This window comes from Cornus florida, unplaced genomic scaffold (assembly GCF_030987335.1).
Source record: "Cornus florida cultivar Cherokee Brave unplaced genomic scaffold, ASM3098733v1 CherokeeBrave_3.0.0_Hap2_Chr11, whole genome shotgun sequence".
Classification (NCBI taxonomy): domain Eukaryota; kingdom Viridiplantae; phylum Streptophyta; class Magnoliopsida; order Cornales; family Cornaceae; genus Cornus; species Cornus florida.
In genome coordinates this window covers 91816029-91888117 of record NW_026775581.1, presented here as the reverse complement: position 1 = coordinate 91888117, position 72089 = coordinate 91816029, and the positions used below count along the sequence as shown (strand labels likewise).

General features: G+C 33.9%; 5 protein-coding genes across 8 annotated transcripts in view; 2 read left to right on the top strand and 3 right to left on the bottom strand.

The window, feature by feature from the left end:
* Positions 1 to 23663: 23663 nt before the first annotated feature.
* LOC132281539 (uncharacterized) lies at positions 23664 to 24248 on the bottom strand. Its single transcript, XM_059783236.1, has 2 exons — positions 23926 to 24248; positions 23664 to 23796 (listed from the first exon to the last, which is right to left on the bottom strand). Exons 1-2 carry the CDS (start codon positions 24246 to 24248, stop codon positions 23664 to 23666), a joined length of 456 nt encoding a protein of 151 aa, XP_059639219.1.
* Positions 24249 to 44386: 20138 nt separating this feature from the next.
* On the top strand, positions 44387 to 47841 carry LOC132287139 (F-box protein PP2-A13-like). The gene is made up of 3 exons (XM_059789649.1): positions 44387 to 45063; positions 45486 to 45604; positions 47200 to 47841. The coding sequence occupies exons 1-3, from the start codon at positions 44743 to 44745 to the stop codon at positions 47597 to 47599; spliced, it is 840 nt and encodes a 279-aa protein (XP_059645632.1). The 5' UTR covers positions 44387 to 44742; the 3' UTR covers positions 47600 to 47841.
* Positions 47842 to 48414: 573 nt separating this feature from the next.
* On the bottom strand, positions 48415 to 55727 carry LOC132287140 (uncharacterized). Of its 3 annotated transcripts, XM_059789650.1 has the most exons (11): positions 55530 to 55724; positions 53897 to 53996; positions 53153 to 53262; positions 52940 to 53070; positions 52766 to 52832; positions 51729 to 51781; positions 49909 to 49963; positions 49725 to 49799; positions 49467 to 49584; positions 48830 to 48876; positions 48415 to 48732 (listed from the first exon to the last, which is right to left on the bottom strand). In XM_059789650.1, exons 3-11 carry the CDS (start codon positions 53234 to 53236, stop codon positions 48622 to 48624), a joined length of 741 nt encoding a protein of 246 aa, XP_059645633.1. In that variant the 5' UTR covers positions 53237 to 53262; positions 53897 to 53996; positions 55530 to 55724; the 3' UTR covers positions 48415 to 48621. The 3 variants fall into 3 exon arrangements, with proteins under 3 accessions (XP_059645633.1, XP_059645635.1, XP_059645634.1); XM_059789652.1 differs by lacking the exon at positions 49467 to 49584 and having other exon boundaries at positions 55530 to 55727; XM_059789651.1 differs by lacking the exon at positions 53897 to 53996.
* Positions 55728 to 59114: 3387 nt separating this feature from the next.
* On the bottom strand, positions 59115 to 60417 carry LOC132286154 (uncharacterized). Of its 2 annotated transcripts, none has more exons than XM_059788422.1 (4): positions 59939 to 60417; positions 59686 to 59834; positions 59566 to 59611; positions 59115 to 59379 (listed from the first exon to the last, which is right to left on the bottom strand). In XM_059788422.1, the coding sequence occupies exons 1-3, from the start codon at positions 60083 to 60085 to the stop codon at positions 59569 to 59571; spliced, it is 339 nt and encodes a 112-aa protein (XP_059644405.1). In that variant the 5' UTR covers positions 60086 to 60417; the 3' UTR covers positions 59115 to 59379; positions 59566 to 59568. The 2 variants fall into 2 exon arrangements, with proteins under 2 accessions (XP_059644405.1, XP_059644404.1); XM_059788421.1 differs by having other exon boundaries at positions 59524 to 59611; positions 59939 to 60412.
* Positions 60418 to 63456: 3039 nt separating this feature from the next.
* The window catches only part of LOC132287171 (lysophospholipid acyltransferase 1-like), an 11320-nt gene continuing 2687 nt past the window's right edge, over positions 63457 to 72089 (top strand). The window contains exons 1-4 of the mRNA XM_059789696.1: positions 63457 to 63848; positions 67064 to 67119; positions 69154 to 69374; positions 69606 to 70014. Of these exons, the coding sequence (XP_059645679.1) occupies positions 63544 to 63848; positions 67064 to 67119; positions 69154 to 69374; positions 69606 to 70014 (991 nt within the window). The 5' untranslated portion in view covers positions 63457 to 63543. The remainder of the gene's footprint in view (positions 63849 to 67063; positions 67120 to 69153; positions 69375 to 69605; positions 70015 to 72089) is intronic.

Here is a 72089-nt window from a genome sequence, read left to right as displayed (position 1 = left end):
CATTATACATGAATGCGTTTCTCTTATCTTTTTCAACGCCCAACACTCAACTTCTTATGATATACTGACCTAATAATTCTATAGATTTTTCCTATCAATTTATTTGGTATTCAATTATCATATGACAAACAACTAACTTGTCTCCATTTTGTCTACCTTGCTCCAATCTTATTACATCACCACCTATCACTTTATATATATATATATATATATATATATATATATATATATATATATATATATTGTTGAGGCTGAAATTCGCGCAGTCCGATACGATACAGTTTTCCTGCAAGGAAGAGAAGAGAAGATCGATGAACCTTGACGGCACCGGTGTGGTACCTGCCAAGAGCTCTTCGACGATCAAATTAGTCACGGAGGTCTAAAAAGAAGGCAGGGATTAATAATAGTTTTTACGTCGTACCTTCTTTAATGGCTTGATGCCCTATTTATGGCTGTCGATTAGAATCAAAATCGTTCCGCTGATATCGATGGTTGACCTTATCTTCCGCTTGTGCGAAATCATAAGAGATTTATTACCAGATTTGTCGGGATATGATTTAATCCTTTTGACCTCCTCTAGTTATAGTAAGATTATTCTTACTTGTTGAACCACGTCAGATTTGATTTCATTATCCTTGATAATGAAATCTAATCAATCTTATCGAGGGTAGGATAGGTTTATATTTTTCCCTATCAGTTGCCCCCCATTCCCAAGCTTGCACGTCTAGCTTTGGGAATGTAATAAATAATAATAATACTTTTTCTTTTTCTTTCTTTTTTTTTTTTTTTTTTTTTTCCAACCCCGGTGAACAGTACCCGCGGGTACTATTCACATAAATAGTAACTTAGGGAATTTTTTTTTTTTTTTTAATACCCCTGTGAACAGTACCCGCGGGTACTATTCCCGCGGACACTATTCATGTGAATAGTAACTCAGGGTGTTTTTTTTTTGCACCCGAGGGAATAGTACGCTCGGGGTACTGTTCCTGAATAGTTTTTTTTTTTTTTTTTTTTTTGGCACCCGAGGGAACAGTACCCTCGGGTACTGTGCATGAACAGTACCCGCGGGTACTGTTCATGAATAGTAATAATAATAATAATTTTTTTTTTTTTTTCAACCCCTGTGAGCAGTACCCGCGGGTACTATTCCCGCGGGCACTATTCATATGAATAGTAACTCGGGATTTTTTTTTTTTCACCCGAGGGAACAGTACTCTTCCTTTTATAAGGGAATAAATTATACGAGTTTCGTCCCTTTAGTAAGGGAATTGAACTTTACGAGTTTTACTCAGCTCACCTCTTTAATAAAGGATTTTTATTTACTATCCCTTATTGTAAGGGGATATTAATTATGGGATTCATCCAACCCAGGTCCTTGTAGTACAGGACATTCATTTATTATCCTTATATTACAGGGATATAGATTACGGGATTCATTCAACCCGAGTCCTGATAATACAAGATACTTATCCCCTATAGTCCAAGGATATAGATTACGGGATTCATTCAACCCGGGTCCTGATAATACAAGATACTTATCCCCTATAGTCCAGGGATATGGATGACGGGATTTATTCAACCCGGGTCCTTATAATACAGGACACTCATTTACTATTCCCTTATAGTACGGGGATACGGATTACGGGATTCATTCAGCCCGGGTCCTTGTAATACAGAACACTCATTTACTATCTCCTTCTAGTACGGGGATACGGATTACAGGATTCATTCAACCCGAGTCCTTGTAATACAGGACACTCATTTACTATCCCTTATAGTACGGGGATACAGATTACGGGATTCATTCAGCCCGGGTCCTTGTAATACAGGACACTCATTTACTATCCCTTATAGTACGGGGATACTGCACGTATAAACTAAAAGGAATTTTATTAAAGACCATCATTATTAAAAACAAAATAGCACGTGATGGAGCTACCCTCCATTTAAAATGATTAACTAAAATGCCCCCAGTCTTTATTGTGAATGACTTGATAAGGCTAATTCCAGCCGCGAGACAATTTCTAGTCGGTATACTCATCTGAGTCATTCTCATGATATGTGCTGTCACTCTGGCTGAAGAACGATTTCTTATATTTGGTATTATTTTCATCCTACGCGAGAGGGGCTGGCCTCTTCTTGTCCTCTCCTTCCTTCCGTGCACTCATGGTGTCTTCAGCGTTGATGTGTTTTTACGCTCTGACTAGCAACTCTATCATGCTGGTGGGAGGTTCTTTTGATAAGGAGAACAAGAATCTGGAGGTTTGGAGTCCTCCTATGAAAGCGGTCAAAGCTACCTTGTCGTCTACCTCTTCTACCTGCAACATCTCTGCATTGAATCGGGTGATGTATTCCCGAATTGACTCTTCCTTTTGTTGCTCCACGGTAAACAGGTAGGTAGCTGGCCTCCTATGCCTCTGACCTGCAATGAAGTGGCTCACAAACTGCTTACTCAATTCTTCAAAAGTGTTGATGGTTCCTGGCTTCAACTTGTTGAACCAAACTCTCGCTGATCCCTTAAGTGTAGTGAGAAAAGCTCGGCACATGATTTCATCTGGCACAACGTGTAAATGCATAAAAGCTTGAAAAGTTTCCAGGTGATCGAAGGGATCTTTGGTCCCATTGAAGCTTTCAAACAAGGGCATCCTGAACTTGCTAGGTAGTGGACATTTCATAACGGCGGGGCTGAAAGGCAAATTGGTCCTTTGTACCAGATCATCTACGGCGGCAAGACCTTTCCCTTTCGTAGCCTGCATTACGTCTTCCATTTTCTCCTTGAGATCCTTGATCTGCAAGTCGAGATGGGTAACTTTCTTTGTCTTTTCCTTAAGACAGAAAGCTATGCTTTCAGGAGGTCGGGAACTCCGTAGGAGAGATAGGTGAACCACCTCTCTATGTCGGGTTCCCACCTGGCTTTGTTCCACTTCAGTCTTATTTTGGGGGGAATGATTATCCCTCTCTTCAAGATTTTCATTACCTCCATTTGGACATGAGAGATCTTGTCCTGGAAAGTTTTGTTGAGCCGGTGGAACAAGGTGTTGCAAGAGCGTTGCATTTTGCTGGATCAACTGGTTCATACCCTGACTCAGAGTTTGAACCTGTAGTTCCAACGCTGCAAGCCGTGCCTGGTCGTTTGGGACGTCCAGGTTTTCACCCGACTCTACCCTTTGACCAGATCCCTGCAACGGTGTTCCTTCGGTAACCATATCGGACTGCAAACGTATATACCCAACGAGTAATTAATTAATTCAAGGGAATCGTGATTCCCACAGACGGCGCCAACTATTGAGGCTGAAATTTGCGCAGTCCGATACGATACCGTTTTCCTGCAAGGAAGAGAGGAGAAGATCGATGAACCTTGACGGCACCGGTGTGGTGCCTGCCAAGAGCTCTCTGACGATCAAATTAGTCACGGAGGTCTAAAAAAAAGGCAGGGATTAATAATAGTTTTTACGTCGTACCTTCTTTAATGGCTTGATGCCCTATTTATGGCTGTCGATTGGAATCAAAATCGTTCCGCTGATATCGATGGTTGACCTTATCTTCCGCTTGTGCGAAATCATAGGAGATTTATTACCAAATTTGTCGGGATATGATCTAATCCTTTTGACCTCCTCTAGTTATAGTAGGATTATTCTTACTTGTTGAACCACGTCAGATTTGATTTCATTATCCTTGATAATGAAATCTAATCAATCTTATCAAAGGTAGGGTAGGTTTATATTTTTCCCTATCATATATATTGGTACTATTCATCAGAGGTAACAAAAACAACTATTTTGAATAATTTTTTAGCCTTGAATTGTAATATTTATATTTTCATTGATTGTTACTCTATTAAACGTACTTTCCATATATTATGTCTTAGTTTTACTTAATTTTTAAGTCTCTTGCCTCTAGTATGTTTCTCTTAAAGGCTTCCTCAGATCACATATCTTGTCACATTTCACTATCTTGTAATTATATATTTTTACTAAATCAATGAATACTAATATTAGATCTAAGAATGAAAATATATATAAATATATATATATATATATATATATATATATATAACATGTTAGAAGAAAAAAAAAAGTACTTTAAAAAAAATATATATACAAGTGAAGTAACCATTTTCATGGTTTTAACATTCCAAACAAAATTTTTTATTTTTATTTTTTTACCGTTCAAAAAAAAAAAATTCTAAACAAATTAATAATATTAATGTGAATTATGCGCAATTGAATAGTGGGTGAACTAGGTTGGATTGGCAATGCAAGAGCCTGCTTTTGATGTTTTGCCTTCAATGGAGAGCTTCCCTACTGATCCTTTTTGTATTCATCACTGGATCTTGTTGTGCCAAGTCCCCTTTCATCCTGCATCATGTTGTGCCAAGCTCCCTTTCATAATTCAAGGTAATATATAGCATGCTTTAATTTCTTTGTGCCAAGTAGAGGTATAAATAGAAAAAAGAAAGAAAAAGGAAAGAAAAATAAAAGAAAAAAAGAGCAAAAATTGAGAGAATTTTAAAAAGAAAAAGTTAAGAGCTTCAATTGAAGAAGGAAACTTTAACTTTTTCTTTTAAGAAAATTAAAAAGTAAAAATAAAAAATAAAAATATAATTTTAAAAACTACAAAATTTAGAGGGGTACTGTATAATTTTTGTTCATATGAAAAAATTTTAAAGTCCAAAAAGCAAAGATGGGAATATTCCTGGTTAGTACATGAATTGTTAAAAGCTAATTGTCAATTTAATGAATTGACTATTCCTAGTTAGTACATGAATTGGACAAAGTTTTGAGCCAAAGTTGAACTACTGAATACTAGTACAAGTAGGGCTGCAAATGAACCGAGTTGTTGAACAGCTCGGGTTCGGCTCGTTAAAAGTTCGATTCGGGCTCGTTCGTTTAGTAAACGAGTCAAGCTTGAACACATTTTTTAGGCTCATTTAGTAAACGAGCCGAGCTTGAGTAATGCCAAGCTCGGCTCGTGATCAGGCTCGTTTAGTAAAAGATTTATTTAATTATTTTTCAAAAATCTTCTATACAATTTTTTTAGCCCATATAATATAAATTCAGCCCAAACCATACGCCCAACTTGATTCTTCTTTTAAGCCCAAATTCTTTCAACTTAAGCCCAACTCTACTTAACCTATTTACCCTATCATCACATATATATTATGTATGTATCAGTAGCCATTGATTACATTTGAGATAAAATTCTTAACCACATGCAGCCGCAACAGATCTCGCAGTACAACTTTCAGTTGCAACAAAGCGTCTTTCTTCCTCTCTTACTGGTCGGTCCTCTAGTCCCTTTCAATTCAACACATCTTCCTTTTATTTCATCAGTGACGGTATCCACGTGTCTCTATCTCTCAAATCTCTTTCTTGGGTTTCTTTCCTAAAATCTCTTTCTTGGTTTTTTTTTTTTTTTTTTTTTTTCTCTTACGAGGTCTTAATCTCATTTTAGTGTTGATGGGATCAGTGGAAGATGCATAGAATGACGGTTAGTGAAAGAAATTAAGTGATGGATTCATAGATCCATATTTGATTCGTTAAAAATATGGAGTAGTTGTTACAGATCTGAAGATTTTCTCCAAATTTTTTTTTTTTTAAGGCGAGCTCGAGCCGAGCTGAGCCCGAGCTCGCAGAAATTCTAGCGAGCCAAGCTTGGGCCAGGTTTGACCAGGCTCACCCGATCTTGAGCCAAGCCCGAGCACACTCCTGGAACTGGCGAGCCGAGCCTGAATATGGTAAAGCTCGACTCAGCTGGGCTCAGCTCATTTGCAGCGTAACGACCAAAACCCGTGGGCCCAAACCATTTAACCGGGTCCTTACCTGAATCCATGGTCAATTAAGGGCAATCCCATCCTTTTCTATGCTCACTTAAAATAAACTGATCATTCAAGGGTCCAAAGTCTTTCTAAAGCATAGCTTAGAAGGAGTAGTCAAAAGTACTGGTCAATGGCAAGGTCAACCGGTTGATGGCCCTTCGTCAGCCGGCTGAAAGTGCAAAATCAGCTGGCTGATCCACAGAGTCAGTCGGCTGAAACGATTTCCTAAAATACATGCTCTCGGGACTTTTCCAAAGTAGCATATCGGTCGGCTGATGAATGGGGTTCAGTCGGTTAATGGTGATGATTAGCCGGCCGAAATGATGGCTCAAAATGCAACTTCTCGGGACTTCTCTAAAATGAACTATCAGCCGACTGAGATGGGGTGTTGGCCGACTGATGGCGGAGTTTCGGTCGACCGATGGTAAGGTTCAGCCGGCAGAAACAAGGTTCTCAATAGTTCTGTCATGACCCGAATTTTCTAATAAAATCCTCAATTTATACAAATCCAAATACATCAAAATACACCCAGGATCACAAAAAAAAAATGCCCTCTTTTATACAAAGTCAATTTCCTCAAATATACATAAAAATTCTCCAAATAAATAAAATAAATCCTACAACGCCAGCTCTTCAGCCTAAGCCTGTATCTAGCAATCTCCGTTCATCTTCGGTACCTGAAACTGGAGGGTGGTGAGACAAAAAGTCCTAGTAGGAAAAACCATAATAAGAATTTCATGGAGGTTTAACAAAACAGCTTCACAAAATATACATATTCATGTGAGAATATAAACAAAATACATATGCATTTAATTAAAGCATTTAATAAAAACCATTGAAGCAAAATCACCCCATGTCATTCAAGGTATAGAGAACCCTACACTAAAAAAGAAATATTTCCTCACTGGATCATCAAGGCCTCAAGCTCCCGGTCTCCTCTTTGAAATCTCGGCTCATCTCTACAACTCTCGTCTCTCATTGTCTTTCCTCAAACTCTCTGTCATCACCACTGTAATTTTTCTCTCGGCTCACTTTGTCTCTTTGTATCACTTACAAGACACTTAAAATCAAATATATAGGCATTTCATCGACCTAAAAAAAATTAGCCAACAAACCCACACCACAAAGTAAGGCCACATGATGGAAACCAAAGCAAAAAGAAAAGTTGGCCAAAAATATCAACTGGGTCCCACCATCATTTCTTACTTTTTCTTCCACCTTCTACTACCTTCCAACTTTCCATTACCTTCTCCAACTTTCCATTAATAATCTAACAATTAATATTATCAAATCACACCATAAAACAAGTCAAAGTGGGACCCACAATACATCATTACATTTCCAATTCCTTACCCACTTCGGCTGAACTTGTCTTTCCTCACACACACACACACACACACACACACACACACACATATAAACTATATAAAAAAAACTACAATTACACCTCCACTGAAACGAACTCAAGACTAAAATAATAATAATAATAATAATAATAAAATTATAAATTAAAATCTAAAAAATCCAGATTATCACAAGTTCAACTCACTAGAATGCTACAAAATGGCTTGTCAGTCGGCTCCTTGCCATTGACCAGTATTAGGATGACTAAAGGCCCATTTGGATCGCGATAACGCTATATGTTATGGTTTGGTATGATATAAAAATAACCATTTTGGTATTGATATGTTTTTAGTAGAAATCGGAACCATGTTTGGTAACGATTGTTTTGTTTTTGATAATTGTATATTAAAAACATGAAAACGTGTTTGGTAATGTCATGCGTTTTAAGGAATCCGAAAACAAAAAACGTTTGGGAAGTTAGTTTTGTTGTCAAAAATTCTGAATCAATAATAGGATACCTGTTTGGTAAAGACTGTTTATTTTTAAAAAAAATAATTATATATATGAATACAATTATAAGTTTATATGTAATAGTCCATTTTTCTTTATGATTTGAGATAATTTGTTAAAATAAAATAAAAAAAAATATTCTGCATTAAAGAGTTGGGAAAAAAATTATGAATAAATTTACATATATAAATAAGATCATGTGGGATGTTTATGAGGCATAAACATGATTAGTGCAACCAAACTACAAATCTAACTTTGTAATAATCTTTCAATGAGAGGAGATCTTTGCACTCCATTTATCTTTTTCTTTTGGCTTGCACTCCATTTAACTTTGTTTTGTTTCATATATATATATATATATATATATATATATATAAATTCATTATGAATGAGAGAGAGAGAGATCTTTGTAGTTGAAACTAACAAGAAGTAAAGCCAAAACGTTGATCTTCTTAAATTGGCCAGAGTTGAGGTTTGGTGGACATTGAAGCTTATGAATGGTTTTACTTCACTGAGATTAATATGAAATTTTCTGCTGGAGATCCTTCAAAGTGCTAATATTTTTATTGTTAACTCGTAAGACCATTTCCCCTTTGCTTGAGTATTTATTTTGTTAACCAACTTCTGAATATTTCATACAATCTCCAACCATAACCAGAATTGATAAATAGGAAGAAAGATTAAAAGCAAGCAATCAAGGAAGATCCATCTCTTACAAGACTGAACAATAAATCACCCCGAAAAAAATAAAAAGAGAGGCATGCCATCAAACAACCTGGTAGAAAAATTATTACCATCCAAACAAGTACTTGAAAATATTTTGTAGGATTTTAATCAATCATAAACAACACACCAAACCACAAGTTTTTTTTTTTTACATCATAAACTTAATAAATTGTTGTTGCACCATTCACATATATACTTGCACATATAGAGAGCTAGACATTCCTTAAAAATAGTATGTGTGTATACACACACTTCATTATACTTATATAAAATGTACACACAACTGGAGATCACTAAAATTCATTCCATAAAATGCACACACATTTCTTTATACTTGCATAGGTCTCCATTTGATTAACTTAGAGATCACTAGCTTCCTGGATTACAGCAACTAGAGAATGCTTCCTATAAATCCCACTGGTGCCACTGCCCACAACCTACTGCCATGTCCTTCAATCTAGTCCCAGTTCTTCCAAAAGCATATATAGATTACATGGTCTCATGAAACTTAGAGCAAAAAATTACTTGGCTAGAAAACCATTTTCAGTGTAATACTGGGTTGACAATAGTTTATGATTCACCAAAAAAGGATATAAGGAAGCATTAAGAAAAAAGAAAAAAATGAATTTGAATCTAAAGCAAGACATTACCTATAGTAGCAAAATATAAAGCAGAGTTAGGTTTTCCCAAGGAAAGGCTGCATTCTGGTAAGCCTTGAAACAACAAAGAGAACTATATTCAACTTTACCACGAAAATCAATAGAAAATTATCACTAATCATAGGTTCAAAAAATTATTATATATTTCACAGTTTTTCTACTGTTATATATTTCAAAAATCCATTTCAAGTTTCAAAAATCAACCACATGGCTTTTTGGAATCAAAGTTTAAATTCATTATTATTATTATTATTATTATTTGAAAATCCGGCATGATTCCCCTTAAAAATGGACATTTTCAAAATTTTAAAATACAATAAACACATATATATTTATCATTCAACAATCAAAGATCAATTTCAACATTTCAAATCATCTTCATTCAATTAATTCAACAAGGGATACCGCCCACAAAATTAATCCACAAATCCAAGTAAAATTGTCCGTTCTCCTTCTAAACTACTCCAACAACCACATAATATATCTAACCTTTTTTCAGGCTAAGTTGCAAATTTGGAGTGTAAATGACCTCATGTAAAACCAAACACATGAACAACATTAGAAAAAAACAAAATAACACATGGTAGGAATGAAGTAATTAGAAGTAGTAAACAAGATATATCTAACTTTTTTTTAGGCTAAGTTGCAAATTTGGGGTGTAAATGACCTCATACAAAACCAAACACATAAATAACATTAGAGAAAAATAAAATAACACATGGTAGGAATGAAGTACTTAAAAGTAGTAAGTAAGATATATCTAACCTTTTTTCAGACTAAGTTGCAAATTTGGAGTGTAAATGGCCTCATGCAAAACCAAACACATTTATAGCGTTTAATACGCAGTTGAAAATATAGCATTTATAATTCTCAGCAGCAAGGTCATCCAAATACAGAAAATTAAGTATATATTACATACCAAATGAAACACAGGAAATTAACTAAATACCTATTACATGTCATATATTACAAAAGATGGAAGTTTATCTAACTTCATCTTTCAATAACAACGATAATGAGCAAAAAGAAGACAATCACAATAAACATGATTGTGATAGTAAGACATCCACAACCTAGGAAAAAAATGTACTTCTGCTTACATTGTTTATTTTGAATCATTGTAATGACTCTGTTTAAATCAGATTGAACCTGTTCTTTAACTTGTGCACCTTGGTGCAACTCATCCACCCACATAAATGAATTCATATGTGACTACAAGAAATATAAATTATACAATTAGGAAAGAGTAACAGAAATAACACCTAAAAGATTAAAGCCATGCCTCCCAAGCTGGACACCTATAGAATTGTCGACCATCATTTTTTGGAGTTCGAGCCCTATACAGATGCATAGGACCTCTACCACATGCACATTGTGGTCGCTCACCTTCAAGCCTATACATAAGTGTGCCTACAAGCCTATACATAAGTGCACATTGTATACCTCTTCTCTATCACGTGGTCCTCTAGTATGTCTATGATATTCCTGCATGTGCTAACGTTGACCCCGGAAAGAGGCCAAAAACCTCGGTTGATTGGCGTACTCAGAGTCCACTAAATAAAACTTACTCATCATGTTAAGTATTAAAATTAACATATTTTTAATGTTAAATATAATTTTCTTACCTTCGGGTGGTGATGGAAAATTCAAATCTTCATTCTGAATGCACTCATTTAAAATCTTTGAATCATTAGCAGACCCTTCCCACCCTGCTAGAATGTATGTGAATTTCATATCAAAAGAACATACAGCCATGACATTTTAGGTCGTATTACACTTTCTACCACGAAAGGGTATTTGTTGGTCGACTGGCACTATAGCATGGATATGAATACCATCTATGGCCCCTACACAATTCTTAAAGTATGGGTAAAATTTTGGATTATTCTTTATCTGTTTAGGAATTTTATTCAAATCCGGGGGAACAATAATCTTAGTCCTTAACTCACAAATTAACTTTAAGACAGCATGAAAGTGATATGAAATTGTGGATGTAGAGTGTTGGAATCTTTCAGCAACGACACGATTCCTTTCATTGTGAGACACGGTAAGTAGGAAAATTGCAACTTGTTCTTCTACTATTACAAATGTTGAATCATTCAATCCTAACAATTTCAACTCACGACACAAAGCCCTAAAGGTATTGGGGTACATCCCAAAATTTTCATAACACCTATTTTCATGTCCATTTAAAATCTCGAATACATAATCTTCCCCTTGTAACATGGAATCCCTACAACATTGCCTATCAAAATGTTTATGATAGTACTCATATACGGCTGCGATCAATACAAGAATTTCCGCCTCCTTATCATCATCATACATGGTTAATATTGTCCTTATATCCATATCTACTATCCTATTTAAGAATAAACAGAAGCAGTTATTGTAATAAAAATTAAACAACTTCATGATATAAGGAAAATGGAAAAATATATAGCAAATAATACAGTTATTCATTAATAATACAAAACTGATAAAAGACATACCAAATCATATAATTATCCAACAATAATGTAAAAGTAATAAATATAGAACATAAATAGTCATCCAGCATTAATTTAAAAGCATTAGATAGAAGAATTAAATACAGTCTTCCAACAGTAATGTAAAAGCAGTAGATAAGGAAAATTAAATACAGTCATCCAACAGTAATGTAAAAGGAGTTATAAAACAGTAATCCAAAAGCACATAAAAGTAAGATAGCGAACATATCACAGTGGCTAATTCATCACCCACCCAACCTTCTTCTCATCAGGAATTTAAAGAAATATGTACCGCTACACCTTGTCCTCACCAAACATCCTTATGATCTTATCATAATGGGTATCATCAATCCCCACTAATGTGTTGACGGTCGTAAGGCACTCCTCAAGCTGGGGATTCATTTTTTTTTTCTTTTTTACTGGGAGATGTCACTTCAGACATTTCTTTAACACGAGATGGTTGACAACTAGAAGATGATTCTGCTATGGCTTTCGCAATTTTATCAACTTTCGCGTTTCCAATATCAGTCAAACATGCCATCACTTGAGACATTGTGGAGGAAAAACTTTCTTTCTTAGGTTTCTTAGCTACAGGTTTGGGAGTAAGACTGAGGTCAATAGGTCCTTCTACATTAGGTCCTTCTACATCAGTCATGTCCGTATTGCCCTCAATGTTATGAATTACAGCTTCATATGTTGCCACTTGAGACATTGATAGCACTTGGTAAGGTTTGGGTGCTTTTGTAGAAGGATGAACATGCTGACCTGTAGCATGTGTATCCCCAAAAATCCTTACCATCTACTCATAATTCTTACACCCCTGTTTTTTTGTTTTTTTGCCATACTTGAGAACCTACACGTTATTAGCTTACAATTATTGTTCATCAAACCTTTTTAATACTAAATCACTAATTACTAACTGTATGTATGGTAAATAGACACGTATTGAAATACTAACCTTGCACAATCGAACCTATCTTTCAGCTTTCAACTCAATCATCCCAGTTTTATTGTTATTCCCTACACCAGTCTTAGATGATATTTGTTTGCAATCTTTGTACAGGGCTCTGATTGTGTTGAATTTTTGTTTACATTGGTCCTTCGTGTACTTCTTTCCAATTTCCACTAACATTGCGTCCACAATATATGTCCACCCAATTAGATTAAAAGTTGTGCCTGTACGATTTACTTTTCCAACCTCTTTCTTCATTAAGAGCATGAATTTCTCTTGATGGGCATTACACCAAACAACGGCATCGGCTTATTCAATAACTACAATGTCCTCACCATTCTCACCATCAAGAGAATGAATGTCTCTTGATGGGTATTGCTCAATATTCTCATTGTTCATGTCCATCTAATTATTATTAAGTAAATTTAACAGTTTAGTAAATTGTTTATATAATTTTACTACACACAGTGTTTGTCAATCAAAGGGTAATTAATGATGCCCATCAATGATACAACTAAGAGACTTTCCACTTGCAAAAGCAATTTCTAGCATATTCAGCATAGTTAATTCTCCTGTGCATATATGTAAAGGTTCAGACAATATGTATATATGTAAAATTAAATGTTCAAACTCTTTGAATTACAGTTCAGACAATGTGTATATTTGTAAAATTAAAGGTTCAAACTCTTTAAATTAAGGTTCGACAGTGTGTGTATATATGTAAAAAAAGGTTCAAACAACCTTGAATTCATAGTGTCAGCAAAAAGAACTTTGAAAAATGTGATTACTTAATCAGTAAAAACTAGTGAATACCAAAAATTAGAATAATTAGAGTCCATTTAGACCCGTAACAAAAATATTCAACAGTCTTCTTATAACACATAAAACATTATTATTTTCACAGTATAAGCAAAGAGAACTCTGAAAAATATGATTTCAAGGTTCGAACAATGTGTATATATTGAAATTTTTTTTATAAACTGTTAATCGTACATCAATTTTTTTTTTTTTTTTTTCCTGATTTCTGATATTCACATCTCTGAAAGCAAAAATTAATTAAATTAATTAAACTCATTTTTCTAAGAATCTACAAAACATACACTTCTGTAAATGAAATACCAACAACATAATTAAAAAAATCCCACATAGATCTAAGAATCGATAATCTGTGCAAATAAATAGAGTTCTAATTAGGGTTAGGGTTTGGTAGTGGCGCTACCTACAGCGACTTCAAATATGGTTTGCACAAAATAGTTGAACTACCTCGCACAACAACTGAACTGAAGGGTTGAAGTTGAAACCCCAAAATCGCATCATACAGATGCGGGAAAACAGAGAGAAATGAGACAACAGAGAGGTACGAGAGCCACAACTGATTTTACAGTTAAAATCTCTCAAGGAACAGGTCGCACAACGACTGAACTGAAGGGTTGAAGTCGAAACCCCAATATCGCGTCAGAGAGATGCGCGAAAACAAAGAGAAATTAGACAACAGAGAGGTACAAGAGCCACAACTAATGTTAGATCTATAAAATCTCGAAGAATATATTCACACAACATTTGTATATGAAAGGTTGAAGTGAATCACCCCAAATCGCCTCTCACATACACACGGGAGAAGAGAAAGAAACGAGAGGCACAAATGCCCTAAAATGAGAAAATTTTGTTTATATACCTGATATCAATGCTACAATGTTTCATATCACTTGATGCCGGTTTGATACAAGTTGATATCGCCGCTACAATGTAAAATCAGCCAATATCACCAAATTGTTGATATAGTTTTTTGTCCAAATCTGATAATGTTTTGACACTATTCAATACTACATCAGCCCACTTCAAATATGATATTAGCCCAAATTACAAAACCAAAGCATCAAAACAATATCAGATATGGGCTTCCAAACAGGCCCTAAGATGGCAACATGATATAGGCTTCCATGTTTGATATTACTCACAACTGCTCACCCATCATGCCTCCATAAGACAAAATCAAAAACTTTACTCCAAATATCAACTAGTGAGTCCCACCATAGTATTACCTTATATTCACTTTTCTTTAAATTTATATCTCAATATGACATAACTTAACAAGCTCACTAATTCAGCCCATGTGAAGGAAATCAAAAGCAAAGAAAATTTTGGTAAAAAAAAATTCAAGTGGGTCCCGCTCATCACACCAACTTTTCCTTTCTTCTTTTCTAATCTCGGCTGCAGCTCCATTACTTCTCTCTTCAGCAGACAAAACAATATATATATATATATATATATATATGCCAAGGTATACAAAACCAAATCAATATCTTTCTTTCTCATTATTTCGGCTAGCACCATTCTTTCCACTTCCTTTTTATCTCATCATTCTTATCACAATCTGATGCTATGGATACTATATATATATATATGTACAAAAACAACAAACCAAATCAAAAATCCATTTGGTTACCTACTCCATAGATGACATACAATAGGTATATATAAAATATGAACATAAAAACCAAATCCAATCTCCTTAAATATCAATTAGGTGGGACCCACAAAAACCACAATTCTTTTCTTTCCTTCTTCCAAATTTTCGGCACCAGTTTTCCTTTTCTTCATATGCAACAAAAAAAACAAATATATAATATGTAACCAAATAATAATAATAATAATAAACTGTAAGTCTTCAGTTAAAATTAAATACTCAATTTTAACAACTAAAAATTATGAAATAAATTAAATTAAAATTTTAAAAATTCAGATTATCACATGGATGTTATCAACTAAGAAATACTTGGTAAGTGGGCAATGCAAATCAACTTAATTAATGAGGGTATATTGATAAAAGTATATAAAAACTCTATTTTTCCTTCAAACTAAAAAAAATTTATTTCTCCATCTATAGTTGATTAGTTTCTCCCACCCTTTTAGATATTTATCAAAAAATAAAAATAAAAAATAAATTTTAAACGATTTGTGATATGCCACATTATCTAATAAATTAAAATACTTAGAAATGAAATAATTTAAAACAACATGAGTTGTGATTGTAACGACCCGCTCCACCACATGGTATGATATTGTCCGCTTTGGGCCTGAGCCCGCACGGTTTTGCTCTTGGGCTTCACCCCAAAAGGCCTCATACTAATTGGAGATGACACACTTACATATAAGCACTTCACCTTTCCTCTACCCAGGCGATGTGGGACTGTGCACCCGTAGCTCGCCAGTGTGGTAGCCTGACAGTGTCTCTCCCACCCGCCCACGGCACACCCGCCCACAAGGTCATCACAATCCACCCCCCTTGGAGGCCCGACGTCCCCGTCGACACACTTCCGGCTGGGTCAGGCTCTGATACCATTTGTAACAACCCACTCCACCACATGGTATGATATTGTCCGCTTTGGGCCTGAGCCTCCACTGTTTTGCTCTTGGGCTTCACCCCAAAAGGCCTCATACCAATTGGAGATGACACACTTACATATAAGCATTTCACCTTTCCTCTACTCAGGCGATGTGGGACTGTGCACCCGTAGCTCGCCCGTGTGGTAGCCCGACAGTGTTTCTCGCATCCGCCCACGGCACACCCACCCACAAGGTCATCACAATTCACCCCCCTTGGAGGCCCGACGTCCCCGTCGGCACACTTTCAACTGGGTCAGGCTCTGATACCAAACTGTCATGCCCCAAAAACTGAAATACAAGAACTCTTATCTCGTATTAAAATCTGGCATGACTTTCTTTACACAACGACAACTTTACAAAAAGATAATTAAATAAAGAAGTAGATGTAAATCACCCTCTAATTTATTAAATCGATACAACCATAAAAACAATCAACCTTGTCAAAATAATCCATGATAACTGGACAAAATGAACTAAATCTAAAAAATATATCATCATTCTTATTACAATAGGAATATGAACAAAACCAAAGAATACGAAAAGCTAGCCAAAATCCGTCACCATCATGTGATCCCATCACGTTCCTACTCTACGAGCACCTGAAATGTGATAATGGGGTGAGCTCACAAGCCCAGCAAGAAATGCTAAACACGATCATCGTTCAGCAAGCTAACCTTACCTCTATTCCCATATATATAAGCAACTCAGATAAGTTCACTTTTCAAATGTGCATAACCCAGTTAAATATAAACTCAAATAAATAGTCATCATTTATTTTTAATAAATCTGCATATCTCACATGAGCCCCTGGTTCCCGTCCAATAAAGTGGTGTGAATCGTATAGTCCCTGACTACCAAAAACACACGTGTGGCTGGATTGTACGTCTACTCCCTAGATGATCCGTGATCACGTCCACACAATAAGGGCTCATTAGACCCATAGCCATAATAAAAGGGTAGTGCACTCCCAATAGGCAGGTCCCTGACCATACCCAAAAGTCATCGTAGGGTCAGTCCCTGACTACCCCTCCGACTAATCCAAATTCATCCATTAATTATTAATTATGATGAATTATGAAAGATATCATTAATTAATAATTCAAATTAATAGTTAAATGCACCCAAATATCATTTTAATTTAAAAACAGAACCCTAATGATCCAACTAGTGAGAGTACAAAATTTCTGGACATAGCTTAACATTAGATATAATACCCTGCAAAATTTTAGAATTTATCTCTTAATAGGCGAATGTGGTAGCAGATGCCTTGAGTCAGAAATCGAGAGGATTAGTTGCCTTTATGATGATTCAGGAGTGGATGATGTTAGAGGCATTGGCAGAGTTTTCTATTATGCCGAGTTCTTAGAGTACAGGGGCTCTTCTTTGTAGATTGATTGTACAACCTACTTTGATCAGCCGGATTATTTATGCACAAACTCAGGATGACAAGTTACAGACCAAAGCAGTTGAGGCTGTTAATGATGAATGTAATGTCGACTGGACGCATGGAGCTGATGGTGGTATGAGATTTCGAGGTAGGCTATGTATTCCAGACTTAGCAGATCTCAAGAGAGAGATTTTAGAGGAGTCACACCACTCTAGGTATACAATGCACCCAGGTGGCACTAAGATGTATTATAATCTTAAGAGGCGGTTCTGGTGGGAAGGCATGAAACGTGATGTGGCAGAGTTTGTATCTAGATATCTCACTTGTCAACGAGTAAAGGCTAAGCACCAGAGACCAGCAGGACTATTACAGCCTTTGCATGTGCCTGAGTGGAAATGGGAGCATGTGACGATGGATTTTGTTGTGGGGTTACTGAGATCGATACATAACCATGATACAGTGTGGGTGATAGTGGACCGATTGACTAAATCAGCTCATTTTCTACCCATTTGAGCTACTAATACTGTAAAGGAATTATGTAAGATCTACATCAAAAACATAGTTAAGCTCCATGGAGTGCCGGTGTCTATTGTTTCAGATCATAATCCTCGATTTTTATCTCAATTTTGGAGTAGTTTCCATGCAGCTTTTGGTACTCCTTTGAGTTTGAGTACTGCTTTTCATCCTCAAACCGATGGCCAGTCCGAGAGGGTCATTCAGGTATTGGAGGATATGCTTCTTGCTTGTGCGCTAGATTTTCAGGGCAGTTAGGAGGATCACATTCCACTGGTTGAATTCGCTTATAATAACAGCTATCAGGCTAGTATCGGTATGGCACCGTATGAGGCACTTTATGGTAGACCTTGTCGTTCACCTATATGTTGGGCTGAGGTTGGTGATGGTAGTTTTTTGGGGCCAGAGTTAGTGCAAGAGACTACGGAAAAGGTTACCATCATTCGAGATCGACTTCGCACAGCTCAAAGTCGATAAAAGAGTTATACAGATCGACGCCGTCGTGCTTTGGAGTTTAGTGTGGGTGATTTGGTGTTCTTGAAAGTATCACCAATGAAAGGGGTTATGAGATTTGGTAGAAAGAAAGGGAAGTTAGCTCCTCGATTCATCAGACCTTTTGAGATTACAGAGAGGATTGGAGAGGTGGCGTATAGATTGGCTCTACCACCTAGACTATCAGCTGTTCACGATGTTTTCCATGTCTCTATGTTGAGGAGGTGCTTGAGGGATGAGACTTAGGTCATTGACTGCACAGAGGTCCAGATTCACCCTAATACGACCTATGTTGAGACGCCTATGCGCATTGTTGACAGTATGGTGAAACAGTTGAGGCGGGCACAGATACCTCTGGTGAAGGTGCAGTAGAATCATCAGGACGAGAGAGATGATACTTGGGAGCTAAAGTCAGAAATGAAGGGAAATTACCCACATCTATTCGAATAAGGTATGCAAATTTCGAGGGCGAAATTTCTTTTAGGAGGGTAGAATGTAAGACCCGTGTAAAAAAATATATATATATATATACATATATTTATTTATTTAATTTAATTTAATGGTTATCTATGTTTGAATTTAAAAATATAGTAGAGATATTAGAGTTTTTAAATTTAAAATTTAAATAGGAATCATAAACTATCTCAAATACAGTTATAGTTATCTTTATATTTCACGTCATATCAGTTCTACAAGAATAATATTATTATTTTTTAAAAAAAATATATAATATTAGCACGATACAACGTGATAGGACGTAGATCCAGAAAGAGTGATCTGGCGTTGTGTCTTTCTGCAGTAGCCGAGGGAAGAAACGATAAGTGGGAATTCGCGTAGAAAGGAAGAATTAATTACCCAGGCAAGTTAATCTTGCATTGTAGTTCTATATATATTCGCAACTTCTTAAAAAGATGTATATTTTAACATATTTTAATATGTTGTTGCAAGTCACTGTGATGATGATTAAGAATACATTATAAATTGGTTGCATAAATAGTTATATTTAATTAAGTAACCTTAAGAGTCTTTACCTTTCTTACGAATAATGTTATTGGTTGAATATGAAATTTAGATTATTTCATTGTTATAATTTATAGTAATAATAACGATTTATATATTAATGTACTCATATTTACGTGTTTAAGAATGACTATGCATGTATGGAATTTGTAGAGTTACTTTGGTTACAATAAAGATACATGAACCTTTAAGTATATTTGTATTTGTGTATATAAAATTTCATATAATCTTAACTTTAAGTTTTGATTAAGGACAAATCTGATCTACTGTAATTATATATAGATGTGTGTGCATGCGTTTATGTGTGGACTGTTTGAAGTAATGTAATCTTCATGTGGTAGATATATATTTATAGGAATGAGATTCCTGTAGAGTTTCACTCAAAGAGGTATTCATGTGTGTATGTTGTTACATGGCAGTGGATTAGTACTAGAACTGGGTCTTGGAAAGCATTACTTTGGGATTAAAAATCATGGTGTTTAGACTAGTTTCGTGAATTAATTCACATGTGTATGTTAATAAATTAAGCAATAAATAACCCATGAATGTGGGTATGACCCGTATTTAACAAAGTGGATTTATACTTGGTTCGTGCATGGTTTGGAACACAATTTAGAGGTTGTTGGCTGAGGTTCTGGAAAGAATAACTTCAAACTGGTGGAAGACCCATTTTAGGTGTTAAATTTTATTGCATAGAACTATTTTGGGTAGAAGACTCATTTGTTTTTGGATTCTATGATTCAACTACTCTTGGCAACAGTGAGTGAGGAATAGTGTGTTGTTGTATTGCATTGAAATAATATATTTAACTATTATTATTATTATTTATAGTTTTACATTAGAAAATTAAGGAAAAATATTTTAAATATTTCAAAAAAATTGTGTTAGATACCAGAATATTATATTTTTGTATAATGAATCTAGTTTTGTTAAAATCCAGATTTTAAATGTTATTTGGGTAAGTTTACCAAATAAAACCTTAAAAAAAATATTATTTCTCAACGCTAAAAGGGAGAGTATGGAAAAACTATTAAGCGATAAATTCTGAAATTTTGCAGGGTATTATATCTAATGTTAGGCTATTTCCAGAAATTTACTCTCACTAGTTGGATCATTAGGGTTCTGTTTTTAAATTAAAATGATATTTGGATGCATTAACTATTAATTTGAATTCCCACATCGCCTGGGTAGAGGAAAGGTGAAATGCTTATATGTAAATGTGTCATCTCCAATTGCTATAAAGCCTTTTGAGGTGAAGTTCAAGAACAAAACCATGCGGACTCAGGTCCAAAACGGACAATATCATACCATGTGGTGGAGTGGGTTGTTATAAATGGTATCAGAGCCTGACCCAGCCGGAAGTGTGCCACATCACCTGGGTAGGAAAGATGAAGTGCTTATATGTAAGTGTGTCGTCTCCAATTAGTATGACCCCTTTTGGGATGAAGCCCAAGAGCAAAATCGTGCGGGCTCAGACTCAAAACGAACAATATCATATCATGTGGTGGAGCGAATCGTTACAGTGATAGTAAACATAAAAAAAAAAAAAAAAAAAATGGTCAGACGTCAAGTTTCTTATTGGCATTTATAAAAAGTTGGAACTGCTTTAAGTGCTTCATGAATTTCCACTTGGAGTATACCACGTGTTTTGCAATAATTCGTTCATACTATACTGGACTTTCTTCGAAAACATACTAAGAATCAAACTGTATTATTGTTTGGGCTCAATGTGTGGCTAATGTAATTTCGTGTTGTGCACGCATGACTGGAATTTTCAAGGACAAATTTAATTGCCAAATATTAGAAGGTATCAATAAAGTACAACAATATCACATTCAATTGTTGGAAAAATGTGCTCTTGTTATGACATGAATTGTCTTCTTTTTTTCAGTTTTTGTTACCTCGAAAGTAAGCGGGTCGCATAAATTGACTTAAAACATGTACCAATTAATAATATGGAACGAGACAATCGGTCATAATCGTAATCATTGTTCTATAAAAAAATTCTAGGGTTAATTTCACCTACATTCCCTGACGTTTGCCTATATTTCATATACACTCCTTTTACGTTTCATAATTCCACCTACACCCCTGTCAGTAACCACCGTTTAGTTTGCTAACGAAAATATATGATTTTACTGTTTTACCCTTGAATTATATATTAAAATTTATAACTCAATAAAAAAGACTTTTAAGCCCTCAGTTTAAATTAAATTTCTCTCTCTCCTCACACACACACATTATATATATTTATTTATTTATTTCTTTTTTCTTTCTTTTTTTCCCTTTCTTCTTCATCGTTGCCGGCGAGACCACCGGACTGAACTCGGTCGAGGTAGCTGTGAACTTCGCCGTCGTTGTCTTTGATCCGGCTTACCTCGTTCTTGTCCAGCGTTACGACGGTGAGTACACGGCCATAGATTCGACGGAGTTGAAGTCCAGTGTTTGGACTGAACTAAGGATTCCTCATTTTTCAGTCAGGCAAGCAGCGATTCAGTTATGTGAAACCTAATTCAGCGATTCAGTCGTTCTCAAAGCTAGAACGAACTAAGTTCGACCAAACCCAGTTCAGTCCGGCGAGTAGAGATTCCTCAACCCACCTCGGTGAAACCCAATTCAAAATAGCCATAGACACGCCAGAGCTCTGCAGAAGAATTCGGCCTAGCTCTGTAACTTTGTCACCATTGGAACGGCTCGATGGCATCGTAATCGGCGGCAAAAATTAGCATCTCGTGCTCCGACGGGAGACCGGACCCAACCTTTACAGCCTCTCCAACATTGCGCTGTTGATCAACATCGTCGGTGCCGGAACCCTCGATCTTGACTTTCTGGTATATATATATATATATATATATATATATAATGGTATATAACATCACCCACATGATGGCATGCATATTGCACAATTATTCAGGGGACAAAAAGTATCTTAAGTGGAGGTAGGCCAGTTTACGCTTGGATTTTCTCTCTCTATTTAATCATTATTTGGTTGGATACATGCATACACAATGTGTGGATAATATCTATAATGTAATAATCTTTTATTCATAAAGTGAATAAGAAATTCAACTACAGTTATATCGAATGATCATTATTCATGGACGAAATTTTTATTCATTGATAATTAACAAGACTTTTATATAAGCCTCTACCCTTAGGCAAACTGAAAAATATAATTTAATTAAAAATTTAAAAAGAAATTAAATTTAATTGCACCATTTAAATTTATTAAAATTAAAATTTTAATGGATTTATGTGTGGAAGGAAAAAGATGATATATATATATATATATATATATATATATATATATATATTGAAGTGAAAGGTAGGGTATTCTTGTACACTTGAGTTAACAAATTAAGGGCAGTTTTGTAATTGCGTATTGGTGAACTGAGGTTAAAGATGTCATTTTAGACATTAGAAGGGTAAAATTGACTTTTTAACAATTTGCTAATGCTGACATCAGCACACACCGTGAGCTACTTAACAGCAGGGGGTAATTTGCTACACAAATCAAAACTTCAAGGGAGGTCGGTGGAATATTGAAACGTAGAGGGGGGGTGTTAGTGAAATATGGACAAACGTCAAAAAGTGTAAGTGGAATTAACCCAAAATTCTAACACACGTTGTCCAATTAAATTAGTGTTTTTAAAATTATCAAAAGTGGCAACAATACAAATAACCGTCAATTTCATGAATTGACTATTCCCCAGTTAGTGCATGAATTGGTCATAATTGGTCAGAGCTGTTAGTTTCGATAGCTTGAAAAGTACTCACTTTTGAACCATGTCCAAGTCATCTTCGGGCACTGATAGATTTTTTGGATTAATTTTGAAGTGTTCATTTTTGATAAAAGAGTTTTTTTTATTAAAAACGATGCAACGAGACAGACTCATCGCTAAGTCATGATGTAACTTAATTTTATTTTTTTTTATTTTTTTTGTTTTTCAAAATAACATCATATAGGGCTTCAAAAGCCTACCCCATATTTCTAGATTTTTATTCATTATCTAAACAAATTCGGATTGCACTCATATTTTATATTTAATATTTTATTTAATTAGGTTTTTTTTATTTTTTCAAAATTTTTAAAGAAATTTTATTTTTAGTTTTATTTTCGAGTACTAGTATCCTTTCGGGATTAGGTTTCTTATGTTATAAGGATATTCATGTTTGCAATTTGTTTCATTATGAATTATAGTTTTCTTTCATTATAAAAATGTGTAATGTAGATATCAGAATCATTCATTCAATTATTAATACAATTATCAGATTTATCTAAAGTTATCTCTTATCTTGTGAATTCAAGACAAACTACTTTGTGGATTCAAAAGAAGTCGTTCCTTGTAAACAAAGTTATTGCCTCCACTTACGTCATTACTTTGTTTCGTAAGAATGTTAGGGTTTCAGTGTCAAAAATAGAAAAACCATGGCTGAACCTTCCGATTGCAGAGAACATAAGCAAAGCTAACACATCCCCACCAGTAAAAAGAGCCACACAACTGAATATACAAAACCCAATAGCATAATTTGAACCACATAACCATATATATATATATATATATATATATATATATATATATATAGCAATAGAGATGAAATTGAAAGTTGGGTGGAATGAATTAGAGTACCCCCACTTGTTGATAAGAGAAGACGAATTGGGTTTGTCGAATTGAATAACACCTTCCAAGGGAACACTTTCTTGGCCGACGAATGAAACCGAGTTGTCAGAGTTGAAAGGAGGGTTAGATTTGGCGGTGGTGGCAGGAGGAGCGCCTCCACCGGCGTCGGCGTTTGCAACAACGGTGAGGGAATTAAGGCATCTTTTGGTTCTGGGGAAGAACATGGAACGACGATTAGAGAACAATGGTGGATTTGGGTTGCTAAATTGCACACTTGCAGAGGCTGATAGAGCTACTCCTCCTCTAATTGGAGCTTGGCCGAGCAGAGGCATCGCATGGTTCATCAGCATTGGTGGTGGGGTCGGTGTTAGAGAGCTGCCAAAAAAAATTTGGCAGCTCTTACATTTGAGAGAAAATTTGAGATTTTCAAATTTTGAGAGGCCAAATGAAAGGCCATTGGAGGGGCTTTTTTTACCCATCTCTCAAATTATGAGTTTAAGAGCCCAAAATGAAAGAGCATTGGAGATGTTCTAAGCTACTCATTATTTCCTTCCACTCATCTGCCCAATTTTGTGAGTTATATATCATTTGAGGATTGAGGAGGGAAATGGAACTAAATGCGCAATAATTGATCTTCTACGAAATGAATTGAGTTTTGATTTTAAATTTAACTTACAGGTAAAAATTTACAACTCCTGAACTTTCACGATGAACACATGAAATCATTCAAACAAGTGGTCATAATGAACCATCTTTTATTGATACAGGTGTGTATTGAAATTTAAAAGTAAGCTTTCATTGTTGACAACTTAGGAGATACTTTTCTAAAGGCACCGTGGCTGTATTGGACACGTATCCAGTCCCAATACGCCTAAGATAAACTTGGACACATGTCCGATACTCTGGAGAAGTATTTAATTTTGTAAAATAAATTTTTAATTTTCAGATAAGTCTGGGATACGTTGAGGATGTGCGAGGATAATTTTTGGATATGGCTGGGATACGCTGATGATACTTTTCAAAAGGTTTATTATAAAAACTGATGCAAATCAGCTGCTTTTTTTCCCTATAATGAATGGTTTAAGGCTTTAAGTTTATTTGATGTTTAATGTATTATGAAATGAAATCTTGTGTTTTATTTACTTGCGTCTTTATTTATGAATATGTTAATTATTGTATTTAAATTCATAATATTACATGAAATTGATTTTAAAAATATTTTTTTTATGTAAATATTTTTTTTAAAAAAGAAAATTTGTCATAACCATATATATATATATATATATATATATATATATATATATTTTCTTTAGATTTGCCATATCCCGGTATCTTGTCCTATCATATCCGTGTCCGTACTTCATAGTTTTATTTTATTTTTTCGGATATTAAAGTATTTGTATATATGATTGTTGAATGTACAAATGGGCCTAAGCCCCAAAAAAAAAGCTCAAGGTCAACCCATGAGCTCCAATTCAGCCCATACAAACCCATAAGCTCTACCTACAACCACAAACCATTACAACCACCCGGTAAGTCCGTACTTAATACTTGTTGACCATATTTCTTTAACAAATATCAATTGGGTGTGGCTTGCAATAGGGCCCACAGCTGGAAAGAGGCAAATATCTTTAACAAATATCAGATGATAGTGGCCTGCAATAGAGCCCAAAGCTGAAAAGAGGCAACTGATAGTAACTGGTTTGGCCTACGGGCTGCAATATGATTGTAAACAAGTCGAGCCGAGCTGAGCTTTTAGTTGTTTTGAATTCATCTCATATGAAGATTTTGACTTAGCTCCGAGTCCTCAGTCTTAGTGCCAACAGCTTCTCCGACAGCAAGTGCGTCTCACCAGTGCTCTGAATCGCCGCTTGTGAACTCATTAGCGGCAGAGAATTTGATGTGATGCCTACCGACGACCCCTCCTCGCTTTCGCCTTCAAGTATATCGCCACCGCCACAACAGAGGTCTCATTGGCAGCGATTGTTGCAATTTGCGTCGGCAAAGCACTTCTTCTCTTTCTCTTCCTTATTCTCATCATTTGTGGTTGGTCTCTATTGTTTCTCAAAAAAATTTTCACCGTATCACAACTAGATCCAGATATTATTTTGTGGGTGGTCTGTTGTTTCGCAAATAAATTTTCACCATATCACAACTAGATCCAGATGTGCTACTACAAACGAACAACCATCGCCGCATAAATGATGAGAATTAAAAAGAGAAAGAGGAGAAGCACCCAGAGGTTAGAGAGAGAGAGGAGAGACCGAGGAAGATGAATGGATTTCACACAAGCCCATTCTTTTGGCCAGTTAAACGCAAATTGGCCAAATCCATCGGCCTAAATATTATTTTCCTTTACCAATATACCCGCATTAATTAAGTTGATTTGCATCGTACACCTACCAAGTATTTCTTAGTTGGTAACATCCAAAATAATTTATTTTACCGTAAAATTTTTTATATACTTTTATCAATATATCCACATTAATTAAGTTGATTTGCTTCGTCCACCTACCAAGTATTTCTGACTGGGTAACATCCATCAATTTTTTTTTTTTTCTTTTTTTTTTCTTTTTTTTATAGAAACATTCCCAAGACAAGAATAAAATAATCTGCAACCAGTATATCGCAATTACAACAAAACAAAACAATGTAACCTTACCATTCAAAAAAAAAAAAAACAACAATGTAACCTGAACCAAATTTAATTCGGTAGGGTTTAAATTGATGGAGGTTAAAATAAATCATTTTGTAATTAAATAGAGGTTAAAATAGGTATTACACCTTTATAAGCTAATCACTCATTACTTCCTTGCCCAATTTTGTGAGTTATATACATCATTTGAGAGGTTTGAGGACGGGAATGGAACTAAAATGCACACTAATTGATCTTCTACTAAATGAATTGAGTTTTAAACTCGCAATTTTAAATTTAACTTACAGATAAAAATTTATTGTTCGTGAGCTTTCACAATGAACACATGGAACCATTCAAACAAGTGCTCATAATGAGCCGTCTTTTATTGATACAAATGTGTATTGAAATTTAAAAGTAGGCTTTCATTGTTGGCAACTTGGGGGATTTTCTTTCCAAGGCGTTGTGGTGGTATTGGACACGTATTTAGTCCCGATACACCTGGACACATGTCCGATACTCTGGAGAAGCATTCAATTTTATAAAATAAATTTTTAATTTTCGAATAAGGCTGGGATACGTTGAGGATGCACAAGAATATTGACCGATGATACTTTTCAAAGGGTTTATTAAAAAAAGTAATGCAAATCGCTGCTTTTTTCCCTGTAATGAAATAATGAATGGTTTAAGGCTTTAAGTTTATTTGATAGTTAATGTGTTGTGAAATGAAATCTTGTGTTTTATTTACTTACTTCTTTATTTACGAATATGCTAATTACTGCATTTAAATTCATAATATTACAAAAAATTGATTAAAAATATATATTTTTTTTTAAGTAAAAAATATTTATAAAAAAAAAATTGTCATACCCATATTTTGTTTTTTTTGAGGTTTACGGCTAATATCTTATTACGAATAATTCCGACAACTTTAAGAAAAAAAGAGGCATTTACTTATTGCAGAGATGGTGCGATTTGATTTTTTTATTATTATTTAAATGAGCCATATTTCTTTAACAAATATCAATTGGGAGTGGCTTGCAATAGGGCCCAAAGCTGGAAAGAGACAAATATCTTTCACAAATATCAGCTGATGGTGGCCTACAATAGGGCCAAAAGCTGAAAAGAGGCAACTGATAGTAACTGGGTTGGCCTGCGGGCTGCACTTTGTTTGTAAGCAAGTCGAGGTGAGTTGAGTTTTTAACTGTTTTGAATTCTCTCATACGAGAATTTTGAGCTTGGATCAAACACTTATTGTCGGGCTCCAACTTGATTTATTAGCTTATTTAAGCAATTTCAATCCAAATCTCGAACTCATTCTAGAGCTTGAGTAAGACATCTAGATTGTTAAGGAAAAAAATAAGTATAAGCTCAATTTTTTCTTAATAACAAACCAATTCATGAAAAAAATAAGTATAAACTCATTTATCGCGCTTAAAAAATAATAAAAATAAGTTTGAGCTCAACTCATTTTCTTAGATTTTTCACACCAATAAAAGTAGGAAGAACAGGATATTTTAGAAGATTTTTTTTTCGTTGCATGTTATATTGTTTTCTTGTGCAGTTTTCAATTAGTCTATCAATATTAGATTGAAATTTCATGTCATGTAATGTGATATATTGTTTTGTCTTTGGTAGCTGATTGGCCTGCAGGCTGCACTACGATTATAAGCGAGTCGAGCTAAGCTAAGCTTTTAGTTATTTTGAATTCATCTCATACAAAGATTTTGAGCTCGGATCAAACACTTATCGTCTAGCTCCAGCTTAATTTATTTGCTCGTTTAAGCAATTTCAATCCTAATCTCGAAGCTCGAGTAAGAGATCTAGATTGTTATGGGAAAAAAAATAAGTATAAACCCAAATATTTCGTAATAAATCGGTCATGTTTACAAATCTAAACGAACCAATTTATGAATTATTTAAGTCCACTCGTTTATTTTCTTAGATTTTTCACACCAATAAAAGCAAAAAGAGCAGGAGATTTTAGGAGATTTTTTTTTTTTTGTTCTTGTGTAGTTTTCAATTAGTCTATCAATATCTAATTGAAATTTATTATCATGTAATGTGATATATTGTTTTGTCTTTAGTAATACATTCTGATAATTTGGCAATGAAAGAACAACTTGCTATGCACACCCTACCGGAGCTTAATTGGCTTTTAGTTCATTGTTGGGTTTATTACTTAATTACTCAATATTTTTTAGTAACTGGTTTAAAACGATATTTGTAACTTCGAATTTATGAAGTTCTATTTCAAAATCCCTTTGTCTTATTATTTTTCATCAATATTTAATTGATTGTGGTCTTAATCATGGTCGCATTCTTTTGAAAAATTGGATAGACAACAATGTGCTTGATTTTTAAAGTAAGGGGAAAGTTAAAAGGGTTAATGGGAGAAAATACCCTAAAAGTATATTTTGCATATTATTTTTACATTTTATTTTAAAAATTGTGCTATTATTTTCTTTAATTTTTTAAAAATGTGCAAAACCACCCCTCCAATTAATTTTTGTATGACATAAAATAATGTTTTAACATCCATTTTGCCCTTTTAACCTTCCGAAAATACTTAAGGGGTTGTGTATTATATATATTAATAGTAGAGGAATATTAAGTACACATCAACTATATTTAACCCTTTTGAGATTTTTCACTCTCTCTCTCTCTCTCTCTCTCTATATATATATATATATATTTCTTCTCTAGCTTTATTATTTTCTCTCTGTATTATTCAAAAACAACGTACACTATATAATAAAATAATAAAAATATATTACTATATAATATATACATTATTAATATATACAATAAACACTATATTTCTCATTTTGGAGTGTTTCGTGCACGTGAGGAGTGTAGATAGATGTTTTTCGCGCTTAACCTTTTTTTATTTTTTTGTCTTTTTCATCATTTCACAAAATGACCTTTTTTAAATATAATATATAAAATGTCTCAGTAAGTGTAATTTGGACATAATATACCCCTCAAAAATTAAGTTGATTTGCATTAGTTGGTAACATCCAAAATAATTTATTTTCCACCTACCAAGTATTTCTGAGTAGGTAACATAAAAAATAACGTATTTACAATAAAACAAAACAAAACAATGTAACTGAACCAAATTTAATTCAGTAGGATTAAAATTGATGGAGGTTAAAACAACTCACCCATTTTATAATTAAATAGAGGTTAAAATAGGTATTACGTACACCTTTATAAGCTAATCACTTATTATTTCATTTCACTTATTAAAATTAAGCATCTATCCTTACTTCCTCCCTTCTTTTCCTTCCTTTCAACCAAATAAAGCAAGCTTTTTCGATCCCTCCTCTCTTCCATCCCTGCCTCAATCATTCCCTCTAAACAAACACAGCATTCATAATTTTATTAAATTTTTAAAGACCATTTAATATAACTAATGACCTATTCAAGAATTCCGAGTCATTAATAGTACTAAAACGTTTACTAATTATACTTTTAAACTAGGCTAGCCTATTTTAGAAGGCCTCATAACCTAAATTAAATTCAACAAATTATCCCGAATCCTTAAAATCAAATTTTGCTTATAGTTACAGTGGTAGCAATAATGTTCTAAACCACACTAGTCCTAGCTAAGAAATAGTGTAAAGAAGTAAACGACCAATGGATTGGTTTTCAGTTTAGTTTTGAGTTATATACATCATTTGAGGATTGAGGAGGGAAATGCAACTAAATGCACACTAATTGATCTTCTACAAAATGAATTGAGTTTTGAAACTCGCAACTTTGGATTTAACTTACAGATAAAAATTTACTACTCGTGTGCTTTCACGACTAACACATGGAATCATTCAAACAAGTGGTTATAATGAGCCATCTTTTATTGATACAAGTGTGTATTGAAATTTAAAAGTAAACTTTCATTGTTGACAATTTAGGGGATACTTTTCTGAAGGCACCATCACGGTGATACGTATCCAATCTCGATAGATTTAGGATACATCCGGACACATGTCCGATACTCTAGAGAAGTATTCGATTTTGTAAAATAAAATTTTAATTTTCGGATAAGGTTGGGATACATTGAGGGTGCGCGAGGATACTTTTTGAATATGGTTAGAATACGCCGATGATACTTTTCAAAGGGTTTATTAAAAAACCTGATGCAAATTAATTGCTTTTTTTTTTTTTTTTTTTTTTTCCTGTAATGAATGATTTAAGGCTTTAAGTTTATTTTATGTTTAATGTGTTCTGAAATGAAATCTTGTGTTGTATTTACTTGTCTATTTATTTATGAATATGTTTATTATTGCATTTAAATTTATAATATTATAAAAAATTGATTAAAAGAATGTATTTTTGTATGTAAAAAATATATTTTTTTAAAAGAAAATTTGTCATACCCGTATGCTGTATTTTTTTTTTTTTTTTTTTTTTTTTAAGATTTACCCGGTATCTTGTCGTGTCATACCCAATCTGTACTTCATAGTTGGTGACAACTGATATGATGAACCATATTTCTTTAACAAATGTCAATTGGGGGTGGCTTGGCAATAGGGCCCAAAGCTGGAAAAAGGTAAATATCTTTAACATATATCAGCTGATAGTGGCCTGCAATAGGGCCCAAAACTGAAAAGAGGCAACTGATAGTAACTGGGTTGGCCTGCAGGCCGAGTTATGATTGTAAGCGAGTCGAGCTGAGCTGAGCTAAGCTTTTAGTTGTTTTGAATTCATCTCATACAATGATACAAAGATTTTGAACTCGAATCAAACACTTATTGTCGAACTCGAGCTTCATTTATTTGCTTGTTTAAACACTTTCAATCCAAATCTCGAACTCGTTCTAGAGCTCGAGTAAGAGAACTAGATTGTTAAGGAAAAAAATAAGTTTAAACTCAATTTTTTCTTAATAACGAATCAATTCATGAATTATTCTAGTCCGCTCATTTATTGCGCTTCAAAAATAATATAAATAAGTTTGAGCTCAACTCATTTTCTTAGATTTTTCACACTAATAAAAGCAAGAAGAACAGTTAATCTATCAATATTTGATTGAAATTTCATGTCATGTAATGTGATATATTGTTTTGTTTTTAGTAATTGGGTTGGCCCGCGGGCTGCACTATGATCATAAGCGAGTCGAGCTGAGCTAAGTTTTAAGTTATTTTGAATTCATCTCATACAAAAAATTTAAATTTGGATCAAACACTTAGCATCCAACTCCAGCTTAATTTATTTGCTCGTTTAAGCAATTTCAATCCTAATCTCGAGCTCGTTCTAGAGCTCGAGTAAGCGATCTAGATTGTTAAGGGAAAAAAAAGTATAAACCCAAATATTTCTTGATAAATCGGTCATGTTTACAAATCTAACAACCAATTCATGAATTATTTGAGTCCACTCTTTTATGACGCTTAAAAAATAAGTTTGATTTCAACTCATTTTCTTAGATTTTTCACACCAATAAAAGCAGGAATAACAGGATATTTTAGGAGATTTTTTGTTGTTGTATGTGTATGTTGTTTATCTTGTGTAGTTTTCAATTCGTCTATCAATATTTGATTGAAATTTCATGTCATGTAATATGACATATTGTTTTGTCTTCATTAATACATTCTGATAATTTGGCAATGAAAGAACAACTTGCTATGCACACCCTACAGAAGCTTTAATTCGCTTTTAGTTCATTGTTGGGTTAATTATTTAATTACTCAATATTTTTGAGTAACTGGTTTAAAATGATATTTGTAACTTCGAATTTATGGAGTTCTATTTGAAATCCCTTTGTCTTATTATTTTTCATAAATATTTATTTGATTGTGGTCTTAATCATGGTCGCATCCTTTTGAAAATTGGATAGACGGCAACGTGCTTGATTTTTAAAGTATGGGGAAAGATAAAGGGTTAATTGGGGAAAATAACCTAAAAGTATATTTCGCATATTATTTTTACATCTTTATTTTAGAAAGTGTGCTATTATTTTCTTTAATCTTTTAAAAATGTACAAAAATACCCCTCAAATTAATTTTTGCATGACATAAAATAATGTTTTAATATCCATTTTGCACTTTTAGCCTTTCGAAAATAACTAAGGGGTCGTGTATTATATATATTAATAATAGAGTGGTGTTAAGGGCGCATCAACTATATTTAACTCTTTTGAGATTTTTCACTCTATATATATATATATATATATATATTTCTTCTCTAGCTTTTTTATTTTCTCTCTGTATCTTTCAAAAATAATATATACATGCACTATATAATAAAAATATAGTACTATATAATATATACATTATTACTATATAAAATAAACACTATATTTCTCATTTGGGAGTGTTTTGTGCACTTGAGGGGCGTAGATGGATGTTTTTTACACTTAACCTTTTTCACTTTTTGTGTTTTTCATTATTTCACAAAATGACGATTTTTAAATATAATATATAAAATGTTTCAGTAGATGTAATTTGGGCATAATATGTCAAGTGAGACTTCTTTACACAAAATTAATACTTTGGGGGTGTTTTGTGAATGTGGGGTAATATACACTGTAAGCATCTATGGTAAAAGGTGTTTTCTAGTTATCCCAAAGATAAATTTTAGGAATTCCTAATGGATGGATGTCAAATTTTCGTTAGGATTAACATTTCACAAAATTCCATTCACTTTGAATGAAAAAAAAGTGGAGGGTGATGTTGTCATATCTCTTTCAAGAGGAATGTTAAGTATTGTACAAGCTCGATACAATTTGTCAATGTCGATATTGTCTATTTTGTAAATTCTTTTCTCAATGTAAAAGACATTGACTGATTTGTGCAAGAAAAACAACAATATGTTAACTTAAAACTATTAACAACTGTTATGCAATGCTTTCCATGATCAATCAGATCACAAAAATGAAATTTGTTACAGTGGCAAAGTAAAAATTAAATATGTGTATTAAAAGAATAAGAAATTGAAAGAAATAAAAATATAAGACATGATTGGTTTGTAATTCTGAAAACAGTTCTCAATAATTAAAAGAATAGAAAACTATTTTCATATAACTATTGTTGATGCAAAAATCCTCGTAATCCAGAACGACAATGTTTACCTGCAAAACAATGAAGATTATGTCACATCGGATGACACTGGTGGGGTGCTGACCAAAAACCCTGACGATCAAGTCAGTGCTTAGAATCGTATAACAGAAAAGTCATTCTCTAGTAAATGTTCATGAGTTTTTTTTCATACTTCATTAATTGTCACACGATGTATTTATTGCCTTCCTCAAGATCAGGTTGGTTACACAAATGTCGATTTGAATGAAATGGATTGTAATCTTCATTCATCAATTGAATGACAATCGCCGTCGTCATATTTACCTCCTGCATTCTAGGATTTGAAAAACGGACTCCGCGGTTATCTTGGTTGGTTAACTACAAATTATTTTATCCTCATCAAATATAAAAGACTATTATCTGAAAATATGTATTTTTATAACTAAATTTTTAAAAAATTGAACCAAGTTGAATTTTTGTACAGTTTTTTGCTTTTAATTCTTTAAAAATAAAAAAAATATTTTTTAAATTACAAACCAACCAGAAAGATTTTGCTTACACTATAATTGGAGTGTCATCCCATATTTTTCACATGCAATGGAGTTGTCAAATCTTCACCAAACCAAGAAATTAAGAATCATTAATTTGACAAAAATACTTATCTTAGTAGTAGCCCATAGCATGGGATTATGCAAGACTCCAATTATCAATGAGCATGTGGATCCTAATACGTGACCAGTTTTCCTGGTAAACAAACAAATCCCTAGGTTCCAAAAGCAACTTGTATTTCATTGTGGACTCCGTAATTACAAATTTGATGGTAGTAATCTCCAAGGCCCACAAATTCCTCGGAGTTTCCAAAAGCAAACTTCTTGTATTCTCTGTGGACTGTGGACTCATAATTACAAATTTGACAGTAATCTGTGAAACCCTCAAACATGTATGACACAAAAGGGACAGGATCACTTCACCTACCCTGCAAGGCAACAAGTAATATGGACCCTTCTTTGGGCTTTGTCAATCGGCTCTGTGTTGAGCATTAGTTTTTTTTCTACACATTCATCAATTTGAATGTATGTGATAAAGTTGAAACTTGAGAGAGAGAGAGAGAGAGAGAGAGAAAATTCTTTGTATTTTAATATATTATAATAAGTTGTACAAAAGCATATAACAGTATTTAGGAGGGAAAAGAAAAAAAAAAAGAAAGGAAATGATGGGGTTAATTGGTTGTCGTTGTTTGGTTGATTATTAAAGGAAAAGAAAGAAAATGGTAGTGACCATGTTTAAGGAAAGAAAGAAAAAGAAACAATTGTAATGAATTTACATCCATGCCCTCTTTTTCATAGTCTTACATCCTTTTTCATAGTCTTTCTTTTATAAAAATAAAGGTAAATTTAATATTAACAAAGTGTTATTAAAAATATTAGCATTTTCTTTCCTTTTCTTCCATTTCCTCCCATCTTTGTGAGGATAACAAAAGTTGCTATTTATGTCTTATTTTACCCCTCCAAATCCTTCATTTTCCTTTCCTTTCTATCTAACATTTCCTACCAAACACATTTTTTTATTTCCTTCCACTACTATTCTTTTCTCTTCATTTCATTTCCATTCTACCAAACTAGTCCTAAAGAATGAGTGCAATACAAGGTAGATGTTAGGTTACAGAAATATAAGAAAGGTGGTTAGTGAATGCGTTACAACTGAATTAAGTGCTAGGCGAGTGCAATACAAGAAATAAACATGTGTATCGTATGAATTTTATACGTACATTAATAGTGTATTAAAATAATGATTGAATAATATTTTTTCGTCTTCTAAATTATAAGGTTAAGAGTTTAAGTCTCGTACTCTAAGTAAAATAAAAAATAATATTGTAAATAATTGGTGTAGTAATGGAATCCTAAAAACAACTCAATTTGGCACTCTCACTAAAAATTATATTGGTTGGTCTCAATTTTTAGTATATATCATGTCATTGGTATGCCTAATCAATCAAGATGTACCTTGCTCTCAACCAATTTAAATGGTATGATACACTTTAATTAATTGAGCGGCCGCCTACATTATATGTGTTATGTCATTAGGCACGACGAACTCATGAAGGGCCCAATAGGGGTAGCCGTCCCCACTGAAAAGTTTTTTATTTACAAAATTATCTATAAATTTTGTAAAAAACTTTAAAATGTTTCTATTTTTTGGTAAAAATTTTAAATATGTCTCCACTCAATTTATAATAATAGCCCACCATCAGTGGCGTAGTTAGAAATTTCCTTTAGTGGGGGCAATATTTAATAACAATTATATATATATATATATATATATATATATATATATAATTTTCACCAAAACAATATATGTAAAATTTAAAATATTTCTATTTAGTACATTCACAATGATTTTTCACATTATTCATTGTTATTTCAAAATTTAATTCATTGAATTAAATATACTAAAAAAAAAAAATCATATTCAATGAATCAAGAATGAGATATGAAAAAGAAAATAACACAGTTACCTAATTGTCCTAATATATCACATGTGTAGAAAAAATAAAAATAAAAAACCATGATAACCAAATCTAACCTTATAAGTTAGAAGCAGATAATTCAATCCATCAAAAAATTTGATAGAGTTGAATTTGTGATTTCATTGATTTGGGCTGCAAATAAAAAAATAATAATAATAATTCTAAGTTTTATTTGCAGAATAATAATTAATAACACAATTACATAAACTAAATTTTGAAAGAACAACAAGTCCTAAAATAATTTTGATAGTAATAACTAATAATTTTCCTAACTAAAATTATAATATCAAATAATAATTGTAAAATTTAGATGATAAAAAAAAAAATCATATTACCTGTCTGCCGCTGCATTGAGTCTCTGTTTGGTAACTCTGCTTGCTTTGTTTGGATTGTGGAAAATGTTTGTAGACTGATGATGTAATAGAAATAATCTATTTGTTTGTGGTAAAGTCAAAAGTATAATAGAATATCTTGATGAATTTTTTTTTTTTTTAGAAAGTGAAAAAGAATATAATATTTTAGGAAAGTGAAAAAAATATCATATTTTCTGGAAAAGTAATAATTGACAGATAAACGTGAATTAGTTTTTGGTTATATATATATATATATATATATAGTATATATACGTGCACTGTCAATTTTTAGAGACTTTTGGTTATATATATATATGGTATATATACGTGCATTGTCAAATTTTGGAGTCCCTCTGTGGCTACGCCACTGCCCACCATACATTATTGTAGTTCAAAATTGCCCTATACAAGTTTCTGAGTTCGTCACTGCATGTCATAGTTATGAATATTATCAGTACATCAAAATCCTTTAAAAAATAATATCTCAATTTACTTAGAAAAGCAATATTCTAATATTATTGAAAACATAACAATTAACATCAACAAAATAAGAATGATATACCATATAAAATTATCTAACACAGTGTCACTAGTCACTACTAATGTCACAAGAAAAATATTATGTTTGTATTTTTATTTTTTTAACGATGATAGTGTCAGACTTTTTAAAATATATTTTGTATGAAAAAATTGGAATTATACCGTAATAAATATTAATGATTATCTCACTAGATCAATCTGTGTTGACTGAACTTTTCTTAAACTAAACATTATATCATATTCAAATAGAATTTGATTACCCTCTCTTTTTTTGGGTAAATAATTAACTAAAACCCTCTTGTTAACATGTGTAGCATACAAATTAATTGTTTACAATGATCATGCAACACATTTATCAAATGAGAAATGATACATTTGCCGACTTAATTCTCCAAGTTATTCTCTGAATCCTAGGTGGCTAGGCCAAGTCAGCAACGAAAAAACTCTGCTCGCTCTTTCTCTCTCTCTCTCTCATTCCCTCTCCACCATTCCCCCTCTATTTCTACCATCGTTGGCTTTCTCCACCGGTACAGGGAGATAGAGCATGAGAAAGAGATCAAATTCCAATCATCATCAACCAAGAACCTCATCTCTGAGTTGCCCACCGCCGAAAACTTCGCCGCATCAAATAACCGTTCCAGACGACGACACCGCACAACAAATCCGACCTAGTTTTGCCTGATCCGAAACTTTAAACCCCAAGACCACAACGTTGGTCCAAGTGATCTCATTTTCCTTTGTCGTCAACTTCAGGGGCCAAGCCGTCGCTAGATCGGAGCTCCCTTTAGAAGAAGTCGATGGAGACTGATGATGGCCCGATCGAGTTCCTCCACCGTCTGCTCACTGCCATCGCCACCGCCGGGCTGAACCAACCCGTTGCCCACCGCGAGCCCATCCTCACCACCATCCAAGCTGTCCATCTGAGCCGCCGTAAGCTCGCCGCTCCACAGCCGAGACACCCCTCCTCGAGCGTGGCGGCTTACCCCCAGAAACTGACCCACTCACCGACGATCAGCCCCAAACTGGTTTTTCCGGCAAAGAGCTCTCACCGATCTCACGCACTCTTCGACTTGGTTCTTCCAAGTTCGAGACCGTCACAGCCAGACCATCTCCACCTCGGCGTACACAAGCCGCAGTTGCCAAAGCCGGATCTGTCTCGTCGGCCGCCGAACCATCCTTGAGAGGGAAATCGTGGAAAGAAAAAGAGCTGTGATTTTTTTGTGTCGCCGGCGAAGCATCCCGCCTGGCTTGAGATGAGAGCTTGAGAGGGTATCCTGGAAAGAGAAAGAGCTGCGATTTTTTTGTCTGACGTGGCCTGGCCACCTAGGATTCGGAGGATAAATCGGAGGATTAGGTTGGTAAATGTATCATTTCTCTTGTCAAATAATTAATCTTAATATAATATAAAGTGCAACTTTATTAGCACATAATTAATGAACTAATTATAAAACTGACCCCACATCATGAACTTGTCCACTAAGAAAGGCATACAAATGATGAATATGTGACACGAGTGCCATTCCAGCCCAACCACAGAATGTGATTAACATGTTCAGCTGACTCACACACACGTTGAACAGTCTGAACTTGTGCTTAATTTGTTTATTCCCAAATCTTTATTTATTAATTAATTAATTAATGTCATTATTTAAATATCACTTTTGGTCTTGGCTTGATTTCACATTCCGTTGGTCAGAATTCAACAAGAAGACCCCCAAACCACTCGGTTTATTTGAACAAGACATTCAACCTAGTATCTTATTATACTAACGTATTACAAGAAATGTGTATGATTTAATTAATTGATGATCTTAACGTTTTTGCTTTGTAGTTTGTTTTATAAAAGTGAAGAGGCAGAAAAAAGGCCTTGTATTGCTACAGGGAGATTAATCTAAAGCTATGCTAAGAATATGTTCCCTATGTGGCCTTTCGGCAAAGGACTTCAAGTTTGTTTCTCATGTAGGAAATAGTTATTCTTATAACTTTATGTTTGTGTATATATATTGTCAAATTAATAACGGGTTCTATTATATTACCCTGATGTTGTGTTATGGAATATTGAATGTGCTGCTAGAATTTAAAATTAAAAGAAATTTATTTTAAATTATATTTATGATTTACGACACAAAAAAATTATTAGATATGTCATCCATGACTCATATTTTAATTAACCACAAAATGCATAAAACTCTGTCAACTATTTTATTTATTCAGAAAATCCTCGTGCACCATTATTTAAGTAGAAAACTCTATTCATCTTTATCGAAATTCTGTAAAATAAGAATAGAAAAATGAATTATTTTGCTAAATTACTAATTTGCCCTTTATTTTTTTTCCAAACTATCCTTGGAGCATTTTTTTTTGGATACCATATACAACCTATTGTAAACAATCAAACATGTATAGAATCGGGTTATTCCAAACCCATTTGAAAATTCTGCTAGTGTGTTATATTTGTCATTAACGGTTGGTTGACGGAGTATCCTTGATTGGAACTTTTTGATAGGGGTATTTGTGGGTTTTCAATAGTTGAAGGTTTTTTTTTTTTTTTTTCTCATTTTGCCCTAATATTAAATAAATTACTTTAATAAAACTATATTTGAAAGTACAATGATTATAAATCTTCAATTAGTGGAGTCATTGTTTGGTGCGAGATGATTGCAGAACATTGCCATTATAAATAGGTCAATAGATCTTGATAAAAACAGAATTTAAGGCGTTTGTATACATTCAATCCGGTTTTAGAGAATGGCAAAATATGAGTCCAAATGTTTATGGCTGACCAAATTATTGTAATGTACCATTGATTTTATTAAATTCTTTTGATTTTGTTTCATTCATGTTAGAGATCTAATTTTATGTTAGTAGTAGAGAAACCGTGCCATAATTGTTGAGAGTTTAATATCTAAGAATTCACTGTAACAGTTCACACTTCACGGTTACTATTTGGTTGTCTATAAGTTGGTTATCAACTATTTAGAAAGCACCGACATTTCACTTAAAAGTGAAAAAGCAGTGTGAGACACTTGGATGCGCGTAGAACATCGTTAAAAATGTCTTGAAATTTAAATATTTTTCTTGGACATGGTAATGACACATTTTGCACTTTCACCACACTTTGGAGTTTTGTAATTATTTTTTTAAAAAGAATGAAATTCAATTTAAAATATATTATTGATCAATTAAAAAAATATATAAAATAATAAATAAAAAAAAACAAAATAATAAATAACTAATTCTAAGCTTTAAATTTGTGATTTCATTTATGATAGTATGGATAAAATAAAATGACCTTAGAAAAAAAAAAGTATGAATAAAATGAGTAAAACATATTATTATTATTATTATTATATATTATTACTTTTTTACATATTTATGTTGTTTTTGTATTTTATTTTTAAAAAATTTGTTGTATTGTACTCATATTCTGTGTCCGAAGGCAATTCGTGTTAACGGATTAGAGTCGACACGAATACAACACGATTATTAATCGTATCAAGACCTCTTGACACGAACACGACATATGTGTAACACGACATGACATGCGTAATCCGTTTAATAAATTAGTCAAAATATAACACGACACGAAATGACATAAAAAAAGACGTTTAAGTCATTTTTGACACAAACACGACACATTTATTCTACACGTTTAGCTAAATATGTCATTTCTCACACGACACATTTATCCGACACATTTAAGTAATCAGGTTAATCGTGTCATAATCGTATTAGTAGGGTCAAACATGAACACGACACGTTTGATTAATAGGTTAATACGTATCAACACGATTACACAGATTAATCCAAACTCAAATCTTTTAATTCATACCGTGTTAATGTATTGTGTCAAATATTTTTCATCCGTACGAATCATTGCTTCCTACTCGGACAAGCTTTAGAATTTTTCTTATAGTAATCAGAAACATTTTGACATTGGGCTGGATGGATGAATTATACTAATGCATTTCTAATTGGTAAGGTTAGGTTGTTGTCTACGCCAAATGACAAAAAGAGCCTACGCCAAATGACAAAAAGAGCCTGTCGATGATAAGTTATTGTAACGACCCTCACCCTGGCCAGACACAATATTGTCCGATTTTGGCTCACCCAGACCAGAGACTTCCCAGGGGGTCACCCATCCTGGTACTACTCCAAGTTAAACACGCTTAACTACAGAGTTCTGATGGGTTCACGGCCATCACGGCTTTAAAACGCGTTGTGTCATAGAAGGGTGTTGAATCTACATATAGCACTTGCCCCATCCACACCCAGACGATGTGGGATTGTGCACCTGTAGCTCGCCCAGTGTGGTAGCGTACTGGTACCCCCTGCACACGCTCACACACACCCGCCCACAAGGTCGCCACAATAACCCCCCTTTTGGGGCCCAACGTCCTCGTTGGCCACACTTCCGGTTGGGTCAGACTCTGATACCATTTGTAACGACCTTCACCCTGGTCAGACACAATATTGTCCGCTTTTGGCTCACCCAGACCAGAGACTTCCCAGGGGGTCACCCATCCTGGTACTACTCCAAGTTAAGCACGCTTAACTACAGAGTTCTGATGGGTTCACGGCCATCACGACTTTAAAACGCGTTGTGTCATAAAAGGGTGTTGAATCTACATATAACACTTGCCCCATCCACACCCAGACGATGTGGGATTGTGCACCTGTAGCTCGCCCAGTGTGGTAGCCGACTGGTGCCCCCTGCACACGCTCACACACACCCGCCCACAAGGTCGCCACAGCTATAAAGACAGAGAGTGACCTGATAAGCTATATTTAAATGGGAGAAATGCATAAAACACCCCTCAAGTATACTTTAAGTAGTACTGTTACCCCTTATTTAAAAAAGTGTGCAATAAATACCCCTAATCTTTTAAAATTGTGCAAAATTACCCCTTCATCAGAAATCTGACCTAAATTATTACTGTAATACCCATTTTGCCCTTTTAATTTTTCGAAAATACCCATCCTCTGCTCTCTGCGATTTGGTTCACCACAGACTTTCTTCCATCACCACCAACTCATCCCACCACCGTCTTCTTCTTCTTCAACCACCACTACCTCAACACCTGGCCTGGTTGGACAGAAAAAGCGATGCTAAGCTCTCGTATCCCAACTCCGACACCCCGAACACTAAGAAAGCTACCGTAAGAGCGAAATTCATAACTGCACTTAAAGGCGAGCTGTAACCTCGATCAACCAGCCTCCGCCTTTTTTTGTTCCGATTCCTAAACTCTTCAACCAATTCTTTAGCCAAACTTAGATTCTAGTAAGAGATATCCGGATTCAGAGAATGAATTTTAGATAGAGTACCAGAATCAATGTCTCTACGAGAGGTCCTACGGCTCGGCTATAACTGTACCGTCGACTAGATCCGGTCGGCCTATAGGAAGCTCATCCAGTCCAACGTCTCCGAAGCCGACGCTTTTGCCTCCTTCTAGGAGCTCGTCAACGCCTACGAGGTCCTCTCCAATCCTCACGAACGTGCTTAGTATGATTCACACCGTTCCCAGATCCTCTTCTCCGATCCCACCACATCCGGTTCCTCCATTGTCCCCGACCTCTTCTCTTTCTTCTCCAACTCTGTCTTTTTCGGTTACTCCGACACCGCCAAGGGCTTCTACAAAGTCTATGCGGACGTATTCGAAAAGAAAAAAAAAAAAAAAAAATCATTGTTTATTGTCCTTTTTGATCTTTTTACAAAATTTTGTATTTTTATATATTTTATAAAATTGTTGACCAAGGGTACTTTAGTTAAGTTTGATTTTAAATATGTTAGAGGGACTTGATTGCACTAAATTGAAACTTGAGGAATATTTTTTACACCAAAAGAGTATGATATGCACTATATACATAGTTGAGGGGTGTTTTTTACCACTTGACCCTATTTAAATTGGAGAGAGTGTTTTTTTTTTTCTATGACATGCATAAATTGTGCTATCATTTGATACATATGCCCTCTGAGATTTGACATATTATGGGTGAAAAAAGTGGCAACACAGATTTTAATTCCAAAGTAACTGCTTTCATATATATATTTTTTAACACTTTTTTTTTTAACACCAAACTGCTTTCATAAATCACCAGGCAATGAGGCAATTACTCCAAACCAAACTATCCACACACACATTTATATACATAAACTAGTAAAAGGAATATTCAAACACGAGCACAAAGATGGACGCTAAACTTAATAATAATATATTTAAAGAGAGACAAGCTTTATTTGTTATTCTGAAAATAATTTTTAAAAATTCAGAAAATAAAAAATTGTTTTTAGATAACAATATTTTATAATTCTCTAAAAATAAATATTTTTATAATTGAGTTTTCAAAAAATTGAATCAAAGAAATTTTTTTTATACAATTTTTTATTTTTAATTTTTTTAAAAACAAAAAATTATTTCCATAATAACAAGCTAAACGAGAGTTTTTATTGCTAAGGTACACATGAAGATATATCGATTGCAGTTTTGAATACTTTTAGGGTTAGTTTGGTTAGCGTGAAATAGCAAGAAAGGAAAAGAAACTGAAAATTTTAAAAAAAATTAACTGTTTGGTTAGCCTGAAAAGGAAAATTTTCAGGAAAGTAATATTCTTTCCTAAAAATGTTTCCTCCAAAAAACACCGGAAAATTCTAGTTTCCCGTGAAAGTTGTATAATTATATTTTGATTCCCTATTATGCCTTTATTAATTGTTTATTCATTCGTCTCTTTCTTCATAGATATATTAGAATTCTGTTATTAGATTATGATTCTTAAAATTAGGACTCTTTTCCACTCACAAAAGAAGTGAACTAATATAATGCAGTAGTAGAGTCCTAATATATATTGCAACCTTAAAATAAAAAAAAATTAAAAAACTATTCAATTACCAAATTTGTATTTGGACATATATATATATATATATATAACCCAATCTTATATACTTTTTTATGCTATTTATATTATTTATATTAAATTAGTAAGGGTAGTTTTGGTATATAAAATTATTATCTTTTCACTTTCCTGCCATTCAAACTCATGAAACAATATTTTTTCACAATTTTCTTTAAAAAAAATTCATGCTAACCAAATGCATAATACAAACTAAATTTTCTTTTCCTTTACTTCACTCTCTTTTCCTTTCACTTTCCACCATCAAATTCCGGAAAACCAAACGGACCTAGAGGAATTTATAAAGGAAAAACATCTTCCTTCTTAAACATGAAGCACAAGGGCATAGCAGTCATTTCAGCACACCCCTAAAATCCAACAATTATCCATATGTCCCAAACATTTATATCATGAATCCAACAAACTAGATCTACTGTAACAAAATCTTATATAAAACTAATTTTCCGTATTTAAATCTCTATAATCCCTGATTTCCACGCAAATTCAACAACTCCTCTCTCTCTCTCTCTCTCTCTCACGCGCGCGCGCGCGCACGTCCGTGTACAAAAACCAGCTGGAGGGGGTCATTAATCACCACCATCATCTCGTTTCCTCCTTCCCTTTCTCTCTCTGGATTTCTGAGAAAGTGGGAATCTTATTACATACCACACCCATCTCCTTTTTCCCTCTGAGGTCTGAACCCATCAAATTCTGGATTTTAGGGTTTTTTTTTTTTTGGTTCAATAGAATCTATCCGTCCATGGGCTCTGGATTTTAGGGTTTTTTTTTTTTTGGTTCAATAGAATCTATCCGTCCATGGGCTCTGGATTTTAGGGGCTTTTTTCGTTCAATCGAATCGATCCGTTCATGGGTTCTGGTTTTTCCTTCCTTCTGACAAACCCCAATATATGTACGCCTCTGTCGCCGGAGCCGAGTCTAGGCGATTTGCCGGAGGCTTGTGTGGCCTCCGTCCTGGTGTATTTGGAACCACAGGAGATTTGTAGACTTGCAGTGCTTAATCGAGCGTTTCGGGGCGCTTCTTCAGCAGATTTTGTGTGGAAACCCAAGTTGCCTTCAAATTATGGTTCTGTTATTGAGAGAGTGTTTGATGAATTTCCATCGGAATTGTGCAAGAAAGATATTTACGCGAGGCTCTGTCAGCCCAATTTATTTGATGGAGGCACAAAGGTTTGGCTTTCTCTCATATAATATGTTTCTTTCTATAGAAAATATACAAAGGTCTGTTTGTTTCTGTAGAAAAAATGTATAGAAAACGAAAAGAATGAAAACTATCTGGAAAAACACGTTTAGCAATTTACTTTTAAAAATGTGTTTGAGAAACAGTTTTGGATATATAGATTCTGTTTTGTGTGAAATGGGCAAGGCCTTGTGATTTAAATTGTTCAGGTTTTTTTGGTAGGAATGTTGTTATTTTGGGTTGGGTTTTGGTGCAGAATGTTTGGCTGTATAAGATTGTGCAGGAAAGATTTGTTTTTAAATATAGCTTCTGAAAAATATTTCTTGAAAATTAGTTCCTATTTTGTGTTGATACCGGCAAGGTCTTGTGATTTGGATTATTCAGCTTTGTTGATGATTTGGGTTTTGTGCAGAAAGTTTGGCTGGATAAAAATACTGGAAAGGTTTGTTTGTCAATTTCTTCAAAAGGGTTGGGGATAACGGGCATCGACGATCGGAGATACTGGAATCGGTTGGAAACCGCAGAATCTAGGTGAGTATTTGGAAATATTGTTGTCTTGTTTTCCGTGTTGGATTACTTGAAAACATAGAGTTGTGATTTTAGATTGGCTGATCAAATCGAACTGTTCTGGGCATTCCCTTTTTAAAATCCTCCAAAAGAAGGTTCTTTGCTTTTCATTTTGTTATTTGTATCTGATTAGTGATTCAGTAATTGTGTTTATCTCATCAAGCAAGTGAATTGAGGATTATCCAAAGTTCAAATACTGCCAACTGTGTTAACACTTCTGTGAATAACTTACTATTTTTCATGTATAACAATCTATTAAATTTTCTCATGAAATTACCTATTAGGTTAAGGGTAATTTTGATTAGTTTCCCTGTTTTTTTGTCAAATTTGGTTTTGAGAAAATCCTTCTGTTTTAGATTTTTTTATTTTTTATTTATTTATTTTTTTTAATTGCGTTGGGATTTAGAAGCCATACCTTGATTACTAGCTCGCTATGCATATCAAATGTATTTGAATCTATATGTCGGGATTACATTCTGTTTCCAGGCACAATACCAGGCTACTAGGTGCAGGCTTAAGAAACTGAGCTCTGCCATTAATTAAAGCAAACCATCCTTTCTCTTTCAAAAATTGTTATGTGAGATAGAGACAGTGAGAGACCCTTGAAAGTACAAGGAAATTGCCATCAGGTAGAGATTATTTGGGAAAATTGAATTAGATGAATTAAGGGTGTATTTAATGACTAAGTTAGTATAATTCCCTGTTAATACATACGGTCAACTTGCAGTCTTTGTTGAGTTTTTCGTAAGACTAGTCATGTTAGCATAAAGAAAAACCACCGGGACCCACCATGTGTTAGATCCTATTTGGTGACTAACTACATGGAAAATTAGCTTGATTTGAGGATTACAAACATTTGCTTTCAATTGAATTTATGGACCATGGCAAAATCCATGAAATTGTTGGCAGGTAAAAAGTGCTTAAAATTGGATGGTTGAAGCTAAATTAGGCTGACTAAATTCTCATTTTTCTTTTTGGAGTTTTCGGTTTATGCTGTGATTTAATTCATAACCCAATGAATTATGCAGAGTTGAATGTATGGTAGACCAGCAACTCCTTTATTTCCACATCAAATCCTTTCTTTGACACTATTCAGGGGCAGTACCCACATGGGTGTATAGTGGATGCTGCCTCAAAAGGTAGGAAAATATTGGAGGATGATGAATTGTTTATTAGTTTTCTTAATTTAGGTGAAACATTATGCCCCTCCTAGAATCAATCATCTTGATTCAAGGCATCTTTCATTGAGTCTGCAAAAGCTAGAATATGTTAGTTTAAAAGTCCTTTTCCTGAATTTAGATATAACCATAATCGGTGATGTGTTTCCTCTAAAGGTTCCTTTAGATGTTTTTATCTTATTACAAATAGGAAAACGGAAGAAGTCTTTGGTTGTTTCCTATAAGAATGCATTGGAAGTGTTGTTCAAGTATTTCAACATCGATTGATTTGCACCATCTTGTTTGGTTCTTTAGTTGGCATGGTATTACTGTAACAAGATACTTTATTTCTTGAAATGTAGTGTGATAAACTGAATTGATCTGTTCTTCTCTTGCATGTAGATTCTGCACAGTTGCTTACCTCCGGCAAATCTGGTGGCTTGAAGTTGACGGAGAGGTGGAGTTCCCATTCCCAGCAGGGACCTATAGCCTATTATTCAGGCTGCAATTAGGACGTGCCTCTAAGAGGTTTGGTCGCCGTGTCTGTAACTCCGAGCATGTTCATGGTTGGGATATAAAACCCGTTCGATTCCATCTCTCAACTTCAGATGGCCAGCATGCCAGTTCTCAGTGTTTCTTGGATGAACCTGGACAATGGATTAACTATCATGTGGGGGATTTTGTTGTTGAGGATTCCATAACATCAACAAAAGTAAAATTTTCTATGACCCAAATAGATTGTACCCACACCAAAGGTGGTCTTTGTGTAGATTCTGTATTAATTTGCCCCCGTGAGTTTTAGAGAGAGGTTAAAGTGTTTTTGATTTGCTGTTAACCTTTCTACACGGGGAATTTTATGTTGTGAAGAGGTAGGACATTTCCAGAACATATGAATCATTATTTATTAGTTAGTTTTAGGGGAAGCCTCATTTCTCTGCAGACAAGGCAATGTGTTTGTATTTGTATCATAATTGCTTGATTAGGGTTCTGTAATTGCAGTGATTTTCCTCTGGACAAGACGATTCCAGGCTGCTTTTAATTTTATTTCATATTCTTGTCCATTTTCTGTTTATTGGCAGAAACAAAACTTTGTGAAGTGAGAGGAGTGAAAGGAAGAGAGACAATTCAAAGAATTGTGTAAAATTTGAAGGCATGGAGGCTCAAAGAATGTGTTTAGATTATATGAGTCTTGGTCAATAATTCATCATTCTTATGGAAAAACAACTAGATTCATCATCTTTTCTTATTTGCAAAGAGAGAAAAACGCGTGCACCGTGGTTAAAGCTGCCGGCCTGACCATTGCAAACACTTGTGTTCAAACTTCAACGAGGCTTGATATAGGCATATCTACTTTTATTTTTATTTTATTCTCTTTATTTTATTTATTTTATTTTTCTCGAATTTCAAACAAACACATGCACACTCAAAATATTGGCCTAGCATGCTCAACCACTCAACCTTTTTCAACCTTGGGATCAAACAGATTTATTTTGATAACAATGAAACATTTTTAACGAAACAATTACTCACTCACTTTTACCTTTTGGTATACAATTTAGTAAAAAACGATAGAATGAATTTATGCTGCATATACACATAAGCTTGAATCTGAATGTGTGAACGCTCAATAATAATGATCTTCATATGCAGCTACTGTAAACGAAGCAATTAAATTATTACAAAACTAATAAAAAAAAATTAACCCGTCAAGTTATTACAAAACTAATTAAGAGAGAGACTCTGAAAGTCGGCATGTTGTTAGCCCGATAACTGATCTGAAATTAATGGAAATACATCTGCCAAGTAACAAGAAACCAGTTTAAGTTATTGGTCTTGTTCATTGTTGCTGGAACGACGATATGGCATGTAACGGTGGTCCTTTGCCGCATTCTTCCTTCTTCGTTTCTCAATAAAGGACTCAAGCTTGCCAGATGACTGATATATTACATAAGCAAATTCATTACTCCATAACTCAAATTTAGTTATAAAAATAATTACCAACATGTTAAAACGAGGTTTAATATATACATACCTTGAGATCCTCGTATTTCTCAATAAGCCTCTGCTTATGGATTTCAGCTGCATAAAAAATAAAACCACCATAACCAATTTAATTGTATACGAACCTTGTCATATTATTTTCATATAAAAACCCCTCACTGACCTTAATACTACTCTTTATTGCTCTTGGGAACCCATAACTAGGGTTGAGGTAAAAAAAAAACCTAGTGGCAATTCAAGACTCGATATTATAGTGTCTTCGTAAAGATAAAAGGAGTTTCAATAACATTAGCATTGTCATCACCAACATGCATTTCCATCTTTTCGCTTTCCTAATGATACAATATCTTTGTATGGTATTCTATTACTTTTGACTTCTAGCATTTGCTTTGCAGTTTAAAGAGAAGATGTCAACTCGTCCGAGCTCAGAAAACTAAATCCAATTGCACACGTCTATGGTTCACCATATCACAAAACCAAGACAGGGTCATTTGCGGTGAGATGGAAAGAATAACAATTGTTTTCTTGTTTATTGGAGATACTTTAGATTAGGATAAGCCAAATGTTATCGCAGACATGCACATGAGCGTGCACCCACACACCGGCAGAATTAGATAGATAATTGAGTGTCTGTGTGTGTGTGTGTGAGAGAGAGAGAGAGAGAGTACATTTCTTCAGATAAAAAGGTTGTTTCCCATTTTTTGTTGCTTCTCTCTCTTTCTTCTTGTGCTCAGCCAGAATCTCACTATCAGTACGCTTTGTTGACCCAGACTTCAGTTGTTTATTCTTGCATGTAACAAAGAGGAATTTAAAAGTGAAACAGAGGCAAATACAACGAATATTTCTAGATGGCGAAAATCGCTAGAAAGAAACTTAAAATGGTCAGTTAAGCATAGCAGTTGCCTTTCAATAATGTGAGCACTTACAATCCAAGCTAAATGATTCTCTAGATCATTAATGACTTCTGGGTCATTTGATTTCTTCATCAATTTCCTGAGTTCCTAGCAAAGCAAAGAGACAATTATTAACAAAGAAATTGCAAAATAATAATAACAACAGTAAAATTAAGAAGAAAAAAAACTACTATATTTTATTATTCTTGGAACATACCTCTCTTTCAGCAGGAAGATTGTTCTCGTATAGAAAGTTGTATCTCTTCTTGAATCTACAAGATCCATAATACATATCAATACATCACACAAAGAAAATTGCTTTCTAAGACCCGGAGGGGAGTGACTTCATGGAAACTAATGTCAAAGTTTGTTTAAAAAAACTCTTGCTATTAGGAAACAGATTGCCAAAAGACTATGTCCTAGTTCATTTTCCAATCAAATATTTATAATACCAATGAGTGGAAAGTTAGTTCTCCTTTGTGATTTAACACTACTCTTGGTATACAATATTAAGAAGCACAAACAGGAGGTTGCAGAACAAGCCAACGGCTCTCAGCCAGCAATCATTACAATGGAAGCTCAAATCACTTCCGCTTTCCCACCCAACCGTGTCCTATTTCATATTCCTCATCCTATTCCAAATGTTGCTTTCTCTTCACAAGATACACCCATCCAATGGTTCCCCCAGTTCCCACTGTTTCCTGCATTTCTATTTTCGTTGTTCACTTCAACTCTTAAATTTTTTTATATTTTTTTAATCTAATAACTCCAACAAAAATAAAAATAAAAAACTTTGTGTTGTTACAAAGACACGTTGAGATAACAACTAGGAATTGAACCCTGCACCTCCCTTTATGGGTGGCAGAGATATCGCTCAAGCCAGATAGCTGGTGGTATTTGGTAAAAAACACCAGTTTACTAGTTTGGGATTATCTCATGCATTCTTACACATTTACAGAGTTAACACCCTAATTAATTTATAGAAAATGTCAAGATTTTTAGCGGCCCAAAACCAGAAAAGAAGAAAGTGTTGAGTTTGCTTCAAAAACAATTGCTCCCCAAAAATAGAATTGTACTTACTGATATGCATCAATTTTTCAAAGCCTCTAAAAGAAGTAGCATTTCCAAGACCCACTCAAGTAGGGCAAAATATATAGAATGCTTATTAAAAGCAGATAAAAAACTAAGGCACGTGTAAGCCAATATGTTAATTTTACATCAACCAAATGCGTCAATCAGTCTCGATGCATTGGCCCAGCCAATTGAGAGAGTGGATAAATTTTCCATGATCCTGTTCAGCATCTTGGTTGGAGTATTGGAATCAAAGCTTCCCAACCTAGTAACCTCATTCACGCACTTGGAGTGAAATCTGTTCTAAGCCCCTTTTCTTTGTAAAAGGTTCCAGTAAAAATGAACCATATAGGCTGCTGGGGTCTAAATACGGTGACTGGATAAAGCTGATAACATGTCTTAAGAAACTTTTGAACTAATCTCACTTATGCAACCTCAAGCATGGCTAAACTACATTCTGAATTTGGTGTTGCCACGGATGTCCTTTCCACTAAAATAGCGAACAAAAATAAATGCAACGGCCATAAAGTCGACGAAGGAAAAATTATGAAAAAGTTACTATTAAGTCAACCCTTAAGGTAAAAAAGACAGAATAGCCAAAGTGCGATCTTGTCAGCATCCTTGTTGAAATTGTGTAAGAGACTGACTTATTACTCCTATGCCTCAAAAACTTATAATTAAAAAAGTGCACGACACAATACATAATGTAGAAATTATTTTATTTTCAAGTTCACCAAAGTTCCTATACTCTTCTTGCTTGCTCCCATTTACACACTTATTTACAAAGACTTTAGTGAGAAGTTCAAAAGGACATGAGATCTGCAACTACCATTATTGGCAGATTAAAAAATGCAACAGTGAATTGAAACAGAGGAAACTGTCAAACTTTAATTAATAAAAGAAAATTACTAGATATGATCACACACTGCACATGGGCGAAAGCATTGATGGGAGAGAGAGACTCACCCTTCTACATCGAGTTCACCGCATAATGATTCAAAACGAGGGTCACGTACCACCTGAATGGAACAAAATATTAATATAAACAAAATCTAGCATTTTAAATATAAATTCCACAAATATGCAAGAAACTAATAGCGTCAGTGAGTGAGAAAAACACAAAGTGACATACATTTCACCATGTCTACATGCAATGATCAAAGAACCAGCCAGGTCTGAGTTGGCTCAATAAAGCCAGATTAGCCTTGAACGGGACCAATCTGAGACCACAACATGCTACTGAAAAAGTACAATTGATATTCACGAGTCATCTTAACTCTGTCGAACCACCTTGAACATGAGTTGTCTTGCAAACTATGAGAAACTTGCGAGTTGTGGGCATTACTTTATCAATTACTTTCTTCACAAAACAAAAGCAGATATGCTGTTCTTGGCCACAAGTTTACATCTTTTCTATCAAATATGCCAAGAAACATCAAAAACCACTTTTATTACACAATGACAACCATTATATAATATGATCATAGAGTACTGTGGTAGGTACTATATTAACCTTTTACATTGTGTTATATGTGTTAAATGGTTTATTTCATTAATTTTATGGATTCACTAAAATTTAATTATTTATAAATTTTAGAAGCCTTATATGCAGCATACAATTGCATGTTGCCAGCACCAATATGATATTTTGAACCGTGTCTAGTTAATTTTTAAACTATTAACTCTATGAAAAAAATACTGGTAATAAGCATCTACACCCAATGTTGCTGGCTAAATGGTGAAAATTTGTCACCAGATACGTCAAATGGGGGTGAAATAAGACAAAAACAACTTGAGTCTACATAGCTACTGGTATTGTATACCTAATGCCCAAGAAAACAAACTGCTATTTTAGGATATTAACTTTGTCATTTCCCTACCACTTCCCAGTAAATAAAATGGAGCATAAAGTAGTAGAAAAATATATCAAACCCAACAGTATTTAAGCAAAAATCTTCTATAAAATGTAACTCTCACACAGAAGTACAGTAAAAAAAACTCACCTTTTTAGGAGCTTGAATGACCTCTCTGAATCTACTCATGGGCTTTTTGCTACTCACCTCCATTGGCCTTCACACATTCCATAATCAGCTTTTAACATGTAATATCAAAATATAATTTCAACATATACAATCCATATATATGTATATAAAACAAACTACACCAATTTTTAGTACCTGTTCTTATTGGCTCGGCCAGCCTTCTTCTCCGAATTGGGTTTTTTGTACATCAAATGTGACCCATTAGATCGTGCCTTTAGCAGTTCTTCAAATGTAACATCCGCAAGCTCGCGCTCTATCTCCTCTTCCTATCCATAACAATCACAAACTTTATATATGAACTGTATATACACACAAGTGTCATAGAATCTAATTGTTCAAGTTACCCACATCTTCTGAAGATGATTCATGTTCTTTGTTGTCGTTGAACATAATTTTACTTGAAGTAGCAAGTGAATTGTCGGATTTCTTCATTCAAGATTTTGAAAGTTACACCCACCCTAAAAACAAAAAAAAATAAAAAATAAAAAATAAAAATAAAAAATAAAATTGTGAAATACAGATTAACTGAAACATATATTAGGATTGCAACTGAATACAAATTTTGCTGACTAGTCCCTGGCGTTATAAAAGAACCATCTATTGAGATCCTTTGTTTCCACCATTTAATAGCCACATCTATTAAAACAAAAAGAAAAAGAAAAAACACCACTCTAACAAAGAACACTATTACTTGTACTGACTCAAGATGCCCTTACAGACTCTCTCTCTCTCTCTCTATATATATATATATATATATATTATGACCAAAAATCATCAACAAAACTCTAGCGTTGAGTCGAGCACAATCAACAAAAACAATTAAAAAAGCCTCCCCACTTCCAGTAATGTCTTTGACAATTGAAAGCTACATGTGAAGAGAGATTTGTGGTGCAGAGGGAAGCTTTCATCCTATTAATTTCTTCCCCAATTAAAAGCACCTTCTCCTATGCTTTTCATTTATCTAACTCTACCCCCTATCATTCCTTACTTAATATTGTTTTGGGTGAAAAACAATCAGTTTCAGCAATCCTCATTATATTGATAGAGAGCAGAAGAAAGATGGAATTTTGAAGAATCAATGAAATAAGTTACCGCTAACAAATCAACCAGTGTAGCCTCCTTCTGATAGGAACAATCGTAATCAATGTCGTCTGACCTCCGTTTGAACACCACCGACAAATCTCTCGTCCCTCTGGAAGACACAGAGAAGAAGCTAAATTTAGGGCTTGGGCTTGGGCTAGGTCGTCTGTCAGTGTTAGTGGTCGTCTATGGAGAGAGATGGACAGAAATAGAGGGGTCCCAAACAAGGCCGGTCCTGAGATTTCAAATATTTTGAGAGGCCCTAGGCGAACTTTCAAATGTGAGGCCCTTAAGTTTCACATGCGCAAAAAAAATTATAAAAGTGCGGAATTTTCACACAATGTTTTTAGATTCTATAGCTAATATAATTGTACGCTTGTTCATTATGCATAAGACAACTAACTAATAACTATAAATTTATCACCACCAACAAATAATTGTGCGCCTGTACAGTGTGCATAAGACAACTAAGTAATAAATAATTGTGCGCCTGTGCGGTGTGCTTAAGACAACTAACTAATAACTATAAATTTTTATCACCACCAATAAATAATTGTGCACCTGGGCAGTTTGCATAAGGCAACTAACTAATAACTATAAATCTATCACCACCAATAAATAATTGTGCGCTTATGCAGTGTGCATAAAGTAACTAATAACAATAAATCTATCAATTAAAGAGTGCGAAATTTTCACAGGCACAAAAAATTTATAAGAATGCGGAATTTTCATTAATATGAGATGATAAGAACATAAAATATACACACAAAAGAAAACCCGGTCTTGGTGCTTTAAAAAGAGTACGATCCAGTTTACATCAAAAAATTAAAAGGAAATATTCAACACAACTAGTCACAAAAATCAAAATTCAACTTTATATCAAAGTAAATGCTCAAGGCAAATAACCTCACGAGATCCTAAGAAGAGTGTCCTGCTAGCATGTGAAAGAAGATCACAATTAACATAAAACGGATGGAGAATCAAACCGAAACAATAATAACTAAGCATTGCCGATCATACAATAAATATAATATTTAAAAAATCTAAAATCAAGCAGTTTGGTCGAATGATCTCCTGGCTGGAGTTTTCAATGGAGCTTTGTGTGTGTGTTTTGGGAGCCAATTAGCCCTTTCTTGATTTCAGGATGAGGAATCAACTTTAGTAGCAGTGATTGACTGATCATTGCTACAGAAGACCTGTGCAAATTAATAGAAAAAACCATTAACTTTTGTTTTGTTAAAGCCTGCTCTTGATTTCCATGTGTTTGTACATTCTGATGGCAAGTTCTTTGAGCCTTTGACAGTATTATTAACTGAAATTCTAGCTGAGCGAACTTCAAATAACATCAATAATGGTGGCATGTATCTTCATATAAAAAATAAAAAAATAATTAAAAAAAACCCTTAATTTCGCACTGTTAAGTATGAGCATAATTTAGAGATCGAAAAAGTTAATTATTACTCAGGTCCTCAACCCACTAGAAGGGATCCTTAATTTTCGTAGGATTGAATGTGAAAATGCAAAAAAATTATGAAGAAAAGGGGTATGGTAGCTGTTGTTGTGAGACTGGAGTGGACTTAGGGAGAAGAAAACAAAAAGATCGATTCATGCAAAAGGAGAGAGAATAGAAAGAGGATGAACATACCTTGTCACGGTGTCACCTGAGCCTGAAGCGATAGCGGAGGCTGCGTCCTGCGGAGTGTCGAGGCAGATTGTGTCGTCTGAAAAACTTGCCCTAATTTTTTTTTTGGTCATCCCCTAAAAGTCCCTCAAAATTTGAGGCCTTCTAAAATTTGAGACTTGCCATAACTCTTTTTTTTATTAGGTTTGAGGCTCTCAAATTTTGGTTGCTTTGGGCCGTGGCAATCTTGGTGGCGTATAAAACAACTTGTTGAGTATTAATAAACAAATTATTTTTATTAAAATATTTTGCGCAATCAAATATCAAAAACAGACGAAAAATATTTTATCATAAAACAAACTGAATTTGTGCTCTTTTTTAAGATTTCAACTCATATACATTGTTGGTTTTTGAAAATCTAAAATTACCCATTTAAAATTTTAAAGCTGGGTTAATTTTGATAATGGAGGCAATATTGGTGAAAAAAAGTAATAAGTACGGTTAAAATTGTGACATAGATTTTTTTTTATAATAATTATATTATTTTAGACAATTTAATCCCTCTTTACTTTTTATAAATACAATTTTGTCCCTAGTGTTAAAAAAATATACAAATATTTGTGTTATCTGAAAAGTGTAACTTGTTAGTATTGTTGTACTCTTCCCTTTAAAAAAACCTATATATTAGAAATTTAATACCTTTCCTTTTAAGAAACCTATACATTAGTTTCTACAAAATATATATTTATATTATTTCTTGTCCATTTATCAGCATGTTTTTCTAGATCAACTTCTTAAATCAAGTAATTATTATTTTTTATTAGAGTTACATTGGAAAAATTTTGGATTTCACTCTTAAGTTAACTTTATTTAAAACTAAACTCACATGAAGCTACAATTAGTATATTCATGAAAAAATCAAGCTATTATTAGAAAAACTAAACTTTGATCTTAAATCTTATACAATTTGAATTTCATAAATATGAGGGTTGATGTTTTATTTTTTTTATTTGGTAAGCAAGAATTCATATTATATAGAACCGAAACAAAATATACGAAGGATAGAGATATTATTATTAAATTTGATAGTAAAAGTGTTTTAACCAACATTGTTACCAAACAAATTTAAAAATACTTTAAATATAAAAAGCCCTTTATAAAATACACCACCAAATGCATAACATGCTTTTGATTGACAGCAATTTTATAACAAATCTACTACTGAAAGTGCTTTCATAATTTTAACAGCAATTCTTAACGAGCCCTAACTTTCTCTTCTATCTCATTAGGATTTGATACTAATCTTTGTAAGTAACAATGATGAAAGATTTCACAAATGAAGAAATAACAGAGTTCAACAATGTCTTTGATCTTATTAGCATAAAAAATATTAAATAACTATTAAAACTCCGTGAACATTAAACTCATTTGATGATGATAATAATAATGGAAATGGTATTTTTTTTTTTTTTTTTCATGCTTTATGTTTTATGCTTTGAGTTTATGTTTGGACTTTTTTTTTTTTTTTTTTTTTTTTTTTTTTTTTTTTAATGTGATTTTTTAAAATTAATTTGGATGCTGAAGAGAATGGTAATTTATTTATTTTAGACTAATGCTATTAAGAGAGTATTCTCTTAGATATATTTACGATCTCTCCTTTTATAGCTAGTATTAGATTAAGAAAAATTTAGGAGTATGTGCAAAAAGACATGTAGACGTTAAAAAAAGAAAAAAAATGACGTTCCCTTACCCTTAAAAAAAAAAAAAATTTTAAAAATAACCGACTCATCTTTAGAATATTGTGAAAATTTGTTATTTTTTTAATGATGGCTGAATCCGGTCTTTGTCGTCTCTTCTCTAATCTTTATTTTCGATTTTTTTAATCTTTGTTTAATTTATTTTTTATTATTATTATTTTGTCAATTTATTTATGATTATTTTGTCAATTTATTGAGTTGGTGCAGATTGGAGCAGTTATTGTAGGGTTTGTGGTTTGACAACAACCAAAAAAAGAAAAAAATAGTATCAGAAAAATAAGAGGATTAAATATTTGAATAAAAATTATAAAAATAGAGAAGGTTATTGAAAGAAAGTTATTAAGAAGAAAACAATAAAACAACTGTGAAATTTTATACAAGATTGTATACCAAAACGAATTGGATACTCAATTATAGGTTGGAATGGACAAATTCAATTCAAGAATTTGTAAACTATCCATTGGTAAAAATTTATCAACATTTTCCTCTTTTCAAAAAAAGAAAAAGAAAGATGAAAAGACTGCAACAAAAATAAAGCGTACGAGGTGCATTGTGCAATGGAGGAACTCAGAAGGTCACGTTATTAAATTTATTGGTGGCTACTTCAATTATTCTTTTACAAAACCTAAACCTAGTTGACGAACCACCTTCTTGTATAAGCTGTTATGTATACTTGCTATTCTCACTTTATAAGACTAGAACCTTCCATAGTCGTCTCTCTGGGAATTCAATTCCATATATATCTCTCTCTCTCTCTATCTCTAAATTTATCATATGCTCAACCTACTGATCTTATCGGTCAACTGTTTCTTCTAAATGATGGACATGAACTTCATGTATGGGGTGCCTTTCATGAATTTATCAAATGGATCCATATATGGAAGAAGCAGTTGAGGATAAGATCACTAGGTTGAGGAAAAAGTAGAGGCCCAAAGCAGAAAAAGGGCCATGAGCAGTAGGACTCATTCGAGCTCTCGAAGAATAAGATATGGGGGTTAATGCATAATATATATATATATATATATATATATATATATATATATGTCATGTGAAGTGTGACTGAACAATTTCAACAATAACACCAGTATCAACACTACTAATCCAAGGCAAGTAAATTACTTTATTCCTTTTTGTGTGATTTCATGATCCATGGCATGCTTATCTAAATGTTAATATTATTGACAGGCATCTCCACAATCGATACTATTCTATCATTCAATGTGACAATATGGTCAATTATACATTTTTTTTTTTTTTTTTTTTTTTATGTTGATTTGTATCAATGACCTCCATTTTATGCTTTGTTGTATTAATCACGATTATCTGGTGAATTTTTCATACAGAGGGATAAATTTGTTGAACATGATTGTATAAACTTAAATGTTAGTAATAAAATTTAATTTAATTTAATTTAATTTTTTTTTTAACACGACCCCTAATGTAGGGATAGAGTGCTAAGGTCAATACCAATGTTTTTATTTTTTATTTTATGTTTTTATTTTTTTCATGACAAAATGTTACCGAACATAAGTATTGTTGCAATGTACAAGGATTAGTGGTTTGAGGGAAGGGAGAAAGTACAAGACGAACACGAGGAACAATCTAATTATTCAGGTAATTATTCAGGTAACAAGGCACTTGTTTTGTTGAAATGTATATGGTTTTTTTTCTACTTTTCTTTTTTTGGTTGACACGATAAGAAGAGAGTTCTTAATTAGGGATTCGACGATAAAGAAAATCTACCATTGAGAGGTAGCAGGTTGATAACATGGATTCGGATTTCTCAATATGACTTTCCATATAAGGAACTTTTAACTTGTTGAAGGTTTTGCTAAAAAGAACCCGTACTCTCTAACACAACCACAAACTATGTTATATAATACATATATCATGTATTCCGCAAAGTTGAGAGAGGTAGCAGGGGATTTTATTGCAAGCTTGTTGCTATATTTATTACATGTGTTTTCTCAAGTTCAATATTCAGTGACTCCAACTTGTACACTTCTAGTTTTCGGTCCCGCAACTTCGTCGTCTGTTTCACCTTTCAAGGGAGAAAAAAATGTAGTTTTTGACAGCTAGAGTTGGCCTTCAGCTTTCAGGCGACATTTATCGAACACCTAGACGTCAATAATGTTAAACAGAGGCTACACAATTAGTCAATACTATATCAGCAATAAAAGTGGGGTTTTATTATTTTTATCTGTAAATACTAATAATTGATTTAAAGATAATAAACACATTCACAAACAATGGCAACTAACCAAAATGTTAAATCAAATCCAAAATTATTTTGCAGCTCTCACTTGCTAATCATAGCCCTTCCCCAAACAATTGAGACAGCGTTGTACCCTATAATTAAAAATCACATAATCATTAAACTATACGTATTAGAATCACAACTTAAATTGTGAGAAATCACAGACCTATTTCCATCACAAGTAGGGCAAAGACATGGATTGATAACGATAGGATCATATAATGGTGACCACTGTATGGTAGATTTTCCTTTGCATAGTTTGCACATATAAAACCCTTTTCCCTTACAAATCCCACATGGCAATGCAAATTTTTTCTGCACAAAATTCAATCTCAGCATAATTAGAGGAGCAACAACTATATATATATATATATATTGTATGTATATGATGAGAGAGAAGGTTTGAGAAGCTAGCTAACCCGTTTAGCCTCGGCGAAACCTCGAAGCGTTCCAATGGTGGCGGAGGAGAGAGAAGAGACAGTGAACACTCCGCCAAGGAGTATAGCGGCCCCCGTTGCTAACTTGCGCAGCGGCTGTGGAACACCACCCTGACCACCGTCCGCCATTATCGCTTACACTTCTGCCACAAATTGTTTCAATTTAAGTGGTAAAATTCAAATAGAACAATGCCTGGCACTGTGGTAAAATGGGAAGTGGATCAGGAGGGGGACCGGTGAACCGGGACACCCGAACGCAGTGCGGGTCTTGTGATGGGGCTCCGCGTAGCCCGTGCTGTGCGTTGAGCTTGAAATGGAAGGAAACTTAGTTCAAATTTTTATTTTTATTTTTATTATTTTTTTTTTCGAGGTATCAAATGCAGTATTAATTTCTTTTGTGACATGATTTGAGTACGATATTTAAAAATAACTTTTTGAGTATTGAATATATAATTATCTCCAACCCGATAAAATTTTAATAATTAAGTACTCATTATTTGTTATGTTTAGTTTGAGGGAAGGATTTATGATGGATGGATAAGAGAGAGATAAAAGGTTTTTTTTTTTATTTTTTATTTTTGTTGAAAGGAATGAAAGAGATAGAGAAAGTAAGGAGGGATACTTCATTCCTCGTTCCTTTGTAATTTTTTATCCACCCCAAAATTGGGAGAAAGATGAGAGAGCAGGATAATAACCAATAAATTTTTAATTTTCATTTTTTACATTGTTGTTATATTTGGAATGAATGTATAATTTTTAAAATATTATATAATTAAGATATATTAGTAAAAACAATATAAAACTCTTTTCCTCTGCCTTCAACCAAACAAAAAAAAAAAAAAAGTATCACCATATTTATCATTTTTACTATTTGTTTTATCCAACCAAACAAAAATAAAAGAGACAACTTCCCCTCCATGTCTCATCCAAGGGCAGATTCAGGATTTCTCAACGGGTGGACTAAATCAAAATATATCAACCAAAATCAACTGTTGTTTTATTCAATTTTAATTAATTAACAATGTTTCTTTAGACAATTGACTGATTAGGCATAGAAAATCCTATTTGGGTAATTAATAAAAAAAATTACCAATTTATTTCTGAACAATTAATCTACTAGTGGAGGCAGAGTGTGAGGTAGTTCATGGCAAGTCCCTTCCAACCCTATGGAATTCACTCAAAAGCATGCTTTTTGTAAGTATTTTAATTTTCAAGAAGTAACTTTGGAGCTTTACCCTATATTAAGTACTTTTGCTTGTCAAAGTTCTTGTTAAGAATTTTTTTTTTTTAGTTCTGAAAAGATTTCCATCCTCAAAAAGCCTGGCATGTTGATAAAAATTGTTTCAAATTCAATCTATACAGATTTCTAATCCAATTAAGATTATTTTTATTTATTTTTTCATGCCCAGATTCAAATTTTCTTGTAGACATAATTGACAACCAAAAAAAAAAAAAAAAACAGAGAAATAAAAGTTATAGAAATAAAAAATATATATATTTGTTTTGCTGAAATAAAATGTAGATTTCGGTGATTACCTCAAAAGGCAATGCAAATTTTGTTACTTTATATTGTAAAAAAATAAAAAAATTATATAAAAAAGAACATAAAAAATATATTGGTTTTGAACTTCTTATTCTTGTAGGTTTTCTAGTTTGAAGTTGCAGAGAGAGAGAGAGAGAGGGCAAGTTTATAGTTGAGAACGACAATAGAGATGGAGAGACGGGGGGGGGGGGGGGGGGGGGGAACGACAATAGAGATGGAGAGAGAGAGGGGGGGCAAGTTTATAGTTGAGAACGACAATAGAGATGGGCTGAAATGATTTGCCCTAATTAAATTTTTTTTTTTTGGTAGCCCATCATCCATGGGCCCATAAATTTTTTGGTGGACTCAAGCCCAGCAGAACCTACCCTTATTTCCGCCCTTGATCTCATCCATTCCTCCCCATCCCTCTTCCATTCATTTCTCCATTCCTTCTTCTTTTGCGGGGATTAGTATATTTTTTAACTTCCAAAACTATAAATTTTGACTCAGTTTCAATTTCACAATCAAACTTATTCAATTAGTTAGAGATTGGGCAAAGCATAGCATTTATTTTATTATTATTATTTTTTTTTGAAGTTGGCCAACTGGTTACCAACTCCATCTTTCTTTTGTTTTTTGATAAGTAAATTTTTGATAGGTTACCAACTCCATCTTAAAGGGGCAACCAAATGCTGGAAAACTTAATGCAAAGACAAAAGGAAATTTAAATGCTTTTATGATGAAAATTGGTTGGCAGTTTGGTTCATGTTATAAAACCATTTTGAATATTAGTTTTTTATTCCCACACTATAATCATATCATAACTATGTTACTTTTGCAATAATATGTTCAGACTTGTCAAATTTTGTGTATTAAAGTGTCAAAAATAATCAACGGCATAATGCAAAATTATTCAAGTTTAACTCTCATTTGTGGAATGGTGATTATTATTTTAGCTTACTGAAATAAAGGTATAATTTTATCTATTCTTCTTTTTCATTATTCATATATTTAATTCTCATATTGTATTGTATTATTTGGACAATATTACGTTGTTACCGACTCGTATTTATTGATAAGGACACAAACCTATCAGTGACGGCAATCGACAGAGCATACAATATTTTCAATGCTCATTCATTCATCGTCATCTGCCGTTAATTTCTAGGTACATTAAGATCAACTACCAGTACCACTACATCTTCAAACAGCATCCCCCACGCGTAGTCAATGCGCGTGTTTCTCACCATTCAGATCAGACACCAATCGCCCAAGCCCTTCCACGTGTCACACCACAACCACACACGCACGCATATTGACACTCAACTTATCCAGTAATTGTATAAAAGTCCTCCCAACTATAAGGAATTCTATATTTACCTCTAATAAACATTTTTTTTTTCTCTCCTACAAATGGTGGCGTGAGACCTTTTAAAACATTCATGATCTATCGTCAAATACATATATCTTTGGTCTCACGCTTTAGATTTGGAATTACTAATGATATGTTTGAGAACATAGAATCCACAATTTGAATTCAAATTTTTAATTAAATTTATTTTAATTTTAAATTCAAAGTATCTTTGATACTCCCAAATGCAGCATAAATTGATTTTAAAATTAAATTCACAAAAATTATAAAAAATTGCATTTTACCTCATATATTGATGCAAAAAAATTTATAGTTTAGAGGGTTTTTTTTTAAGCAATTAACTCAGAAAGAATATACGAGTATGGGAATTCAAAAGTTCAAATTTCACATAGTAAAGTGAGCTAATTAGTTTACTGAAAAACAGAAGTAAAAAAAAAAAAAACGATTTAGCTCCATCAAAAATCTAAACTGTAATTTGACATAAAAAATGTTGGGTTGCAAATTTTAGCTTTCTCCAGGGGTTTATTTGCAACCCTATCATAGTTGTAGGAGTTTTTTTTGCAATTAATTATAGATATACACAGACACATACGAGTATATGAGACTTACGGGTGCAATTCCCAGAGTAGGGTCAGGACTCGGGACTCAGAAGTAGTTGTAACAGAGGCTTGAGTCAGACTCAGACCCGCGACAATGGAGTTGGACATGGCAGCTATGTCTTCGGCGATCGGGGTGTCCGTCCCGGTCCTCCGATTTCTGCTCTGTTTCGCGGCCACCTTGCCGGTCAGCTTCCTCTGGCGCTTCATTCCCGGCGGACCAACCGCCAAACACCTCTACGCTGCCATCACCGGCGCTTTACTCTCCTATCTCTCTTTCGGCTTCTCCTCCAACCTCCATTTCTTGGTCCCCATGTTGCTGGGGTACGCTTCCATGGTCCTCTACCGCCGCCGATGCGGCCTCCTCACTTTCTTCTGGGGATTCGGTTACCTCATTGGATGGTACGTCTCTGATTGATTATACCGATTTGTGATCTGTAGTTGTTCTGAATCCGAAAGGTTTTTCCTTTTTTTGTGTATTGTTTATAAATTATAAAGTTGTTGTCACACACAAATAAATATTTTTTCTTTGGTTGCTGCTAAGAAATGTAAGCTAAAGAGAAGAAATTAAAACTTTTTGGATCTTTAACGGTCTCATTGAATGTGACCCAGAAAACAATAAGCTTCACTCAATCATTATAAAAATTATTGCTCTTAATTGACCCTAGTGTCTAATTTTTAAAGAGATTCAAAATGTATTCTTTTTTCTTACCGTCCTCTCTGTTTTCTCAGGAAACAAACAGTTATTATTATTTCATTTTTTTATTATTAAGATTTTTCTGTCCTCAGTTTTCTCAGGAAACAAACAGTTAAGTTATATATTTATATTTTTTATATGTCCTCAGTTTTATCAGGATACAAACAGTAATTTATTTTTATTTTATTTGTTACACGTCCTCAGTTTTCTCAGGAAACAAACGGTTACTTTCTACCCTCCCTACCAACAAAATGAAACAATAATCGGGACATAATAAATTTTTTATTGTCAAGGACTCAAGGTTAGTGCATTTGTGTGTAGATTTTAAAGATGTGACTTTCTTCAGGGAAAAAGTGCAATCATGTAATTTTTTATGGGTGTTATTACTGTTATAAGTATTTCGTCCTGTCAATTGAGTTAGGGATATGCATAAATTGATGCTTCTAAGTGACAAGTTATGCAGTGGGAAGTGTCTACTTTTGAGAAGTTCCTTTTCTTAGCGAGGACATATGCTTTGCTTGTTATGTTACATAAATTTTACTTTAAGGAAGGCTCTAATTGTAATTCTAGGAGGTAACTATGACTCATGACCGGAAAATCTAGCTCCTTTTGAATGAAAAAAGAAATACATACAGTCAGAATATATTTGATGAGACTTGTTTCCTTATGTTTTATAATTCTGTAATAAGTAAGTAATCCACCAAAATCAAAACCTTATGTTCATGAGCTGCAAAAAATTTCAGTTCTTAATAACTAAGAATCTATAGTTAATATTATAAGTTATTTCTTTGTCCTCTCTAAACGATTAAAGCAAGCATTGGAGCTGAATTTTCCTCTGAATTCCTTCTCCTAAAATCCAAGATGTGGAAGAACTGGATTTAGAGAAAGAGAAACCTTTCACATGTTCTTACAAGAATTTCTCTCAAGAGTGTAAGTTAAGTAATTCACAGTGTTCTTGATGAAGTACATGTGTTTTGTCAATTATGTTGGACTTAGATTCTTCGATCTTTCTGATGTCGGGGATTCTTTGTTTTGGTTCGCATTACAACTTTATTAGAAGAAAATTGATGTTGTTGTTGGTGCTGATACCAAACAAGCTGTTTGACACAGCAATCTTAATTCTTAAATGACAATACTGGTATTTTGAACTTAGTTTGACAAGCATACATATTAAATGCACCAGTCATGGCAAAATATTTCTAAGTTTGGAGACTCTGTTGTTACATAGATTCACTTTTGACCAGCTTCATCTCATCTTCTAGGCTAATGGGTTTCATCCTATGAAGCACCGACACGGCTCTAAGGGTCGAAGTACCGGTGTCAGACACATGTCCAACACGGACACGCGTATCCTAGGCTTGGACACGTGCCCGACACGCTCTAATCGTGTCCTGCATTTTTTAATATATTTGATGCAGTCGGACACCGAACGGACACAGATCGGACACTGATCGGACATGCACTGATCTGAACAGACACGGCCTTCTCATCTCGGGACTGAGCTATTTCACCGGCCTCTTTTGCCTGAAGTAGTGAAGGAAGATGATGAAGAGAGCCAGAGTGGAAGAAGTTGTGAAGGGAGCCAAACTAGGATGTATCTATAGATGTAAAAATTGTGAAGATAAAGAGACGTAAGTGAATGATCGGAAACCATGGGGGAAGACGATGGCGTAATATTGTGTTTATAAATCTGAGATCTGAAATTGTAAAGATAGAGGTAAGGTACAGCAGAGACATGGGTGAGTGGGTTGAACAAAGTGATAGACTTGAGATATGAAGATAAGGTAGGAGCAGAGATGCGTGGGTGAGTGGGTTATTGAAAAATGTGATTGGGGAGCGAAAGAGTGGGGTTAGGTAAGAGTTTTATTTCTTATATATATATATATATATAATTTTATTTTATTTTATAAATAATACTCTCTCTACATTTGTTTTTTTTTTTAATAGAATATGTGCTGTTTACTTTATGTTTTTTTAAAAAAATATGATTGGCCTAATTTAAATGAGTTGTATTTATTAATATATATAAAAAAATTAAGTAAAACTAAATATTTTTTATAAATATAATAAAATATTATTATTTTATTGCCGTATCCATGCCGTGTCCGTGTCCTGTTTTTCCGTATCCGTGTCGTATCGTACCCGTGTCTATGTGTTCTTTATCTTTATTCTTCTGCTTATATAATTTTTAACTGACAAATGAAATACTTGATGCAATTTTATGCTCTGTTTCTTCGTCTTCCTGCACTTAAACCGGATAATCTCATCTCTTGCTATAGGCAGATGACTAGGCCAGTGGGTGTATCTTTGTGGTAGCAACAATAAATATTTAAGAATTTTACATTTAGTGGAAATAAATCTGTTAATGGAAAATCTTGCGATATGGAATTCTGGAGCAAACCTTTCCAATTCAACACTTGACCAACTTCTTCTTCCCTTTTTTTTTTTTCTCTCTCTTTTCAGTGGCTTATACCCACTTTGAGTTCAGTGCTCACACTCACTTGGTCACCCTGCATGTATTAGTTAAGCCTTTGTAATTTGAGATGTAGGGCTTTCGACACTCTGCAGGAAATTTTCTAACAAATCATTCAATTAGTTGAACAACATTTGCGATCAGTCTTCTGCTATTTAGCTGTACTCTTGTTAATGAACAACGGGCAATATTGTTAATTAGTTTACTCATTGGTTCATCTTATTAGTTGAGCAACATTCCTCTTGAGTCTTCTGCTATTACATGTACTGTTTTTTTCAACGAACAATTGTCACCAATCACCAATCACCAATCACCAATGTTACTTCCTTTAATTTCCTTGTTTGTTGGATGCTAGAGAATCCACAAGAATCTTCATTTGAACTTATTAAAATCCTGCAATTAAAATCTAAGGTATTTAAAATTCTCACTATTTGTTCATATGTGTAGCCATGTATACTACATGAGTGGCGATGCATGGAAGGAAGGAGGTATTGATGCTACTGGTAAGCATTATCCTAAACTTTCCGTACACCTTGGCTTTCATCTTTCTTGAGGTAAATGAATTAGACCGTGTGCCTTCATTGTAAATAGATAATTTGGTAGGTGATAGTTGGAGCTATTATGCGTTAATGAATTCAATGTTTTGGGTGGCATAAACAAGAAAGCGCCAATCACATGTTCTTTGGTCTTTGGACTTTTCTAAGTGATTTTTTGTTCCTCTCAATTATGGAGAATTTTTTAGGTGCTCTAAGTTCATTTTGTCATGTGTGTGTACTTGATATGCAACACTTAAAGAGTGACAACAAGAAAACATCTTTGATGATGGGTATGGCTGCAATTTATTGTAATTGGAGTTGGTGTTGGTCAGATCGCAAAATAGTGGAGCTACTGGAAGTACAGGCAAACAGTTGGAGCATGCATAGGCAGACATACAAGGTTTTGGAAATTCCCTTTGACCCTAGGCTCCTCTAAAAGGTTTTTGATGGAGTGGCCCCTCCAAAGATGTAGTGTTTTGGCTATCAGCCATGACTCGATCTTTAATATTTCTAATTATGTACCTTTCGATAAATATTTAATAATCCTTTCTGTACATTATAAGGCCCATAAGTTTATATTATTGCCTTCCAGTTCTGCCTCCCAATAATTTATTAGGAATAAGACTAAGTATTAGAGTGATTTTCTTTTTCTTTTTTGTTTTTGACAAGTATATTAAAGTGATTTTCTGCATACTAACAAAATCAATGCATGTGTAACGTAAATTTGTGGAAGTCTCTAATGGCGTTATGCATTCATGTAGTTGATCAGAATTTCTTTGGAAAAACTTTTTTCTTGAACCACAATATCTTTAAGTTAATATTATGGGGCTACTCCCCTATTATCATCTTTAGACAAATGGGAAAATGGTTAAAATTTTACTTATTTATCCTATTATGCAGTTGAGAAAATAATATGCTTATTAGACTGTTTGCGAGCCATGGAAGACAATTCCTACTCCATGAAGTATTTTAATTGACTTTAAAAGAGAAGTGTTAACCACCTAGGAAAAAAAGAAAGTGAAGTGTTAACCACCATCTACTCTAAAAGCTTAAGCTCTTAGAGAGGGTTTAACTTTAATATTGAAATCCTTCAACATGCCCCCCTCACGTGTGGCCTTCTTTTTGGCCCAACACATGATTTTCAATTTGTAATTAGGGTGACGGTGAGGTTTGAACTTAAGACCTTTGGCTCTGATACCATGTTAACCACCATCTTCTCTAAAAGCTTAAGCTGTTAGCAATGGTGTAACTTTAATATTTAAATCCTTCAACAAGAAGGACGGTAATTGATAGACAATAAAGCCTTAAAACAGGTCATTCATAAATATTTATTTATTGTAGATAGAATCCTTAACGTTGCTGATGAAAATAACAAGAAAGTCTCTATATTAGTTTTCTTGCTGTGTTGAATATTCTTTTGGATGCTTATGCCCACGCTGCAACTCACTTCATTTTAAAAATAGTGTGTTGGACACATCAAATTTTTATTGGATGTTGACATCTGTTTCAGTGTCCTAGTTACACAAAAAATTATTTTATGCTGAAGGTAATTTAGTAAGTTTATCTTTGTTTACCATGTATGTTGAAATTTTATAGCCATAGAGGGGGTTCATATTTGAAAGGCGCATATCAAAAGTGAAAGTAGAACATCTGGACTTCATGTTGCAATATGCCTAGATCAACATTGTCAACCTTGCCCATCCTTAACAGTAGTGTTGTTTATTTTATTTTATTTTTTCTCTCAAGTTAAAAGCTAACTAATGCTACATTTTATGAGTTTATTGTCAATGAAGTCAGTTACTCTTAATTTTTGAATCAGGTATAAACTTGTGATCATCTATCTATCTAATATATGCGTGCATTCCCTACTTTTGATTTTGAGTTTTCCTTAGCTACCTTAATAACTTTTTTGTATCAATGTACACATTTAAGAACTTTTCCACATCAATGTGCACCTTTGTTACAATCCTGATTCAGCTGTCATCTTTAATCATTGCATAGGTGCTTTAATGGTGTTAACACTGAAAGTCATCTCATGTGCAATAAATTACAATGATGGATTATTGAAAGAGGAAGGTTTGAGTGAGGCACAAAAGAAAAACCGATTGGTTAAGTTGCCCTCATTAATTGAGTATATTGGTTATTGTCTCTGCTGTGGAAGCCACTTTGCCGGGCCAGTTTATGAAATGAAGGATTATCTTGAGTGGACAGAAAGGAAGGGGGTAAGCCTACTGTGTTGTTTGTGTGCTCTTTTTTTTTTTATGTTCTGTATTTTCATCTTAGTGAAATTAACTAGGTCTCGCCAACAGGCCAGTGGCCTAGCGGTACCAAGCCCCTACTTCTCAAAAGGAGGTCAGGGGTTCGAGCCTCAATGGAGGCATGTGTGCGTGAGTACCAACTAAGAAAAAGAAAAAGAAATTAACTAGGTCTGAGCTTTGATTACCATCTCTCAGATTTGGATGCATTCTGAGAAGGAACAGTCACCATCACCTTATGGGGCAACAGTCAAAGCTCTTGTCCAAGCTGCTTTTTGTATGGGCTTGTACTTGTACCTGGTACCCCATTATCCACTGTCCCAGTTTACTGATCCTATATACCAAGAATGGGGTTTCTGGAAACGGTTGAGTTACCAGTACATGTCTGGCTTTACGGCACGTTGGAAGTATTACTTCATCTGGTCAATCTCAGAGGCTTCTATCATTATTTCTGGCCTGGGTTTCAGTGGTTGGACGGATTCATCTCCACCAAAACCGAAATGGGACCGTGCGAAAAATGTTGATGTTTTGGGTGTCGAGCTGGCCAAGAGTGCGGTTCAATTACCACTTGTGTGGAACATACAAGTCAGCACCTGGCTACGCCATTGTGAGTTTTCATTGCTTTGACGTGTTACAATTTTTATCCCCTTCCCCTATAGGTTTTGCTTTTGCTATCTTAATAGAAACATTCGTATTTGTTAGCATTTAACCAATAACCAGAAAGCTTTGATTTTCCATCTGGACAGTGACAAAGTCCAAAGTATGGCCTGACATGGATTTCACTTGAGTTTTAGTACAATCTAGATACACACGAAAGACCTGGCTGGAGTAAAACAACATAAATTAGTACATTTTTATTTGTCTTCGTGAAATTTGTACACCTCTGATTTAAGATTTGCTGGTATTCAATTTTAGGGTGTTTTTGGAATTAATTGCCAGCCTAACCTGAGAACATTCATTATACACGCACTTGTATTGTTCACATCTTGATAAAATTCTTACCTATCCATAATGGTTATATAACTCCATCTGTGTTGTGCATAGTATCTTATCCTTATGTAGGCCGCGTCCCACTGGATAAAGGAAGAGGACTGTGTTAGGTAGCTAGGTATTTTACTGATGTGTTGAACTTGCATCAACTTTCGGGTGTTCCTAAAAATGGACTAGGGGAACCTCATTGGTCACCAAATGCGGCATTAGTGGGAAAATATTTCAAGTTATTTTGTATGATCACAATAAAGAAGTTAGTGCAATAAAGTAGGTTTAGATTAACGACCTGGGATGTATGAATATTGTAGGTCACATGATGGAGTTTGTAGACGCGATGATTAGGAGGAAGGCTAATATAGCATGTCTATGAGAAGATAAGTGCATAGGAGAAGAATTTAGGAAAAATGAAAATACATAATCCTATTACATTGAAAAAAAAGAAAAAGAAAAAAGACATGAATAAAGTAGATGGTTTATAAAGAATTTTTTTTTTTTTGATAAGTAGATGGTTTATAAAGATTAAAAGATTTTTTTAACTGTATTTAAGATAAAAGACTGGACGAGCACATTAAAGGATACCTTTTGAATCAATAAAAATTACTTCAATTTTTGACGGTGGGATTATATATAGGAGGAGACTTTAATGGCTATGCTTTAAAAACTGTAAATGGTACAAGTTTATGATGGACATGGATTTGGCGGTAGGAATGATGTTGGGGAGGCTTTTCTAGACTAACTGGTGGCTATGATGGTGAATGGATATTTTAAAAAGAGAGATGAATATTTAACAATCTGAAATAATAGGTTAACTAAGAGTCGGATTGATTTTTCTCTAACCTGAAGGATAGATCGATTAGAATGCCAAAACTGGAGGAATAGGATTACGGAAAGAGAAAATTAACATCATACTATGGTTGACGGTTTGATATATACTTGTTAAAAGATAATCCAGAAAGAGAAAAGAGATCAAAACTCAAAACTATTTGGTGGAATTTTAAAGAGGGGATAAAAGGCAGAGTTATTAAAAAATGGGATGCTAAAAGAAGTAACATGAAATTCAGAAAATGGAACTACTATAATGTTTAATAGGAATAACAAATGTATTAGAAAATATCATAAAAGGTGTTTTGGAGCATAAAAAGTCAATATCTAGGAGAACTTGGTCGTAGGATGAAGGTATCTGAACCATAGAGTAAAAACAAAGAGTATTAAAAAGATTGGCAAGAAGGTTCAACTGATACGGAAAATTATATAAAAATTTGCCAAGTTAAATGAGAGAAAGAGAAAATATTTAATTATATTAAGTGCATCAAGAGTGAGTAACGAGTATGAAGTGCCATGATGAAATTAGAAAAGTAGAAAAGTTACTTAAGAGAAGTTGTGGAATGAAAATAATATTGGATGTTTAAGTTTTACAATATAATAACTTTAGGAAGATTGGAAAAATATATTTTTTTCACAGAATAAGTGTGCAAGCTTAAAAATTCATTCAGAAAGATGAAAATGTGAGGGGTTTTAGGACTAGATGACATTCTATTGAGTCTCGGAAGTGTTAATGGGTTGAAGGCACTGGGTACTAATATTGTTTGATATCATAACAACTAAGGAATGTGTTATGAGTGGTGAAAAAATACCTATGGATAGGATTTAGGGAGTTGCAAGTGGTTTAACTGAGGCTATGGCCTTGGATAG

Coding starts and splice junctions, on each gene's coding strand:
- LOC132287140 (XM_059789650.1), bottom strand. CDS start 53,236: ATGAAGAAATCCGACAATTCACTTGCTACTTCAAGTAAAATTATGTTC. Junction 53,071..53,152: donor ATGAATCATCTTCAGAAGAT/GTGGGTAACTTG, acceptor TGTTATGGATAG/GAAGAGGAGATAGAGCGCGA. Junction 48,877..49,466: donor ACCTTTTTATCTGAAGAAAT/GTACTCTCTCTC, acceptor TTTTTTATGCAG/CTGAAATCCATAAGCAGAGG.
- LOC132287139 (XM_059789649.1), top strand. CDS start 44,743: ATGGGTTCTGGTTTTTCCTTCCTTCTGACAAACCCCAATATATGTACG. Junction 45,064..45,485: donor TATTTGATGGAGGCACAAAG/GTTTGGCTTTCT, acceptor GGTTTTGTGCAG/AAAGTTTGGCTGGATAAAAA. Junction 45,605..47,199: donor TTGGAAACCGCAGAATCTAG/GTGAGTATTTGG, acceptor TCTTGCATGTAG/ATTCTGCACAGTTGCTTACC.
- LOC132281539 (XM_059783236.1), bottom strand. CDS start 24,248: ATGCCTCTGCTCGGCCAAGCTCCAATTAGAGGAGGAGTAGCTCTATCA. Junction 23,797..23,925: donor TCTCTTATCAACAAGTGGGG/GTACTCTAATTC, acceptor TTGTATATTCAG/TTGTGTGGCTCTTTTTACTG.
- LOC132286154 (XM_059788422.1), bottom strand. CDS start 60,085: ATGGCGGACGGTGGTCAGGGTGGTGTTCCACAGCCGCTGCGCAAGTTA. Junction 59,835..59,938: donor GTTTCGCCGAGGCTAAACGG/GTTAGCTAGCTT, acceptor AATTTTGTGCAG/AAAAAATTTGCATTGCCATG. Junction 59,612..59,685: donor CCTACTTGTGATGGAAATAG/GTCTGTGATTTC, acceptor TTTTAATTATAG/GGTACAACGCTGTCTCAATT.